This window comes from Podarcis melisellensis (assembly GCF_964234715.1).
Source record: "Podarcis melisellensis genome assembly, chromosome: 3".
NCBI lineage: Eukaryota > Metazoa > Chordata > Lepidosauria > Squamata > Lacertidae > Podarcis > Podarcis melisellensis.
Window position 1 is genome coordinate 116,659,367 of NC_138530.1, and position 72,089 is coordinate 116,731,455.

General features: G+C 43.8%; 1 protein-coding gene across 3 annotated transcripts; it reads right to left on the minus strand.

Moving 5' to 3' along the window:
* Nucleotides 1-384: 384 nt before the first annotated feature.
* On the minus strand, nucleotides 385-39,368 carry TFAP2D (transcription factor AP-2 delta). 3 transcript variants are annotated; one of them, XM_081906395.1, is made up of 8 exons: nucleotides 39,315-39,368; nucleotides 37,889-38,386; nucleotides 34,478-34,538; nucleotides 18,025-18,190; nucleotides 15,510-15,628; nucleotides 9,996-10,137; nucleotides 5,775-5,888; nucleotides 385-1,352 (listed from the first exon to the last, which is right to left on the minus strand). In XM_081906395.1, the coding sequence occupies exons 1-8, from the start codon at nucleotides 39,351-39,353 to the stop codon at nucleotides 1,133-1,135; spliced, it is 1,359 nt and encodes a 452-aa protein (XP_081762521.1). In that variant the 5' UTR covers nucleotides 39,354-39,368; the 3' UTR covers nucleotides 385-1,132. The 3 variants fall into 3 exon arrangements, with proteins under 3 accessions (XP_081762521.1, XP_081762522.1, XP_081762520.1); XM_081906396.1 differs by lacking the exon at nucleotides 39,315-39,368 and adding an exon at nucleotides 38,898-38,987; XM_081906394.1 differs by lacking the exon at nucleotides 39,315-39,368 and having other exon boundaries at nucleotides 37,889-38,449.
* Between the last annotated feature and the right edge of the window lie 32,721 nt (nucleotides 39,369-72,089).

Here is a 72,089-nt window from a genome sequence, read left to right on the forward strand (position 1 = left end):
GTGCAAACTGTTGGCTCTGTCTGTGTGATCAGGGACCTTTCTTGATTGTGTAGTCAGAGCTTACACACAGGATCTTTCAGACATTACATCAGACACACATTGGGGAAGAGCTGGCAGGAGCAATCGTACCCCCCCACCCCCACCCCGCAAGAAGAGCTGAACAGTGTGGCTGAAGCATGATCGTTCAAGCCGTTGAAGGGGGGAAAGAGAAACATTGTGACATCACAGCAACACACTAGATCTCTCCAGTCCCATATTCTGATCCAGCAGAGCATACAGCTGTTTGTGGTTTTCTGCAGGCACAGAAGTCAGCTGCTAAGTTTAAGGGCAGGTGGGAAAGATGGTCAGAAGCTCCAGCTCTTATTTGTTGAACTTCTCCTAGCTAGCGGTACGAAGGGTATGGACTCAGTGGCCACACCCTCCCAAGAGAAGGCACCCAGGCTGGAATGACAAATCGTTGATGGGCTTTGACATCATACAGGTGTGGATCTATCAGAAGCTCCCAGGCCTCAGTATTCAGTCCAAACAACGCAGTGCTTGTTATTTGAAATATCTTCAAGTTCTTCCACCTCCTATGCAAGACATGCTTCCATATTGTCTCTTGTGGGGGCAAGTGAAAAGAGGCACTCTTCTCTGTTTCATCCATTGAATGGGTGATGACAAGTTCACCAGGTTGCCATATTCTTTTACTCTCCGACTAGGCTGTCCAATCAGAAAAGTGTTTCAGTGTTAGCCTGTGATAGGTTAGAATTGTGCTGCTTCTTCCAAGTCTGGAAGTGCTAGGGGGGGGAGTGTCAGTGTATCATTTGGAATGATCAAATGTACGTGTGCGTGTGTGCACACACAAAACATCATTGAGAGAGAGAGAGAGAGAGAGAGAGAGGCTTTTAAAAAAGTGACGGTTTCATCCCACAGTTACTGTACATAGCTGTCCTTGGGGAGAGCAGGGGTGGTGGGTTTTAAAAAACCTCCCCCTCCCCAAATTCAGTTTGGTCCACTGGAGCCAAATCACTTTTGATGAGATATATAGATATAGATATATATGTAGATCTATATATATAGAGATAGATATATGTTTTAAAAAAAAATATCAGCAGCAAGGTTCTCTGGAAATAGATTCTGTTTGATGTAGCTAGTCTGTCTTTTCTGTTTTGCCCTCTTTCACAGCAGCCTCTGAAGTTTTCCGCAGGGGGGTTTTCTCCGAGTTGGCGTGTCCTTGGCCGGATTCTGCTGCTCCGCCATTTTTGTGTGCCGTGTGTTTTTCCAAGTAGTTCAGCATTTCACTGAGAACAGTTTGGAAAGTGCTGAGGGCAGCACATATCGCAGGCGTCCCAAAGCCATGAGTGATCAAGCTGTAAAGGAAGGAGAAAGAGAGAGAGAGAGAGAGAGAGAGAGAGAGAGAGAGAGAGAGAGAGAGAGAGAGAGAGAAATATTGAAGAGTTTACTGCACACAGATTTTCATTTTGCTGAAATTGAAGACTTGCCCACTAAAATATTTATTACTTTTCGAGTGAGGAAGACACAAAAATAATCTATCTATCCAGGCCAGAAACATCTTCAAAGGTTGATTTTCTTGACAGAAGCTTAGGTGTTAAGTGCAGCCCTTAGGGACCAGATTTTCAGTTGGTGTAAACCGGTGTTGCTTCATTTACTGTGGCCAGGATGCCCTGGAACCCCACAGGTAGAAGAGGATGCTATGAAGTCTCCCAAAGCAATACAATGTGACGCCCAACAAAACTGCCTGTTAGGATGATGAAGAATAAAGTCCTGCAAGAAAAAGCCTCAAAGGTAGAAATATGTGTGGAAACACACATCTTACACCCACTGGGAAACTCTGGCCCAATCAGGTACTTGTGCACAGGTGTCTATAGGTTTATAGGTAACATCCACCCTTGGCATGCTGTGGTGAGAGTCAGTGTTGCAACAAAAGTGATTCCTGCAGTAATAATATCTGGAGCTGGAACATATACTGGGGTGGCAAAACAGGGAACAGGCAATCTTCATTCTGGGAATAGGTATGAAGGTGAAGGGTTAACCGCCCTTCCCAAATACATGGCCCTGATCCAAATCATACTTGGGATACAGTCACATGTAGTTTGGTCTTTCATTTGGATTAAAGTTCAGGTTGCCAGTTCCCCCCCCTGGCATGTCTCCTATACCTTTAATGATTGCCTGGCTGGCAAAAATCAGCACTGAAGTTTTTGCTGGCGTGGCTATTCAACAGTGGGCAAAGCTTAACATGCTGGTTTCTGACTGTTATATAGCTATGAAATGCTGGAAGTACTTGGATACAGCTATGGAAAAGCTCTTGTCACCCCCTCCCCACATTGATTTTTTATTTTTTATTTGCCTGCAAAAATGGTTTTATGTTATTTCATATTTTCTTACAGAGGAATGTGGATTCTGCGCCCCTGATAACAAGTAGGTGACTGTGGACAGAAACTTAAATCTACAGGATGGGTTGTGTTTTGGCTCCACTGAATTGAAATTTCAGCCTTCATGACATATGAAAATGGCCAAGTAAACAGTTATTTCACATGGAGGAGGGTCAAGATATTAACTGATATGCATGAAATTTCAGATATAGCTATATAATCCCTAGTGTAGTAAGATAAGATCTTTGGAGCAGGCATTTTTTTTAAAAAAAAGTTTTTTATGAACCGCCCTAGTAGGGCAGTAATTGTTCCTTGATAATTTGTCACCCCCTCCATGATGGCACCCAGGGCAGCCCCCCCCCCTACGCCCCTGACTGGAGGCTAGAGAGAGGAACCTCCTAGCTTCCTAGACTGTCATTTATCCTAGGCTGACCTTCCTTCAGACGAGAATTTCTGACCTCATTTCCTACTTTCCTCTTTTCTTTGCCACCTTGGCATCTGCTTTGAGTCTCTCTCCATTTGAGAGGAAAGAGAAAGCAAAGCCCGTTGCACCTCTTCTATACTTACCATGATACAATGCACTTTTGGGGGAAACGAAAATGGATTTGTATTTGTAAAGAGTGTTCTGAGAACTTTGGTGGTGGTGGGATATTATGCCAATTTTCTTAAGTCATTATGCAGTTGAGCACATGCAGCCATGCCCAGAAGCTGGATGGGAAGGGCGTTTCCCCTTCATGTTTTAATGATATCCTTTCACTGAAGCAAAACCAGCCAAATAGGCCTCAAGACTTGGACTCTCCTTTGGCAGCAGCTACAAGGTGTCGCACACCCCACCCCACCTCTCCACCCCCAGGCTGACAGAGCTCAGTCTTATTGTGAAGGAAATAGCTTTACTCTCCATGGGAGGTGGAGGAGAAAAAGAGGAAGCCACCATCTGTCTATCCCCGTTTACAGCAATGGCCAAGTCTGGATATTTCTAGCAGCAGAAGTTGCTATCAAATATTTACAGCATACTGTGGCAGGCTGATGATACTCAAAGAGAGACATGTGCCTCTGCTGTGCCCTGCTCAGTGTGAAAACATCTAACCCCACGAGTGGCCCCTATGACTGCAGAACCCCTTCCAGCAGCCTCTACATATTACCTGCGGTTCTTCTCAGTATGTAACTTGTTCATGGTTAGAAGCTAGAATGCCACTCCTTGTGACGGAAAACACCAGGGCTTAGTGCCAAGCCTTCAGATGCTTTAAAGCAGGCACAGCCAAGGTGGGGGCCTCTGGATGTTGCTAGACATCAACTCCCATCAGCCCCAGCTGACATGGGAGTTATAGTGCTAAATGTCCGGAGGGCCACCCTTAGAATCATAGAATCATAGAGTTGGAAGAGACCACAAGGGCCATCAAGTCCAACCCCCTGCCAAGCAGGAAACACCCTTGCTTTACATAAATTTATTTTGGGAACAAAAAGGTGAGAGCAGTCTCCAGTGTTTTCTTGAAAGGATCTCCCTTAGTCCATAATCACATTTTTGTGGCTTCCACACAGCACTTGCTGTTTTCCAAACGAGGATCTGCTTGCAACGAGTGTATCAGCCATGTCTCTTGCTGCATGAAGGACTGTATCGGCCACAATGTGGACATGCTTTATGCAGGTTTTCAGCTTCTCTGGTACTGAAGCCTATGCACATAGCTCAGTCACACATGTTGGATGTGTGGATGTTGGGGGTGGGTCAGGGGAAGCTGCAGAGGCTGTGGTATTGCCCCACCACTCCTTTCTGGGCATGGCCACTCGTCCATGAATAAGAGTGTGAGGAGGGTTGTAACACTCCAGCTGCAATTTGGGTGGCTCACGCAACCTTTTAAAGGTTGTATGCTCACACAACCCTTTAAAAATACATATGTTATTATTACCATTACTATTCATTATTGCTAATAATAATAATTTAAAGCATGCAAGTATATTAAAGTGGTTTCAGGAGGAAGAACAAGTTGCTGAGAAGGACTTGTGTCCTATAGCTACACCCACAGCACCCTCTATGCCAAGCCTATTAGAACCCACACATTCCCTTAAATACTATGAAAGTGTTTTTTGGTAGTTCTACTGGTTGTGTTTTAGTTAATTTTGTTTGCAGAAAATGTTGTAGGGTTATATTCAGATACCTTGTCTGAGCAGCACAAGGCAAGGGAAGTATATATGGCTCCATACATTTTCTGGCACTTCAAGAATTTAAATCCTGGAAATGTCCCATCTCTGCACTGTGCTCCATGAAGTGCTCCACCTTCAGCCACCGTTTCGTTCAAGCACATTTTTATAATTGATACCTGGGGGAAATCTTTGCACTTAGCCCATCCTGCTCTTGCTTAGAGAGACCTGCAATATCACTTATTTGATTTAACCTGTTTGGGACTGAATGCTCATTTAGGTGCAGTTGGGAAAATGTCACCTAGTTCTATGTCCTTTCTTGCTTCCACATATTTTTCTTTTGTTTAGCTCACTAGCAGAACAGCAGAAAAGAAATGACTGATTCTCACCAGCACCACCAGAGGGCATCTGACCACTCAAGAATGACAGCACCTTGGAACGAGACAATCGTTTCCATTGCATTCTAACTGAGCAAATTTTCATGAATTTGGATTTCATGTTTAAGCCCACATATTCAACTGGATAGTTTTTCATTATGCAAAAACTGAAGTGGTTTAATTGTTTATTTACTTAAAACATTTATATCCCACCTTTCCTAGGCCAGATAACCAACAATAATTTAAAGAAAAACAAGGAAGAATAGCTAAACTATTAAATGTTGAAGAACACATACGCACACAAATAAAAGCGGCTCTTAAAATAATCTTAGAACAGTGTACAAACAATGCAATACAGATCGATGCAGGGATTTAAAAACCATTCATGGCCTCATGCTCCTCTAAACTGGAAGGTTTGACCATCCGGTGAAAAGTCATTAAAGGGAGGGATAAGGCAAGCCACTCTGGGAAAAATTCACAAGCCTAAGTCTATATTATTTATATAGCAAAAAATGAGTTTACATAAAAGTCTTGGACAGTAACTGTATTCCAGAGAGCTATACTCTCTCCTGGATCAAATTCAAGGACATTCCTGTGCCTTGGGATCTTGTAAGATGTGGTTGCTACACAAGGACTAAACTCGGCAAAGCTCCCCAACCCAAGACCAAAAGTTCAAGTAGCCTCCTTTTATGCACCCCTTGAAAGCTCTTCCCTACCACACATCGATTGAATTTAACAGATGCTAGTCTTGATATAGAACTTACTGTGACAGCATAAGCAACTTTCATCCCAGTTTCTTGAGAGGAAGCACTTTGAAATCTAAAATGTTCACCAGCTAGCATTTCAAGTTGACTTACAGAAGACAAATGGATTTCAAAGGTCATACCTGAAATGTGTTAAATGTCTCTGGATGTCAAGGTCCAATATTGGGGTGGGTCTTGAGGATCCCAAGGGTGATCTATCTTGACTTAGCAGGTCCTGAAATTCTTTACATATTTGCCTAGAACCAAAATGGATGCATAATGTTAAGGATATCTCATGCATGCTCCAATGTGTTGACATCTCTTAGCAGAAATGGATTCCCAGGTATGGAGCACAACTGATTAAATAGTAGCAGGTGGTACAGGTGGGAGGTGGGCTGAGAAATGAAGGCATTCTTCAAAGCTCTGCTGAAAAGAGTTTGGCACTGGCACTATTCCATTGCTTTCCATAATGCATGTGAAATAGCAACACTATGAAATGCATATGGGATGTGCACAGAGGCTCGTTGCTTTGCTTTACAAGTGAAACTGTGCCAGGATGTTTGAAACACGCAATATTAATTTGGAGACCAGATGATCCAGCATGTGGACTATTAGCTGGCCATTGCTCTCTTACGCTGCTTAGTGATTATATTCAAAATCAATCTACATTCAAAAAAATGTGCATATGTATGCACATGCACATGCACACACATGCATGCACACACACATAATACAGCGACAACAATCCAACACAAATTATGTGTGGTTATGCTGCTTTTGGAATCTACTTTAAAATGCTTCAAGTGGCAGTATTACTAAACCTTGACCATCCAGTTCCAGGCTTTGGTCAACAGAACTTCACATTTCAGTGAACAGGAAAGGCCATCAGTGGGAGGCATCTCCCTACAACCAGGACTTGCCAACCATGCTTATCTCACTCATGTCTAAATTCAGCTGCTATCAGCTTGCTTGTACGCAATTTTCATCCACTATGTCATTGAGACTACTGCATAGGATCAAAAACAGACGATCAAAGGAAATAGTGCTACATGGGCTTAGCCTCTTGGTTGCACACCATTGCACTGTTCTCTCGCCATCTCACAAGGAAGCCACACATACATAAAATATTGCCTTCTGGAGTCTACAGTGTAATTTTCAAAAGAGATGATGAGCCATGCCCCCCCCCTTTTGAGGCCATTATCAGAAATAAGCAACATCTCTTGGGCACATGCCACAAACACCTCCCAGGTAGGGTTTTGTGTGTGTGAAATAATTTCAGAACCTGCCTCTTAGGTTCAGATTGTGTTTAGAGGGCTGCTTCAGTCCATTTTCTGAAGCTTCACATGACTTTCCCACAGACTATAATGGGGAAATTAACAAAAGTCTCCACCTTTTAAATTTTTTAAAGGCAGAACTGGGTGTTATATGCAGAGCTGAGTTGCTCTCAATTTCTAAACAGACTGTATAAAGCGGTGTGATTTGCCTGAGATAAATGCCTCATAGAACTGTTGAACTGTAGAGTTGGAAGGCACACCAAGACAGTGGCGTAGCGTGGGTTGTCAGCACCCGGGGCAAGGCAAGTAATTTGCACCCCCTAACCCGTGGATTTGCGCCCCCTAACCCATGGATTTGCGCCCCCTAACCCTAACCCCCAGATGTTGCGCCCGGTGCGGCCGGCCCCCCCTGCACCCCCCACGCTATGCCACTGCACCAAGAGCAATCTAGTTCAAACCCCTGAGACTTTTGCACAGCCTTGCTCTCAAGTTCTACACAAATTTTCCCTATAGACATAATTTTATTTCATGAACAATAACTTCCATATGAACTTCTGTCTCTGAGATCCAGGGAAGCCTGCATTAAGATCCGCCAGTCCATATCAAGCAAATCTTTGCTCTCTAGCATTTGAGCCTTATTTTTCAAAAAAGGAAACAAATTATTTGCAAACATTGATAGTTTAAAATGAAAGCAAATAGTATTATTTTTTACCACTCCAATCTTTACAGTGTTAAATCATAGCTCCCAAAAGCTCTGGTGCAAATCATTAGTGTGAGTAAGCCCAGAGTAATTTTGGTCCAGTCTTTCTTCGAAGCTCCGCCACTCTTGGCCGGAAGGGGTCACTTTGAAATGGTATATATGCTGATGTGCCTGCAGATGAACAAATTGGTCTGTGCTAGTCCTAGGTAAATGTTTTAAGAGCCTGTTTGGTCTTTAAAATCCTGGCAGACTAATTGTTTTTTATGGCTCCTTGGGGAAGATAAAGGGCTTCAGGAGGCCTATTTGCCTCTGTTATGTTTGTGCATTTCAGAACTTCTGATTGTAATGACTGTGTGTGGCCTAATAAAAGTGGCAGCTTGTTTCTTTCCATTTTAAGCCAGTTATGTGATTTTTGGACTATTGCATGCTGGTATAGCCAAAGGGGATTCTTTGAAGAGAGGTTATACATCAAGTAGGAAAGAGGTTTCCCTTTTCAAGGAAACAGAAAGCTTGCGACTTTCATTGAAGCCTTTGATACGGTATAAGTTATTTGTGGTCACCTGTATCTTGTCGCCAGGCAGCACACCATGGCCGTTGAAAATGTGAAAGAGGCACAGGGGAAGGAACTCAGAAGCATTTACAGAGCAAAAAGCCTACTCTCTGTCCTTCAGTGTGAATGAATATGCAGGGCAGGTATAATGCACAAAGTCTGATCCCTAAACAAATTGGGCTGTTATAGTTCGATTGAGCCTCATATCTCAGGCCAACAGAACAAATTAACCTGCTTTGTCTAGCCTATCATGTGAGCTTAAATGGTTTGTGCATCGGTCTATAATGCTACAGTGCAGCATGTACTTCTTTGGGGGTCCTGTTGAAATCAGGGGAAGTTGTGTAACTGGGCTTATTCAGAATACCTGAGAGAGACTCTTACTGAAAGTGCTTTAGTGAAAATAATAGCTGGTGTGCACAGTGACTGGTCTGGAGAGACCTTGGTTCAGCTCCCCACATTCACGAAGATCACCAGCCTTCTTCATAGACTGTGATGAGGATAACATGGTATAATGTGACAGGGAAACGAAGACATGCTAGGAGTAGTGTCCCTTAGGTCTGCAACATCTGGTCCTTTGCATGTTTACTCAGAAGTAAGCTTCTGTTGAATAAGCTTCCTCACGCCAGAATAATTGCATTTGGGATTACATCCTTGCTTGCGTATTAAAAGAAAGCAAATAAGAGACTGACGTCTGTAATGTATGTTTATGGCCCTCATTATAATCAACTAACAAATATACAAGGTCTTTACTCCAAAATATGGCCCTTGATTTTTGAAAAAATAAAATTAAACCATTGACTTTTGCATAAGTAACCAAAAATATTTCAAGAAAACATTTTCCTCACCTTTTCCAGATTGCCAAAAAAGTTCAAAATTCAGATAATTTCAAAAGATTTAACATCAGGAAGTCAATAGGCTGTTTCTGGCCTGCTCCTGTCTTGATGTGTGTGTGTAATAATGTCTTCTTCATGTACTTTAGTAAATTCTGCACATTTGGGCACATTCAAAGAAGTTTGATATGGAGGATTGCATGTCAACTGCTATGCAGTGAGGTTTTCATGAGAATACTGAACTTCTTTGTCAGTTTATATGTTTCCCATGAATCCCAATGGATAATTCCCATGACAAATGAAGCAGAGATGGATTTAGCACAGTGTGAGTGGTACTCCTGCACTGTGTGTCAAGCTGAGGGCGGCACCGTAACTTATGTTGCAGTGCATATGCAAAACAGACATGGAGAGGGCACCAAATTTTGGCCTCATGCTGTGGGCTGCGGAAATTTGAAAGACCAAAGTCCACCCCTGGTACAGGAGCACTACAGGATTGGCTCATGTGCCTGGTTTGTTCAGCATGTCTATGACATGCAGGTGATCAGTTCTGATTATGCCCAGTAGAGGGCAATAATAACATAACAGAAAAGAAGCAACAGTCCATCTGTCTGTCATTCATCAGTCAGCTGATTCCAGTGATGTGTCAGCTGCAGACTTCTGTTAAAAAACATCCAAGTCATCTTTCTCCACACAAATGGAATTGGTGATTTTGCATTTCTAATATTATAGTGCTCATGCAAGGAGACCGCTCATGTGAGCACTATATTTTCAGAACTGATACGAAGTGCTATTCTATTTAATATTTACGTATTTGTGTCACTAAATTCAACACAATGTACTTCCCAGGAAGTGTGTTTCAAACTGCAGCCTCTGTGGCTAATGCATTTATGTATCATGGAACAAAAACACTCTAAACGTTTGCAGAGGGTGCATGTGCCCTTCCACTATGTTTTGGGCTGACCCATGGTCAGGTTACAAACCAGCAGGAAAATAATCTGGCTCTTCCTTACTTTGTTGCTAGGATCATCTTTTTCCTTGCTGTCTGTTCCTTCTGTTCCATGTGCTGTCTGGCAAGATGCTCCCCAACCGCCTTAGCTGGGAATTCAGTTTCACAAGTGTAGCCAAAATCCCTGGCCAAATGTAAAGCTTCTCCTGCAAGCAAACAAAAACAACTGGGTCATTTTACATTTTACTTTACTTAGAATGTACAGACACAGTCTCTCTCAACATAGATAGATAAATAGTTATGATTTAAAGCATTTGTACCTGCTCTTCAATCAAGAAAAATGCCAGAGCAGATTGCATAAGAGTAGTAAGAAACAAAACAACAACAATTTTTGTTGTTGAAATATGGCATCCAAAAAAATAAAATACTGATAACCCTGAAGAATGGCAACCACAAAAAATCAAAGACTGGGCTTCGGCAAACTTAAACTTTGGCTGGGTTTTTAATCCTTGCTCACAAGACATTATCCAAAACGCATATCTATCCTGTACTTTGTGTTTAGATACGACTGTCTGATGCCTTGTTTCTCAAACCAGCTTCCCACCAGCTTAAATTGTTCTTAAGCCATTCCGCATTTGTCTCTAGCCAAGGCATGAACACCTTTGCATGGGGCAAAGACACCCCTGCTCAGTCAACACCTCCTGGTGTGTACAGTACACAGACAGAAATTGACCTGATTCATAGAAGGGATTCCGAGGATCATCTAGTCCATCTCTAACCAACTGAGCTATTACTGCTCTAAGGCAGTAATGTGAGCACACCCTCACTTTGGATCCAAACCTAACGTATACTTTGTCTTTTGGCAAAGAAGTACTGCAGCTTTTCAAACCAGGCAATGTTCAGATATGCTGTAAGTAGCACTATGGGATGACTCTCTTCCATGGGCATAGTAGTGAGGTGACATATTAAAGCCCACAACTTGAGTAGGGACAATCACAAGATCACCACCAGAACATCATCCTCATCAACAAGGTTACCAGATTTTTTCTCAATGAATCCAGGGACACTTTTCAACTTGAATAGATTTTGTCAGGGGACTGATTTGTAAATCTGGGGACTGTCCCCGGGGAATGGGGACATCTGGTAACCTTATCAAAAGGTCCCATGCAATTGGGCCCAAAAATGTGGCTCTGGGCCTTTAAATATTACAGCAGCATCAGGGAATGAATCCACAAAGAAACTGGTCCAATGTTTATACTTTAAAGATCAATCACTTTAATATTGTTTTCTTTCTTAAGGCTATGATGCTGTATATGGTGTATTAGGGGAGAGGTAGTACCTCTGGTGGGGGATACATTCCACCTTTGTTCCCCACCCTACACTCAGCTCTCACCTGTGGCTCCCAGAAGCTGTCAGCATGCAACAGTAGCCATACCCCAGGAATGGCTTCGACTAGCCAGCTAAACCAGGTGAGGGAGCCAATGTGTCTCAAACCTTCAATGAGTTAGGGACTTCCCCAGCATGTGAAGATAGACTGTGGTGCTGTGGTCTAAACTACTGAGCCTAGGGCTTGCCGATCGGAAGGTCGGCAGTTTGAAACCCCGCGACGGGGTGAGCTCCCGTTGCTCAGTACCAGCTCGTCACAGTGCAAGTAGATAAATAGGTACCACTCTGGTGGGAAGGTAAATGGTGTTTCCGTGCACTACTCTGGTTCACCAGTCATGCTGGCCACATGACCCAGAAAAACTGTCCGCGGACAAACACCAGCTCCCTCGGTCAGTAAAGCGAGATGAACGCTGCAACCCCAGAGTCGTTCACAAGTGGACTTAACTGTCAGGGGTCCTTTACCTTTACCTTAATAGTGGGTCCAATGGTCCAATGGTTGTATTGCCAGATCAGATATGGCCAGTAGGTGGTGCTTCCTGTTTTCACATTTATTGTAGCTTTAAATCTTTATATTTTTATCTGTATAATGAGGGCTTCATCATATAGCTAACTTACAATGCGGAACTGGTGCTAGATGTTGCTATATATCTGTCAATATAATTAGGACTATATATGATAAGGGCAGGGATGCAGGTGGCGCTGTGGGTTAAGCCACAGAGCCTAGGACTTGCCGATCAGAAGGTCAGCAGTTTGAATCCCCACGATGGGGTGAGCTCTCATTGCTCGGTCCCTGCTCCTTCCAACCTAGCAGTTCAAAAGCACATCAAAGTGCAAGTAGATAAATAGGTACCGCTCCAGGAGGAAGGTAAACGGCGTTTCCATGCACTGCTCTGGTTTGCCAGAAGTGGCTTAGTCATGCTGGCCACATGACCCGGAAGCTGTACGCCGTATCCCTTGGCCAATAAAGTGAGATGAGTGCCACAACCCCAGAGTCGGCCGCGACTGGACCTAATGGTCAGGGGTCCCTTTACCTTTACCTTTATGATAAGGGCTTGGCAACTTAATGAGAATTTGGCCAGCTGCCAGACACCTGCCAGTTTGACAAGTTACCATGCCCAAGATATGAACTGTACTTGGCTCAGCCTGAAGGACAGCTGACGTCATGCACCCTAATTGACCAGACATAAGGCTGGCAGTGCATTCATGCCCATGTAGGGAGGAAGGTTCACATAATGTAGAACACCTGCATAGCCTGGCATTGCACCCTCGCTAAGGCTATAAAAGCTCCTAACTTCAGAGGCCGAGTGAGTCCTTGCGTTCTACAGGTAAACTTCGAACATTGGTCCCATCAGCTGAGGGAAGGATCTGATGCTCATGGGGACTCTGCAGCAAATGAGATGAACCATGAACTTCGCTTTTGCAGTTATCTCCCTAAATATCCTGAAGTGCCATTTTTGCTTATCTTAATTGCTATTTAGTGTTAAGTCTTTGTTTTTGTAAGTCTTTATATTGTAGAGCTTATTAGACTCTATTTTGTAGTATCATTATGTCTTATTGCTAATAATTGTCAATCAATAAACCATTTTCTTCTTCATCTAACAGTCTACTAGTCCTCCATCTGCTGGGATCCAAAAGAACTCCTTGCTTGCTATAACTACTAGGCAGCATAGCAAGACAGAGGGTTCTGCACATGCTGTAGATGGACGTAAGGGGCAGATGGGGCTTGTCCACCTGAGAAGGTAGCCCATCTAGAAGGAAAACTCTGACCCTGAACCTCCACTGCCTTGTGGGAGAAGAAAAGGCTAAGGAGTAAACCCAACACAATCTAGAAGAAGAAGAAGAAGAGTTTGGATTTGATATCCCGCCTTTCACTCCCCTTCAGGAGTCTCAAAGCGGCTAACATTCTCCTTTCCCTTCCTCCCCCACAACAAACACTCTGTGAGGTGAGTGGGGCTGAGAGACTTCAGAGAAGTGTGACTGGTCCAAGGTCACCCAGCAGCTGCATGTGGAGGAGCGGAGACGCGAACCCGGTTCCCCAGATTACGAGACTACCGCTCTTAACCACTGCACCACACTGGCTCCTAGAGTGGAGTTGGTTGGATGGTGCCTTGTATGCTTTCTCCCAGCAACTCCTGCAGCCAAGCTGGTGCTCTGCTTTCTTTTGGACCACATCAGCGAGACTGAGAGGGGGTCTTGTCTTCTGGGCGGCCCAAGACTGCCATACACACTTCCCAGGCTTGTGTCCCAGGGAGGTCACTTTGGTGCTGCTAATACAATAGTTTGACTTCACCCCCAGAGGCACACTCCATTGTCTTGAGACAGATGGATGTCAACAACAATGCTGTTGTATTATGATTATAGGAAATTTTCTATAATTATGAATGAAGAAATGTTTTTTTTTTCAAATATTAAAGAATAGCATTAAAAAAACAGCTACCAATGACTGGTTGGTAGCTTCTGTTTATTAAAATGTAAGTTAACTCTTTAGAGAATCCATTTCTTTTCGAATTTGGATAAGAGTAAATTGGTTGAAGTTTGCATTGTAATATATGGAAATTAAATCAATTAATTCATTATGTGTTCAGCTATAAAACATGCAGCCAAATAAAGGCCCTAAGATGGACAAAATATAATTCTGATTACTTTTGTGTTGCCTGTTTAGAAACAGAGAATTTTCATACAGAATTTTATAGTTTCATTGGGCTCAATTGCATAAATGTATAGTAGTTAAAACATCAGGAGGACATATCATACTGAGCTGCAGATATTAATTTTAGAGACAATTTGTTTTCTTTACCCCATCGCTTTACAAGACAAAACACATATTTTCAACAAACAGGTCAGCATGTGTCTCTTTTGGCTGTTTAAAGGGCACTACCACATTCACAGCTTCTCTCTCCTTCTCCTACTCTGTAGCTTTTATTTTCACAGTCTTCATTCTTCTGTCTTCTCATGGGGATGGAAAAGCAACCTATTTCTCTCCCCCCCCCCCCATTCCTTAAACAGCTAATGCTGCAGGAGTGGTGATCATTATGCAGGTAAAGCCAGAGAGAAGAGGAGAGGAAATCCATGGATAAGCTTCCTCCTAGGATTGTTGTTTTCAGCTTTCACTCGAGATAGGAGCATTCCTCAGTCTTGGGGAGGCCCAGGAGAGCTTCTTGCTGCTCCTTGCACCTGCCAGCTGAAGCCTGTCAAGGTACACAACCTGGTCCCTCCTGTGGGGCCTTCCAGAAATCTCTGCCTTAGCCCAGCAAACTGTCCTTTTCAATCTTGCAAAGCTCCCTGGCCAATTGTCAAGCAATACAGAAAAAGTCTTGCTTCTTCAGCATCAGCTCTAGCTGTAAATAAAGCAGCCTGTGTGCCCCAGATTGTAGTGAAAACAACGAGCAGCGCAGCATGGCTGCTCTAGCAGTCAGCACTGTGTGTGGGGTCCTCTGAGCAATGTTGCTGCGGCATTTCAAGATGGCTGTGCCGACAGATTAAAAGGCAGTCCCTTCCCCTAAAGCCCTCCTGCTCTTGTCTACTCTGATTGACAACAGCTGGTCAAAGCTTGAGCCTAAGTGTATTTGGGCTGATCATCAATTACAGTACTACCATAGTGGCAAAGGGAGCAAGTTTCCTGGACTTTGCTGCAGGAGCCCCTGGTTTGAGACCCATCTCCTTAAAACTCCATGTTAGGCTCCTGCCTTCTCAGATGGAGTCGGTTGGTGAAAGTCTGCTCTGTCTCTTGCACAGTTGCCTGCTCAAGTCCCTGCTGGGGCTTCTACTGCCTACAAGAGAGCGGAGCTGTACCACACTTGTAGAACACACACTTGGCATGCAGAAGGTCCTGAGTTCAATTCTTAACCTCTCCAAATAGAACTGGGAGAAACACTTCTCTGGAATCCTTGAGAGCTGCTGTTGAGCTGGATGGACAAATGACCTGACTCAGCATAAGACGGCTTTCTGTGTTCGTTAGTTAAATAGTCTGCCATCTTGCCACACTCTTAGGGCAGGTGCCTCATTGACATGTTGAGAACAAAGCATGGAAACTTCAGAAACAACAGTTGTCATTCATTGCTAGTAGGAATAATGTAACTGTTGATCTTTTGTTTTCATCTGCAGTTACAGTAACATGCTGGAACCAAAACCACTTCAAAAATTCAAGAAGGCAACAAGTAAGGTATTTATATCATGATATTACAAAGCATACCTTCTACTAAGGATGTTAGGAGGGTGACATTTGCTGCTTTCCTCCTCCCTGCAGGCAGATTGAGCCCCAGCCTGTCCAATTTTTCTCTTAAGCAGCGTCCTCCATTCTTGGATTTTGCTCTGTCAGGGAAAGGGGAGGAAACGGAAATACAAAGATTCAATGTTATCCTTTCCCAGTTTTTCTTACTTAAAATAATTCCTCAAATGAGTATCTAAGAGCTGCATGTTCCCGATTTGCAGTACAAGGCCCTCCTCAGCAGGAATTGATAGGTACTCTCAGCAGCCGGGGCTAGTAAATGAGAAGAATGATGTTGCTGAGGGCTAAATGGCATGTTAAGTGGGGAAGCCATGACTTGATGTTGCTTTCTTTCCCCATAGGAACCATTGTGAGTAGCAATTGAATCAGTGCCATAGTGTACATGAGTGTGCATGTGGCTAACCTTTCCCCACAAACTGATTTCATGGTGCAGATCACTTAGTGGGGCTTCCAAAAATGTCCTCAACCAAATTTCTCCCCAGATTTTTGGAGTTTTGAATGATCAGGTCTTTTTTTCCAAAATGAAACTGACACATTTGATTTTTCTCCCCATTGTTCCTTTTTGATTTTCAGATTTGTACAGCACACTTTGTACACACAGCCTGTTCCTTCAGTTTATATGCATGCCCTCTCTTCTGCATCACAGATGTGCAAATACTATGTGCATTGATAAAATATATCAACAAAACAAATGTGATATGATAGTACCTACAATTGTAATAGAAGGCTTTTTTTGTGCCGTGTTTGACCAATCTATGACAGCGTATGGGCACACTGGAAAGAAACTTGATGCAGTCATATCAAGATTGTTTTGGGGGCAGTGTGCTTTATAAATGTGTTAATGTGCACTGGTAACAAAATATAACAAATGAATTAGGAAAAATAGACTGTGGAAAACTGCACATGTCCCAAATTCCAAATTAAATTTTACAAATGCCTCTAGTTAAACTGGATTCAGGAAAAGTGAAATTTGGAGCACAGCAAATCATAGAAACAAATAAAGCAAGAGAACGAACAGAGGAAATCCTCTCATCTCTAAAACCACTCCTCTGAAAGGGACATTAGGTGGGAAACTGAAAGCATGCAGGTACAATATGAGTAAAATTTGGGGTTTCTGATGTACTGGCATTCTCTCTTGACTTACACTTAGAAAGGGTTATCAAACAAAAAGTAGTGTTACAAAAATAGTCCTGTTCCTCTCACAGATTTATGGGTTTCAGAAGTGACCCCCTGAATGATACTATTAAAAAGGAAGAAAATGAATGGCTTTGATTCTATTAACAGAGCTTTGCACCAAGAAGAGCAAGAATCTTCCAACCATTCGCCAATTTAATTACTCCATGGCTTTTGCTATTAACTACATCATTTGTTTCGTGTTTAATTTGAGAAAGTCACATTTCTTTGGTCATTTTTTCATGCAAAGTCATTTTGTTTCAGCACTCATGTTTGTTTCCCCCTTTAATGAAGCTTGTAAGTCCCCTTCCCCTGCCATCTGGGTCAACAGTGATCACAGAGCTGATTTTGGAGCCTGCTCCTTGTGACTGCCACTTCATTTTGCCAGAATACCCCAGATGTTATATTGTTCTGTAGGCTTTCTTGTGGGAGGGGCGGCGTATATTAATGGTGGTCACCATTAGGAATGACCATCGTGTGAATCAGCTGTCATTTCTCTCCCAAATATATTGAAGTGATGCATCATCTAAGCCAGGCTTCCTCAAAATTGGCCCTTCAGATGTTTTTTGGTCTACAACTCCCATGATCCCTAGCTAGCAGGACCAGTGGTCAGGGATGATGGGAATTGTAGTCTCAAAACATCTGGAGGGTTGACTTTGAGGAAGCCTGATCTAAGCACTGCGGAGAAAATAAAAGATAGAGTGCCATTGAAACAATGTGTCTGCAGGAACTGTCAGTGAAAAGTTCAAACGGGTCTAAGTGTGGTAACAAAAGCTGAGGCCATTCATGGCCATTCATTATTTAATGCATTCATTCTGAAGCAAATGAAAATTTAACCAAATGAACTCCATTTTATATACATTCCATGGAAATGATGCCTAGCTGGTGATTGGGAGAGGAGGGATATTGTTTCTATTTTATTTTTGGACACAAAAGTTGTCTAACAGATAAAACCACAGCCAACAATTAAAATGCTACAACAAAAAGCTGCTTATGTTTCCTCTATTATTTCTGGTCTTCCTTGTTGAGGCAATCATTTTTTTGATGTTGCTGTCAGTCAAAGGGACAGGTTCAGATGAAGTAATCACTTCAGGAAACAGATTCCAGAGGAGGCACCATTTCTCTGCCTCTGACCAATCTGTCTCAGTGTTCCCTTTTCCATGAAGAGCCTGAGGTACATAAAGGTCTGAAGAACTCACCTCTTATAAGCCCAGCCAAGCTGAACAAGCACTATGACATGCCATCCAAGGCCCAACTCAAGCGTCCCTATATCTACCCCATGCAGTTGCACACAGCTTTCCCTTACCTTCTCAAAATCCCTCCTAACAGAGAGGCATTGAGGCATTCTGGTGGGGACAAGCGTCTCTTCACTTCTGCGATGGTCACTTTGTATTTGGAAGTGGAGCTGAGTAAAGATAAACGGCCAGGAACCGAGCAAAAGAGGTCTGTGGGATTGACTACACACGTGCCACCTGAAAAGGTATACATGACATGCATTAGGGGGAGGCTCAGGGCAGGAGTTTTCAGGATGAAATGTTCCTGGAACACAGTTGAGGGAAAGTTTTGCTTAATTTGGGAATTATGCCTGAATGGGGGGTGGGAGCACAAGTAAGGTCCGTGGGGCCAAGCACACCAGCCCTGCTGCCAACACTCACCTGTGTGCTTGCTCTGCCTGTTCCATCCCTGACCTTCCTGTATTGAGTGGGAAGGTAGGGAAGGGAATTCTAAGCACATCTGATTGAACACACTTAGAAGTCTCCTTGGAATAATGCAAGGTTCTCAGTTACAGGGAAGTTCCTAAGCACATTCGGCTAAATGCACTTATAAATCTCCTTTAGACTTTCCATCCCCAAGACTGCTGGCGATGGAACTGACATGCTCAGTGACATGCAATCCTTTTCCATGGGTTGAACATTTTAATGCCTAAATAGGGGTTTTTTTATGTCTTTCCCAGTTTTGTCCATTTTAAAAGCACAATTTCATAGCAGAACTTATTGTTTTTTTTAAAAAAGTACCTCCAAAACTATATCAAACAAAGAATTTGCACGACATGTAAGAACTTCAAATAGCTAGTCACACCAGGCTATTTGCAACCAGTTACAATGATTTCTTCCCTTTTAATATTTTGGTTCTGGAGGATCTCTTCTTCTTCCAGGAAAATATTTTTGCATATTTATTTCGGGCTTTTTGTGATTTCTTCCCAGAACTGCCACTTGCAACTGTGACCTGACCTCTGGCATGATAGTGATACTTAGGCATCATCAATACTACAGCTGCAATTCTTGGAGTCTATGGCTTCAGACAGAGGATTGCATAAATACTGTATATCCTTCTCTGTACATAGACAATTAGATGTCAGGGAGAAGGTTTCTAGCAGTCTATTTTTCTGTGCATGTATCTCCCCCAATAAAAACATCCAGGCACACTTTCTGCAGTCTGAAGAGGGGCACTCTTACCACAGGAGCTGCTGTTTGTGTAGGCTAAGCTTTGCAGTGGTAAAAAATATTAAAACAGGTTTAAAACAGTGGCGTAGCGTGGGTTGTCAGCACCCGGGGCAAGGCAAGTAATTTGCGCCCCCTAACCCGTGGATTTGCGCCCCCTTACCCTAACCCCCAGATGTTGCGCCCGGTGCGGCCGGCCCCCCCTGCACCCCCCACGCTACGCCACTGGTTTAAAATGCTATTTGTATTCTAAATTAGCATGCGGTAGATGTTTAGATTAATACAAGTGATACATACGCAAGTGGTTTACCAAAGGGTATTTGGGAAGGAAGACGACGATCCAGGTAACTAACTTGTACCACTATTTGTATCATGTACATTCTGCTTTTTATTACATTTGTAGAAGTTAACATTATTCTTTGTAGCAGAGTTTATAGCAATTATATTCCATGGATTTATACAAGGCAACCACACACTTGAAAATATTTGCAATGTTCCCAGAGGAGGCATTCATTAATTGTTGTCGCCCATGCCTTTCTCCTTTTTACATTTTGTTTTCACAATTTCTAAGTCACGATTTCTGTATTTATGCCTAGTGCATTCAAGTGGTTAATCATGATTTCTCCCTATAAAAGCCAGTCCCTCAATATCTCCATCGCATTGTGAGGAAAAGGAACAAAATGTAGGATGTGCTGAGAGAAGCAGCCCATCCCACTCAATGGCTTGATTTGCAGTGACTGGGATAGAGAACTGGGTGAGGCCTCCATTGCAATGATGTCTCCAAGGGCACTTCTTTCCTTTCCCCCATATAAGTGAATGGGGAATGTAAGGTCTGCTCTAGAAGCCAAACTACCCTTCCACACTCACAGTGGGTGCCTCAACCCTTACAAACAGGGATCCCCTGGGAAGCAAAATGCCCCTCCAAAGTGCCCCTGTTCTATTTATGGGCATAACAATTTGCCTGCCTGACTGCCTGACTTTATCTATGCCACTTTCCATAGTTTCTGATTTCACCCTGCCTCCTCTGACAAAGACCACATGTGCAGTTTACAAGGAGACAAGCTTCTTGCTTGTTTGCTGCTCAGGGGTCCCAGCAATCTATGGCCAACCCACTCTGTCACTATAATAGGGGCTTCACTAGAAAATATATCTGTGTCTATATCTCTGTCCCTATCTAACTAGTGATTTTATAAACTGCCATTTGGAAAAGAAAAAAAAACGAGGTCTCAGATTAAACGGCCAACAATGAAAGACCAACAAAATTCTGAAACTCAGTTATCTTAATAAATGTGAGTATTTTCAAAGGAAAACACAGGCTTCATAACTAGTTGAACTCTATGTGTGTGTGGGGGGATATTTTATTTTTCCAAACTCTCCCCCTGCCAAATTGTACCTTATGCTTTTTCACCTACATATAGCTTTGAATAAATAATAGTCTTCCCATGTATCCAGATTTCAGTTCAGCAAGATAATGTGTAAATGATGTTAATTATATTGGAAGGTACTATTTATTTCAGCTCTTGATATATTTGCTCGTAGGCAGGTAGACAATTACCTGCAGCCATAGATCTTTATATTACAATGCAAGAGACAAATTAAGTCTACATTTTACAAACAACGAGGAAGTGCAGCAATGAAATATTAATATTTCTCTTTTACAATCCAACCCATATGTGCACAAACAATTTGTGCTGAATAAATAATTGCTCCTTTAATAAGAAAACATTTCGTTCCCACCTGCTTTATCCTTTTCACCACAGGCTTTATCATTCAGCAAAATGCATCAATTCCAGAAAGGCCACAGTAGTCTTCTAAAATGAAACTGACTCAAAAAGCGATGCCTTGTAAAACAACACTGAGCAGAAACAATGGTCAGATCCAAAGAATTGCTAACTTGAGGTGCCCCTTGGGGGTTTCAATGTGCCCAGTGGGATTTTGGACATTTTCTCCTGGAGTGACAGGCCCCTGCCTGCCACATCTCAAAGTACATTTGAAAGCCCTCACCGTTTTCAAAAGTGTTTTGCCTTGAGGTATGAGCTACTGCTATAGCACAGGTCCAAATCAGCACTGGGCATGCAGAGCTAGCTATATCATTGGATCATGGCCAATGAGGATAGGAAGGAGAAGGGAAAATGTCGTGGGAATGTAAAAGGTATTACTCATCCAGTCACATAAGGGCAGGATGGTAAATGGAACTTCCCAGTGAACTATAATGAAGATATGAAGCAGGGTCTGTCCAAATTATGGCTTAAGCCTGCTGGGCAGGCTTCATGGGAAACCTCAGTGCACCAGCTGCACAGCCCACCCACTGAACAAAGGGAAAGCCTGGCTCTGGAGGAAAGAGCCAGCAGCCAGTTTTTGAGCATCTCCAGGGGTGCTGCCCTCAGCTGACTCCTTGGTTTCTCCTCAGCATCCTTGAGGTTTGGATGCCTGACTTCTCTTCTGTCACTGTCCTTTGATACTACGCTCTTCCCCACCATTCTTAACATGCTTGATAGGAGAAAAATGTTCCCTGGAGGTTTCCCAAGGTTGCCCAACACTAGGACCAGCCCTGATGAAGTGGGGCAAGTTCCCTAACTGCACATAAGTAGGCAATGCACCATTTTCAAGGGTGAAGTGTTAGGCACACAATACTTTTCTCTCTTCAGGAGAATTGAAGGTGGCATGATAGGAACACATTTTATTCCACTGTCATGACTGTTCAAGCAGATGTTAGGGTGCCGAACTACAAAAGGGCAAAAACTGCTTTTCAGAATCAGCAATGGGACGGAAAATGTAAGTGACTGCATTACGAGCCATGATGGCCCTGTGGTGACACTCCCAGGAGAAGAAAAACTACCATTTGTCTCTAGTCTGAACACGGCGCACTGAAATGATGTTTTGGAGAAACTTCTGTATTCTACTAATCCCACTCTTTATAAGCAGCATAATATGGATTGAAAAGCTATATTCACATTCATGATTGAATTCCATGCCTCATTTTTCATGCTTTATGACTCGAAACATTTCCAGCTTCAAAAACTCTGGAATATGAGATGATTCTTAAACACCGTGTCCCAGTCTCTATCATAGCACCTTAGAGCCAAAGCTTTGATCCACAAACCGTGAAGTGACATGAAGCAGTCGCCTTGGGCAGCAGATTCCTGGTGCAATGCCTTTTCCACACCTCCTGTTTCTATTTATGTACACATTTTGAAACATCAAGTCATCACGAAGCATGGGGTGTGGGTTGGTGGACTTTGTGTGTAATGTGCGAAAACATCCAGAATGGTATATGCCAATTGTCACCACTAAAGGCTGGATTAACTACTATATACTAACAGCTGGAGCCAGAGAAGAATTCTGCTCATGAAATGGACCTTTTTTGGACTCCCCTTCCATTGCAGCCCCTGATAACTCCAAAAGTCGCTCCTGATGGTCAAGATGGAGGAGGCTGAAGGGGTGGGGTGTTAATGGGATTTGGGGAGGAACTACAACTTTAGATCTAAGCCTAACAACTCAGACAAAAAGGGCATCCTGCTAGATCATAATTAGCAAGAAATGTGGGGCAGAAAGCCAGGTTTTATTTAGTCACTGAATTCACCATCGGATTCTGCATTCCTGTGGCAAATATCTATGCCCTTTCCAGTATTAACTGTCTAGAATTCAAGTCAGCATTTACTGAAGAATGGTTTTTATAGTGGCTTCTGGCACTTTGAGTCTTTATGATTGATGTTTCTATCCCAAACTGTGAAAGCTAGATCTATTTAAAAGTAAATAAAAATGAAACCAATACTCTCCCATAACGGCATATGATTTCTTGGCTAATGAAGGTTTCAGTCTGTACATTTTAAACAAGAAAAAAAATCATTCCATGAAGGAGCCATCCAACTATCTGCCACATACTTCAGTTCTCGTCCAAAAAACACCTGGGAAGCAGACGTTCAACTTTTATCCTAAAATCCTAGCTGGATTCAAAAATAGATTTCATTGTTTCCGTGTAGGTAGCATAGCATAGATGGGTTTTCTTTCATGACAACTGGACTTCACAACTATCCTATGCTAGCTACACGGAAACAAGTCTCATTGTGCTCAGTGGGATTTACACCCAGGAAAGTGTGGAAAGGATTGCAATCTTTTTTTAAAAAAAAAAGGTGTTTCTAAAATATTTTAGAGCAAGCTTTGGCATAACACAAGGAAGAATTTGATGAAATGTGATGTCTAGGCTTGGAAGCAGGGCCGTCTTTACCCAGGGGTGCAAGGGGTGCAGGGCACTCAGGCACCAAATTTTGGGCGGGCGTCAAATGTATACCTACTGTATACCTACTGTCCCTCTCGATCGGCGGCAGTGAATGGGAAAGGAGCAAAAGTCCCTGCCCTGCTCCTCCATCGCTCTGTTACTCAGCAGCATCAAATATCCCCGGTGAGTCAGGAAACAAAAGCAGTTTTTTTGCTGCATCGTTGTTACAGGTGAGTGGTTGCCGCCCCCCAAAAAAACTCCAAAACTTTGAGTTCACCCCCCTAAAAAATGGTCAGCAACGTTGGCTTCCCCCCTCCCCAAAAAAGCTCAATAAAAGTTAATTTGGGGATGGCTAAACTAAATTTGGGGGTGCTGGACAGATCTTTGTACCCCGGTGGCCCACATGCTAAAGACGGCCTTGCTTGCAAGCCTATGCACATGTACTTGGGACTAGCCCTCACAGATCTGTGAGGTCCCTTCCTGAGCAGAGGTGGATTTAGGAGAGTGTGGCTGGTTCCGCAGCACTGGACACGGAGCCTTGGGTGTGATGCAGGAAGTGCCACAACTGTGATTTAGAATGGAGTGTGAGAGGAAGGGGGTGCACCACATTTTGCTGTTGTGCTGCTGATTTTGAGACCCCAAGTTCCACCACTGTTGATCCAGCCTGCATATCCTTGGATAGCAGCAGTACAGTAAAAGATGGAATAAATCAATCCCTTCTTTGGAACAAGGTGGGACACAGTGCAGTGAGTGGAGGAGCAGGCATGAATCATGTAGCTGTTTATACAGTGGTACCTCAGGTTAAGTACTTAATTCGTTCCAGAGGTCTGTTCTTAATCTGAAACTGTTCTTAACCTGAAGCACCACTTTAGCTAATGGGGCCTCCTGCTGCTGCCGCGCCACCAGAGCCCAATTTCTGTTCGTATCCTGAAGCACTATTTCTGGGTTAGCGGAGTCTGTAACCTGAAGTGTATGTAACCTGAAGCATATGTAACCTGAGGTACCACTGTAATAAGGGAATGAAGTACAGAGGGAGTGAAGGAAGAACAACCTTTTTTTCTAAACTAAAAAGATAAATCTCTTTAGCTTTTCTTTCTAAGGAAGATAATGCTATGGTCAATTCAGTTGCCTTTTGCTGCACTATAATATACTTTTTGAGATTGGGTGACCTTGAATACAAACAACATTCTAAATTATCACCATAACATGTGCCAACATTACAGCCCTGCTTTGTTGTATCATTGGGAAGTATTTATGTGCTGGTACAGCAAACTGCGTAATGACTGCTAGCCTGGCCCACAATAAAGAGGTCTTTTCTTGGTGTGCCCAAAAGTTTATATAGGCTTCAAAAACCAACACCTTTCTTGGACTGACAAACATATTGACCAACATTTTCCCCCCCGTAAGCACACTTTCCACCTACCAGGCTCTGTAAGTATCTCACAGATATAGAATCATAGAATTGCAGAGAATCTAGGGATCCTGAGGGTCATCTAGTGGGAATCTCAACTAAAGCATCCATAACAGATGGATGCTTAAAAACCTCCAAAGAAAGAGAGTCCATAACCTCCTAAGGGAGTCCATTCCACGGTCTAACAGCTCTTACTGGCAGAAAGTTCTTCCCAGTGTTTAGTCAGAATCTCCTTTCTTGCAACTTGACTCCACTGGTTCTGTTCCTACCCTCTGGAACAGCAGAAAACAAGCTTGTTCCATCCTCCATAGTGGGAAATAACACAGAAATAAGGGGAAGGTTCAGGCTAATTAAGATTGGGCTGCTATTTGAAAGTTCAGTTGAAAACAATGTGCCACAGAATACAACAGGAATACATGGACGTAGCCAGGGTTTATTTTAGGGGGGGGCAGTGATGCAATTGGTCCGTTAGGTATCCGTTAGGTAAGTATTTCTATTTATTGACTGGGGGGGCAACAGCTGCCCCCTAGCACCTCCTGGCTACATTCACACAGGAATGTGGCAAGTGCCTTGCACCAAATTAGGAGGTGTGCCCACCTAGCTAGCAGTTGTCCAGGTCCCAGGCAGAGGCCATTTCACATGTCAGCTTCTACCTTTCAGTCTGAGATGCCTGTCAGGATGGATAGCCCATCACTTCATATGGATTTTCAAGGGTAAGGGTTTTGGTTTTGGTTTTTAATCATTTGGGGGGTTAGGAATGGTAGAAAAATTGTGACTTGAAACAGTGTTGTTTTTTTTAAAAAAAACTCTGTTTCTCATTCCATTGTCACAATATCCTTGCATTCTACTCATCTATGATTAAATTTCCATGCAGATCTGGCTGAAAACATCATGCTGCCTATTCCACCATCCAAATCTGTCCCCCTGCAGAGGACTGTGCATTTTTTATTTTTATTTTTTTTTACAAAACTGTGAGTTCAGCTTAAGGATATGTGTGTGTGGGGGGGGTCTCTATCCAATTCCCTTATTTCCTGAGGGCTTGCTCTGCTTTGATGGTGCCACTCCTCCAAAATTCCAGTTTAACTAGGAGAATTTTAAAAACCTTTTGCTGGGACTGGAAAACGCACAATTTGCCTCCACTTTCAGTTCCTACAGTTCATGGTCATGGTCTTCCCCATCTACTTTATGAATACAGTATACACATGCCTGTGTAGAAAACATTGCAGAAAAGCAACCCCGAAGTTGTCGTTCCATGATTGTATCGAGATTCTTTTTGTGCAGTGTTTTGCTGGTGTGCACAAATGTGCTCCTTTCCATCAGTAAAAGATTGCACAAAGGAAAATCAATATAACTGTGTGTACAATTCTATCAATGCAATTAATTAATGCACACACACACACATGCATGCATTGGTAACGCAGGACAGAGTGAAAACATGAAGGAACTTAAGCAAATCATGGACCCACAGCACTGTATAGAAAATTTGGGAACAAAAAATTGGAGGAATGGAGGACTCTGAATACAGTACATTGATTCTCTTTCAAAACACAAGCCTGCACAATTTATAAAGAATGCCAAGAAAATTCAGAGGAGGATTATTTTGGAAGCACCTCTAATTCAAGCACATGAGTGATCAGCCATGTCTCCACACCACAAGACAACAAATAAAATGCATATTTGCTGCCATGTAACATGAAGCAGCACATAGAGTGAAGAAGCATCCTTAATTCCACCACCTTTAGGACAGGAATAAAGTTAGCATAGCCTCAGTATTTCAGTTGGATTGCAATAATTCTCTAGCACTTTATAACCTCTCATTACAGAATTGATCTGAGTTGCAAGTAACCAAGTAACAGCTCTGTCATAAACACATTCCTTAAAACACAGATTCCCAAAGGCCTTCATTCCACACAATTGGTGTAATCTTGAAAAAGTTACCTACACCTCAGTCTTATGGAAAGCACAGCCCCTTGCCTATGATGGGGTGGGGGTGGGGAAAAGACGGAATCTCGAGTAAGCAAGGTTTACTTTGGAGTAAACTTTGATGCTTGTCTGTGTATTTCATCTCCCTAGGTAAGTAGGATTTAGCACGCCCCACTTCCTCTGGACTTCCCCCATGCAGTGGGACTTGTAGAAATCTCGTTGGGGACTGCAGCCTATTCTTACTTGGCCAGAGAAAGCAACACAGCCCACCCAACCTGTTACATCTAAAGGTTTGGGATGAGGCGGGTTTACATCCCTGCTTGGGAAGGCGCTTATTGGAGCCCAACCCAAGAGAAGACCGATTCAACGCAGGCTGCCAGCATTTGGGAGCAATCCCCCAAAACACAGCGGGGCTTTCTCCAAGGAAGGCATGCAGCATGCAAAGGATCGGGCTGTGCTCCCATGGTGAGCAACGCAAGGCGATTGCTGCGACGGACTTCTGAACGCTTGAGCACAGCGATGGAAGTGAATGGGGGAAATGGTTCGAAATCCTAATACAGTGCTCCCTCGTTTGGGGCGGGATTTCCCAAGACGTTCCCGTGACCCGCGAATCCCAAGCCCAGGCAACTGTTGAGATACTCGGCTGCTAATCTTTCAGCCAAGCCAAGCAACCCTCCCCACGCCACGCAAGCTGTACTCTCTTAAAACCCAGCCGCGCTTATTCCAGCCGCTCCCTCCTCCGCCTGGGCGCGTTTCTTGCGGCCTCCTTCATGAACCAGTCAGGCTTTTCCCCCACACCCCGCCTCACGTCTCTCTTTTCCTGCCCCCCTTCCTCTCTTTTTATTGTTGTGACTCCATTTGAAACCAGCTCGGCTGGAACTATTAATTAAACAAGCGCATTAGGGCTTTTAAATGGGACTCAATTTGCTTCCTGGAAAAAAGAGAGAGAGAGAGAAAAGAGACAGCAGCGTTAATGACAATACATTAAGGGCAAATTATACGTATTATGGGATTATCAAGATTTGGCCAGATAAGAGCTAAAGAGTGAGGAGGGAATTGGAATCTAAGGGGGCCGACAGAGAACGGCTGGCGAAGCAAGCCCGCCTCGCCCGGTCTCCTCAGGTTGCTTTCTCAGAGACCGGGACACTAGCTCAGCACAGTTACGCGCGCCTAAACCCCGCGGATGCGCAACGGGTGGTGGTGGGTGTCGGAGGTGTTATAATAATTCTAAGGTGTCATAAATAAATTGAATCTTCATAAGTGCACAAGGTAGACACAAACACATGATAAAAAACCACATGTCTGAAATAGTACAGAAAAGAAATCCAAAAGCCATCTGGACTCTTAATGACCCATATATTTCCTCTGCAGAAGGAAGTATATTGGAAAAAACCTCTCCCAGTAGTTCTTTTCGCTTACAAATCTAGTGAAAAGATAATATTTTGTGAATGAATAGGGGAGGTCTTGGGACAATGGTTTCAGGAACTAAGGTATTTACCGTTTAAAAGATGGCCCAGACTGGCCGAGGTGGGGCGATCAGGAAACAATATCAGGTATCTTGACAAACAGGAGACAAGCCATACTCCCAAATTTCTGTTGTAGACCGCCTCTTTCTGAGATGCGTGTGTGATGCTTCTGGTGGTCTTTAGGCAATTTCAATTGTCCGGGGTCCTCCTCTTCTCTGACCGATCATGGACTTAGGAGACACTGAAACCCCTTCATGTTGAGCTGTAAAAGCCAAGACCATCCCACCCACCCACGTAAAACAGGGTTCTCAGTTGTGCCCTGCATTCCGCAGAGACTCCACGCCGGCTTCGGGAAAGCGTCCGTGGGGCTTCCTTACTAAGGGTTTTAGGGGTTTGAAATGGAGGGAGCGGAAATTAATATTATTTGTTTTTACTTCAATATTTAAAGATGGAAAGAAAAGCGGTTGAGGACTAGAGCTAGGCGTAACTTGGAGTCGAGAAGAGAGGAGGACTCAGGGAGAAGACTATGAGACAGGAGAGGCCTGTGGTGGATCAGGTCTAACAGAGCACATCCTTTCAAAAAGATTAACCTCTTGGACATGTTTCTGCTGGAATATGTACTGTTGTAAAATGTGTACACATTTTTTAAACCCACTCCCACATTAAAACAATAGTCAAATAGAATTCAACAGAACAGCTATAGTGAAGCAAAAATAGACAACAGAATGTGGGTGTAGGACTCTCGCGTTGGACGCCTTGCGCCCATAGGAGCCAACATCTGGGGCCAGGAACCTTCGGCCCCCTCCAATAAAATATTGGATGGGGCCATACCCCCCCAAAAATTAATGGGCAATGCCATTCAAATAGTGTCTTGTGATTGATTATTGGGGGGGCTTACCAGCCCCCCAATAGTTTATTTAAGTTGGCACCCCTGCTTTCGCCCTAGGAAGAGGGATCGGATTAGCTGGATTTATTTCCCAGTAAATATGCCTACGATCCGCTCAACCTCACCTCATCCCTAACCTTGCCGGGTGGTTTAGGCCATGGGTGTCCAAACGTTTTTCAAAGAGGGTCAGATTTGATGAAATGAACATGCATGAGGGCCGACCAAAGTTGTTGACCTTTTTTTAGAACCACAAAGGGGAAACTGCCTGTGGGGGCCGAATTAAACCGACCGGCGGCCGGATTAGCCCCCCCCCCAAAAGGACTTTGGACATGCCTGGTTTAGGCAAACTGGTGGTTCAGCCATTCCTTCCAGTTTAGGTATGGGACGTAGTAACGCTGGCCTGCCTCACAGGTTTGTTGTGAAACGATTGCTGAGCTAAATGTAGCTAATGCTTTTGAGAGTACTCGAGAAAAACGCTGTGGTGCTAAAGTCACAAACCAGCCGGAGTCAAGCATTTTAAGCCACTGATTCGAATAAAATAGTTAAGCACATGTTTTGTTGTTGAAATTAATTTAACGAAGTCCGATCTTCTGGATATCAGCTTGGAAGTGAGCCTTACTGCCAAATAAATGCAAAAGGGTCGCGTAGGATTGAATCCAATATGTAATTCTTTCACAGAATAGCCGTATGGATATGATAGACAGGTCTTATCTTTCCCCGCGCCGATATGGAGAATATTCTGCGAGATATACTAACAAAGTCCCTTTAGGTTTTACCTTCTGTTTAGGCGTTTACAGTAAAACAAACGGTGTCTCGTCTGTCCCATCTGGTTTCTCTGCCTAATTCCCTATTCTCTACACCCAGTATGAACAGGGTCTTTTCTAACACGACATATGCGTCGTGATATATTCTGCCAGAATGTACCATAAATGCAAAACTTGGAGCTATCCTTAAAAAGGAAGAAAGAAAGAGATTGTTTGGTCTTAGATATTTGCCCCCTAGAGCTTCACTCCACCCCTTAATAAAAACTCTCCCCACCCCTCTCCCCCCGCACCCAATGAATGAGTCATTAGGCTGCAGTTTCATCATTAAGTGCCTCAAATTAAAATTGCAGATCAAAGGACCACGATCAAACCCCGGATTGCAAGGGATAGGCAGCGCCTTAAGTAAACACATAAAAGGCAGAAGGCAGAGAAGGGGGGCGTCTATCCAGGCTCTCTATTGGTTAGGCTGGTTTTTTGGTGACTGATACTCAGACTTTTAAGAGCCTTTCTATTTTTTTTATTTTTTTTTAATCAAATAAGATCTGACAATGTTTCTAGCTTCGCATTAATGCCTCAGCCTTCTCATGTCAGTCACCTCTAAGCGATTTGACAAACTCAAGATCTCTTAAAACGGGAAGAGTTCAGATCATATTAATTCCCCAAAAATGTTTTGATTCAAAGTAGTTTGTATTTTACGTTGCCAAGGGCAATCGAGAAAGAGAGTGTGCCGATAGCCCGGGCCTTCTTTTTCTCTTCATGGCCCAGAGGCGATAGCAGTATTTAAGCTTCTGAAATTAGCCTGGGGCAGGGAAAGATGGATGATCACAAAGCGAAACAAGAAACGCCCCCCCTTTCTCCTTTTTTTTTTTTTTGAGTTTGCCATTTCATAAAACGACACAGGAGGGCCAAGTGTCACCGTGTTGTCTTTTTTTTAAAAAAGGACTCCAAAATATTTAGTGCAGAAGCCACCAGGCTATCCCTCTTATTTACCCGTTGCAAGGTAGGCAAGCAAAACATACGAGACTCTTAAAAAAGAAAAAGAAGCAGGTTCCAGGCTGATAATTGACGTTTAGAGAGGAATTCCTAAAACAGAAAACTGATTTCTAAGAAACTATACAAAAAGAGGGGAGGAAAACTGGGCGTGGCGGCGGGGAGTGAAAAAGATGTTTCTTTTTGCCGCCATCCTCAGCAATGATTAAAAATTGCAGACGACTCTTGTAAATAGGAGGTTTGCATCTTCAGGAGAGATTTCTTTTGAAAGGGCCGATCTGAATATTCAACTTTTAAGGCAAAGCTTCACTCGTCTGTATGTACAACATTAATATGATCTCTGCAGAATTTGGGCCCTCAGAAAGATTACCATATCAAAGCAGGCGCCTGCGGCTAGAGAAGCTATCGATACGCTCGCAGTAGGTAAAGTAAAGATTATTGGTTGTGATGGTGCGAGGAGCGGAGCTCCGGGCGAAATCCTGCACACCATTAACTGGAAGTGATAGCGGTGGGAGCTCGGCCACCGAATCGGGGGCAAATATTGGCTCTGGCTGGTAATTAGCTCGCCAACACCTCAGTCCTGCAGCCCCGACCTCCTCCCGCCCCCCTCACCGCCACCGCCCAAACCCACACAAAAGAAAAGGCCCCTTCCTGCCCGGGTCTCATTAAAAAGCAAACACTCCACATCAGGGCACCTCCAATGTCTCAGCTGGGACAGGCCTAGTCGGAGGAGGAGGAGGAGGAGGCAGGCAAGAGGCTGCATTTTGAGCAGACGGGGGTGGGCGGGCTTGGGCCGAGGACTTTGTTGGAAGCGGGGGGAAGTAGGGGCACTTGGTTAGTTTTCTAAGAACAATTGGGCAATCTTGGCTGCAGGGCCAGAAGGCCCGGTTTGAAATGTACATGGATTTCCCCACTTTCTTTCTGTTCTATACCTTCTATAGTCCTTACCAGTTTTCCTCACCTGTTTAATAAACAGTATTAGTATTTTGGAGTCGTCCTTTCAACTCGTTCATTTTCCTCTATATTGAAATTAAAGGGTTTTTTTTAATGTCTTTATGGAGTTAGATTTTCCTTCCTCTTTCCTCCTGCTTCTTCCCAAAGTGAAATCTTTTCTCTCCCCCCCCTTCGAATCCCCTCCCTTTCTTCTTAAAGCCGCTTTCCCCCCTCAGATAATGACACCAAACGCTTAAAATATGAGGGGAGCCCGGCTTCATATATTTGCATCGATGCAGCGAGAGAGAGAAAAGAAAAGGCCCCGCTGATTTATGCGGAAGCTTCCACAGCGCTCGGGATCCGCGCGCCTTGATGACTGCTAACACTTTTTCCCTAAGACTCACTTGACAAAATATTTATTATGTATTTCGAGGACTCATTTGAAACGTATAGGTTCGTCTTTGATATTTGTCCCTGATTTCACAAGAGGCGTTGCGCGGAGGGCGGGGGATGGGGGCTCAAGGTGTCGGAGCCATTCAGCTCTTAACATGAGTAGAGAAGCAGCCTCCTTGCATTTTCATGCTGGATTTCACCATCAGCCTTTAAATCCTTGAATGACTCGGTCGCCTTTTGAAAAACGGAACGGTAAGGAGGGAGAGAGCAGCCCTGCTTAACTACAATCAGTCGCTCAGGTAATTGGAAGCTCCTTGCCAGGAGAGAGCTGGAGACGGCATCAACTCGATAAGGACTCGAGAGGAAAAACCTCCTTCAGATGGGAGATTAGAGTCCAGTCAAGCAGTTACAGACACAGCACCTCAGCACCTCAGTTGATGGGGATTCAGCATTTGCCCGTTTCTCCCGTCAGGATCCAGCACTTGCTCATAATGTATATGAACCAAAATACAAGAAACCAACATGCAACTCCTCTCCCCACCTCCGGCGCTAAGGAAGGTGGAGATGATTGAATGAGAATGCATAACATATTGTCAAAACATTCCATATGGATTACTCCAGAGAAATAGAACCTTGCTCTTTTTCCAGTATGCAAGCAACAAATGTAACTTTAAAAATAAATAAATGTGTTACCCCTAGCTCCATTTATATTTCTTAGCTCTATTTATATTTCTTAAACCACACAATAATACCGCACATTAAGACGATTCTAAAAATCAGAAGGTACAGCCTTGTGTAAAGGGTGAGGGGAAACAACCGATTTACAATCCATTGAAACGGGAAAAAATAGATTTGGGGCCCTTTATGGTTGATATTACAGTTTACGTTTCTGCAGACCTTGATCAAAGTGTTAACAATAATATAAAAGGAATCCATCCGTTTGTTTAGAAGAAAATGACGTGGCTTTCACAGATCCCCAGTTCCTAGAAGAATTGTAACCCTCAACATTCAGAAGGGGACTGTTTTAAAGTAGCCGCAGGCGCTCAACGGTCAAGCTTCCTCGCTGTTAGGAAAACTCACCGCCAAGGAGCTGTCCATTTCAGCACCAGAAGTATCCCTGCCCCCGCCTCCTTACCCGCACCTTTAGAATATCTGCAGTCCGACAGGATTCAAAAGACATTTCACCACTAGCGTGTTGCTGTGCGCTCTTTCCATACTTTTATGCGTCAAATAAGTTGTAATGACCTTATTACTATTTCAGTAACTTTAACCAAGACGGAAGAAAATTTCCCCTTGCTCATTTTGGTTTACCCTTCCTCCAAATGACAACAAATAAAATAAACAAAACTATCTGAAAAACGTAAATAATAGTTGAAGCAATCCTGTTGGAATCAGCCTATAACACCTTAACACCTTAACACGTGGCCCAAATGGGCTAGGAAGCGCTCAGTGTAAGCACAGGATGGTTTCAATAGTTTCATCTTGTTTCCCTGTCATCGGTGATATATGGGGAAAACCCCATTTAACTTCATCCCTTCATTAATTTGTTCATATTTCGGGAAAAGATGCCCCCCCCCCGTTTTCAGATGTAACTTTTGCATAAATTCTGTTCTCTGACATTTTTATTATCCTTCATTGTGATCAGACCGGTAACATATTGGCCTCACTACAGAGCCTTCTGCCTAAAATACTTGCGATTCACGCAAGTTAATGCACTGACCCACCCCACCCCTTTCATTCACCCAGTGCGTTTACAGTGCACTCCTATACATGTCTACTCAGGAGTAAGCCTCATTGAATTCACCGGTTGCCGTAGGATCGAAATGTGAGCTTATGGCTGGTGTTACTCCCCGACCTGCAAAAGCCAGAAATTCGGGTTTCTGATACAGAGTAGGCTAGAAGACCACATCCTGATTTTTACAAAAGCTACGCTTCGGTTTTAAAAATTCCATCGCAAATTGTCATTGAAGCCCTACTTGTGTCTCTCCCCCCCCCTACGTAAATAGTACCAGCAGCATACCGAGTTGAAAAATTTACAAAACACACGCGCGCGCACAAAATGAAATGGGAAACGCAGGTGGCAAGAACAGCATCGCAAGATCATCCCAAGTAGAAAACATAGCGGAGTGGGGCGGGGGTCGTCTTTCATTTCCTAGAGCTGCACACTAAACATGATTGGGGTGGGGGCAATTACATGGATATAAAACGCACCCAGAACCCGGTCACAAACTCCGCTATTTGTTTGGAAGTTGGCCCTAGTGGTTATTACACAATTTTAAGGCTTTCTGTTGTTAAAATAATAAGTAAAAATGTAGGACTCGCAACTTGCTTACCTCTCCTTATCACCCCACCTTGGCCGTTCAACACTAGCCCACACTGGGTCTCCACTGAGCCCTTGAATGAAGAGAATAAAATAAAATCAGATAAAGATCCGTACAGATAAATTGCATGGCTGGATGCATCGAACGTGATGCGTTTTAGAAGTGACTATGTTCAGATTGCAACTCAAAGAATATATCTCCTACGAAATATTTCAAAAGCCATAGAATAGCACAGCTTCTTCCCAGAACAAACAAACTCTGTTCTCAGATATGATCTTTTGTCTGAATGATTGATTGGCAGGCAAAGAGGAAGAGAGTCAGTATGGAAAGTTTTTGAAGGGATGTTGTGGAGGAGGAAAAAGAACAATTTTAAAAGAAAGTGGCAGCATACCTGTGGAACATATACCCCTTTCAAGGTCCATGTCTAACGTGTTAAGTGAACGTAGCATTCACAAGTCACACAGCTAGGACCAGTTTGCAGAGACTGGTAAAAGCCAGACTTAGAAATGGGAGTTATAAAGAACGGCGACAGAAGGGGAACAATCGGGTGTTTCTCGATTTCTCGACTGGACTAAATTCGAGACTACGCTGTTCAGGGAACCATTCCAACGACTGAGAATTTTGCTATCAACTTCAGTGGGATTTCAACATGCTCTGGTCAAAACACTTTACAAACTGAGTTCCACATACTCTGGTTTCGCTTTATGTTGGGATACGAATTCTATCGAGAAGAAATCCCCCCTTTTTTCTGTCTATGTGTGTGTACATTTCTTCCACGCAACCTCTCAGTCCTTTTGTCCAGTGGCAATGTGTTAAAAGATGCATTTTCCTTTACAAACAAACGAGGTACTGGACATGAAAGAGGCCTCTTAAGGGTGTTAACCTACTCAACAGCCCGTGAAGAGTTAAGTACATGCGGAGAAAGAGTCGGTGCATAATAATATAAAGCCCACTTTACAAAAACAACCTTTACAGTCCCGTCTCTCTCTTCCCCAAGCCCCCCCCCCCCGTTTTTCGGCGTATTGACGCTGGCCTAGAAAACCCCTTTCAAGGCCTCTTTTGAGTTTTAGTGTTCTGCCTTAAAGTGATTATGAAATCAATATGGGGAAAAACTAGGCGACTGAGCATAAATTAAAGCGGTGATGGGAAAAGGTGTGACAGTTTCCTTTGTTGCCCATGGAAAATCTTTTTAGGGGTCTCAAAGATGCCCATTCCGGCTCCAAGACTCCTTGCATCTGTTAGGCTGGCTTAAACAGCCTTCCAAACTATTGGACTTTCACTTAACATTCTGAGCAGGGGAAAGTATATTTACATTTGTTGCATTAGAAATGAGGCATATGTTGATGAAGAAAGTGGAAAGCGGGCGGGGGCGGAGATGAAAAAGAAAAGGGAAAGACTGGCTACCAGTTGGAGTTCTTCCTCCAATCTTGGTCGGGCAGCAACCCATTTTGTCACCAAAAAAACCTCCCCTATGAAACATAAGAAGCTGAAATCAACAAGCTTCTTTTCAAGCGTCGAAAAGAAAAAGCTACACAAATCAATGCAGATTCACAAATAGTGGTTTCCCCCCGCCTCCCCCTCGCGCCACTTTCGAAACCCCACATTTGTAACTGTGAAGAAACTGAAGACGATGTAAGGAAATCAGGAAATATACTCATGTATAATGAGTATAACAGACATTATGCATCATGCATAACTCAAAACCAAAACAGGGTTTTGTTAAATTGGATTTTTTTTGGTGGCATTTTTTTGGTAGCGCTTCGACGCCCCCGCCCCCCACAAAGCGTTAAAAACAGAAAGAAGGAAAGACGACCTCGTCTTATTCTCTCCACTATTTAAATTTAAGATAAAAAAATGATTTTTTTTTAGAGTCGTTAAAATGATTCCTAAGCATGAACCTGCCATCTCAGTCATCTCGGCAAAAGGAGGTTGGAAGGGAAGCGCGTTGTTTGGTCGGATGACATTGCGAAAGTGAGCAGCTGAGTGGCACTAAGTCGAAAATTGGATAAACTATGGTGCTTTTTTGCACAGGATTTAGGCATTGTGCGCTGCCTTGCAAACGTCTCTAATCCCTCCTTTTGAAAAAAAAAATACAAGGCTTTGTGCTCCGCATAGAAAAAAAAATGTACAGCTAAAAAAATCAGCAGCAGACGTGGTTATATAAAAAAAGGAGAGTAAATAGGTCTTAGTGAAGCGAAATAGTGAATGGCAGATTTGGGAGAAGGAGTGATGAGGAGGAACATAAGGGAAGCCCTGTTGAAAATGGGGAGGGGGCGGGTAGAGACAGAAGCGTGGAAAATGATTGAGTGAATTTCAATGCAGAAAGTCAGGTTTTAGGGAACTGTTCTTCATGGGCCCAAATGATTTTATTCTTGTGCAAATTCCAAAATATGTGTGTGGGAGGCCTTCCTTTTATATGGTACACATTCAAACATTTTCTTTATCCTCAGAGAGGAAAATATTTTTTTTTTTTCTGATAAGAAATCTGGGGACGGGTTTGAGGGGAGAAGAAAGGACAATAAAAACAACTTAGAATTTACTCTCTGTAAGTAAATAGAACCCACTTCATTAAGTGAAACTACACTCCTTCCTAATAAGCTTGATAGAATTTCACGTTCTCTCTCTTTTACAGTAACGTTATAACTATGTATTAGTTATTATAACTATAATTAGTTATTATAATACATTATATGTATTAAAAGTAGTTAATTCCATCAAAACGCACCTTCCCTTGATGCTGATAGCTTCTTGACTAGGAAACGTTCGAATTTTGTAAAACTAGAGATTTGTGTGTGTCACAGACAGCGAAAGTGAGGTACAACAGAAATAAACAGATGAGTATGTTGGAGATGAAGAGAAAAACAGGTGTTTGCGTTGGAGGGGGAGAGAAATTTAGGGAAGAGACGTGCATGCGTATGTGAACACCGGGAGGGGAAAGCGGATGATTGGGTTAACGAATGGATGGATTTGCAGATCTATTTCAATATTTTACAGCTAGTTTTTAATGCTTCTGCTGGCTCCCTCACTGCCGTAGGTAGGACCCGCAGTCGCCTTCCATGAGCCTCTGCTCTTGTACCGTTCTCTTTAAGAGATATTTCTGCCTATCTGGTTCAGTTTTAATTTTGCAGAGCGGAGTGGGGGGTGTTTGGAGGGATGCGATTGTCTTTAGGGGAGCGACCTTTGATTTCTGCCTGTCTAATCTGGATTAGCTAATGTCCCCGCCCGCCCTCGGCCGCAGGCAGCTCGCAGGTGAGAGGCTCCTCCGCCCGTGCAGCACTTTCTCTCCTGACCAGAAGGTCGCCGAGTTCTCTCTCGACAGCCGGGGGCCGGGTGGGCGACGGGCGAGTGCGGGCCAGGGGTGGGAGCAGGAGCCGGGCAGCGGCGAGGGCGGGGGGTGCGGCGGGAAGGCGACGTGTGATTTACCTGCAGGTCGTCTGCTCCCGAGGCGGCCAGCCCAAGGCTTGGTCCTGGCAGGAGTCTTTGATCGGGGTGCATCCCATACTGGGAGCCATGGCTCATAAGAGACAGGTCGTGGCGACGGTAAGCGTCTAGGCAGCCCAGCTCCCTCCTCTGCTCGTCCAAGCAGGAGGACTTGAGCGCCCGGGCATTGTGCAGGTTGATAAAGTCGGTGGGTTCTCCATGGTGGATCTGCTGGTAGTACTGCTGCGAGTGGTGGAGCGAGTTCAAGGAGTAGGCGTCGGGGTTGACGGCCGGGTGGCTGTGTTGGAACTCGTAGTGGAAGGACTGGTGGTGCAGGGGGGTATACTGGTGGTTGGTGGAGAAGTAGGGGGAGGCGAACTCAGTGCCGGTGGTGGAGTAAGTGAGGGGCGACGTGGAGGAGTAGGCGACGGTGGAGTTGGCCACAGACTCCAGGCATCCCAGCTGCATCAAACGGTAGCTGTTTGATCCATCATGACGTATCTGAAAGGAAGAAGGGAAAAGGTAACCCAAATACTGCAGGCTGGTCATCGGAGAAGAGCGGGGCTCCAAACAGCACCCTGTCCCGCCTAGCTCCCCCCCCCCCGCAACCCTAGCCAAAGCTCCTCTAGAGTTAGCGCCGGCAACCCCATACACCTTGGGCTGGTGCCCTGTAAGTCTGCACTAGAGGTTTAAAGAGGGAGCGAGAGAGAGACCCCTACGTAGGAAAGCGAGGCGTCCACACAGCTTGGAAAAGAAAGCGGCTACTTCACTGTGATGGCTGTTTGCGGAGGAAACCCAAAGTTACCCAACACAAACGCTGCAAAACTCCATATCCGTTTCAAGCGCAGAAGGGCTGATCTCCTCCTCTTACGGTCCTAACTCTCTCAGCAGACATAGGTCTCTCTCGATAGACACCAGGCACCGCGTCTCTCTCGGTGTGGCTCGACTCCCTACATGCCTTTAACCCTTCTTGGTAAAAGATCTAAGTCCAAAACATTCCCCTTCCGACAACCTGAGTAGGAGTCGATTGTTTGCTGGCCCCCGGATTCCCATTGCGCGCCCTCGCTCTCGCTCTTTTTCTCTCTCTCCGGCTATTATTAATAGTATTTGCCACCTTCCGTTTCACGGCATTATCGGGGCCATTAGCCTGCTTTCTTTCCGGCAACCGTTTGAATGCGGCAATGGGTTTGCCCCTTTCCTGGCGACAGATGTCATAACGAATTTTCGCCCTTTACTTCTCGAAGTTCTCTCTGAAGCCGGATTATAATTAAATGTAACGGTCCAATGTGGATTAACAAAAAAATGGAAACAACCACACACAGGCACACTCGACCGTACACACACACACACGCATGCATAGGCACACACATCCGCACACACGCGCACACACACACATCCGCACACACGCACACAGACACACACAAAATACCTCCGCATCGTGGACGAGTCCTGGAAAGGTAGTTGACATTTTGGGTTCTCCGAAAGAGGCTCTGATTAAATCCCTTCTCCAAATGTAAAAGGAAAGAAAAGACACCAAAGCAACCACCAAACCACGAACAGTTTTTAAAAATCAAAAAATTGCAGTCCTCTCCTGTTTCCCACAGACGTGAAAAATATATATACATAAAGAGAGTATTTCTATCTAAACACAAAGAGGCTTTGCAACGTGTCTGCATAGGTCTCCCGCTTTTTTCCACCGTGCACCCTTTTAAAAACCTGTAGGAACAATTTTTCCCTCTGCACAAAAGCAGCTCCCCGGATCAGATTTTGTACTTGCAGGGTATTTCTTTGGCTGATGTCGTAGGTCCCTTGGTAATATAGAAGTTTTGAAAATTAAGCATCAGCACTGAGAACTGGGAGGACAATAGATAGAGCAGCTTCATCCCAGGAGACAAGGAATAAATATTGTATCTTCGCCTAATAAGGAACTGTAGGTTCTTTCAACGTTTTTATACATTTTTCCTTCACTCTTTTAGAAGGCTTCCCCCCACTTTACTCAGGCTAATGTGGGACCTAATCTTTTCGAAAGGGGCCTTTTTAGGAACATATGATTGAGGTGAATTAGAGCTAATACATAAAACAAACTAGATTAATTAAAACCATCCTTTTTCAGTTGGTGAGTGTTTCTTCTTGCGGGCTGTGGCTATCCACCCCCCCACTCATATTGACCAAAACACAAGATTAGCATGTATGTAACTGGATTTCCCCCGTCCTCCGAATTACACCAGCGCATTTATATTTCTTAGAGAAAATAATAAATCGAATTGAAGTCCACCTCCACGCCCCCCCCCCACCTTAGTCAGACTGTTCGATATGGGGCAACTTAGATGAAATCACACTGGGTTTTGAAACAGAATTTCAAAGAAACAACTTATCTGAAATGTGTCACTGCGGTTAAGTGTCGCTGCCGTGCATTAGAGAGAAAGATATATATATAATATAAATACATACATATATATACATATAGGGCGATACCGGGAGCAGGAAGACGCCCCCGCACCCACACAATGACACGGGGTAAGAGAGCTAAAAACCTGGAGATTTCTGAGCGAAAAGGTGAGAAAGATTTGGAGCCTGCCGCCCCAACTTGGAAGTGTCTATTTGAAGTGCGATTTGTTTTATTTTTCAGACAGTTAATTATGGCCGAGTTAGCATTATGGCCGAGTTTAAAACTACGTGCATCTATTTATTTGCAACCATCCCGGGACTTAATTTCTGGGGGCGCGTCCGCTTTCTGCAGGAGAATCATCTAAGCCCCGTTTTCTGCTCGGAGGAACCGCAACTGAAGATTCTCGCTCGTCAGGGCGCGCCTGGCGAATGCTCCAAGGAAGGATCTGAGGCAAATGGCATTTCCTGCCGCTGCTGTGCCTCTCTGCTGATGGCGAGCTTAAATTACAAGCCTTGGAGACAGAAGCGGGTGTAACTCGCTTTTAATTGCCATTTAATTTGGTTCGCTTTTAAGTGTTTAAACCGCGAAGGTGTCTTAATAATAAGCCGCAGGCAAACAGACATGTGGCTCTTTTTTAAGGTCCAGGTTTGGGGAGTGTTTATTGGTATCTGTTCATGCAGGCTAACAGGAGCTGTCATTCAAGCCTCTATTCTTTATCCAAATGGACAAAGGCACACGACTAGAATTGAAATGCATTGTCTGAAATGGAAAAGTGCGATTATCCAGACCGGCACAGGGGTCAGCAGCAAACACTTTTTGTTGCCTCCCCAACCTTCTCTTTAACGGGATGGGGTGGGGTGGGGGTTCAAAAACTCCTTCGCAGAAAGAAAAAAGAAAAAAAGAAATTACACCCTGACATTTTAAACAGGAAATTCCATTAATTACTGACATCTCTAATGTTTCTTTTCCCAGGCTTTGGGCAACTTTGGTGGTAAAGATTAGGAAATGGGAGACAGTACATAAATCAGTGAAATCTTTCCCCTGCAAAGACTGAGTTTGTCCAGTGATCAGCCTACCCCAGTTAAGACACTCCCGTCTACCCCCTTCCTAAGCGGAGGCGCCTTCAGGAAAGAGCAGGGACTCCTCTCAAGTCACCTCCTTTTAAAGGATCCTGTTTGCCCATCAGACGAGAAGAGCCACCAGTCTCTTGGGATAACCACGATTATTCACCCCACCCTGGTTTATGACCATCTATAATGCCGAAGGGTATTGTTTTGGTTTATGAGAGCCTGGATCGTCCTTCTGGCTCGCAAGAGTAGATGAGCACGTCGGAAGCGTGGAAGAAAGAAAGAAAGAAAGAAAGAAAGAAAGAAAGAAAGAAAGAAAGAAAGAAAGAAAGAAAGAAAGAAAGAAAGACTAAACCCAAAGAAAGGAGAAATCTTGTTCATGGCTAGGTTCCACTCAAATGCGTCTATTCAAGTGTAACATCGGACAACTAAATACTTGATTTGTTTGTGTGGAAACCTTACCCACGTCAAACTGGATTTCCAGGAGAATGTGCGGATGATAGCATTCTCTATACTTCCCTCTCACCTGGAAGGTAACCCTACGGATTTCAAGTGAGGTTCTGCTGCTTTAAAAGCAGTTTAGTTTTGCACACCTCAGGTGTGATTCCTCTTGTCATCAACTGGACGTACTTCTAAGTGAGCGCCTTGAGAGTAAGATGGAAATAGACAGGAAGCGAACCTAGATACGCGTACTTGGAGATGAGATCCGTAGGAAATAAGATCCAAGTTGGTGATGGCCACCAACTTGGATGACTTTAAAAGAGAATTAGGGAAATTCAGGGAGGAGGAGAGGGCAACCAACGGCTACGAGCCGTGATGGCTTTGTTCTGCCTCCATTGCCAGGGGCAGGGCGATGCATCTGAATACCGGAATGGCAGGTGGGCAGAGGGCGCTTGCGCTCAGGTCCTGTCTGCGCGCTTCTCATCAGCATCGAACTGGCCAGTGTGAGACAGAATGCTGGACTAGATGAACCAGCGACCTGATCCAGCAGACTCTTCGTATGTTCTTGAAATCAAGCGTAAGTTAGTAATTGGTCGGTTGCTGCAAGGTCTTAAGAGTTGAGGATCTGGTTCACATTCAGTCACGAAACTCTGTAGGTAAGGGTTCTGACAACCTGGTGTGATATGACACTTAATCATTGTTTCGCCCCAACGTCATAGAAAATGTCAGTTCGACGCCGGAAAAGCGAGTGGAGAAAACGCGCGACGTCCTTTCCCATGCTGGCAAAGAAAACAGCCAAATGGAAACAAAGTTTGCATGTTTTATCTTACTTGTCCATGTTTAGGCTGGAGAGCTGTTTTCACTTTCCTACAGCCTAAACAAGGCAAGACAGGCGTGCAGAAATGAGACTGACAGTTTCCTAGGCATGGAAACAACTTCCTCGACAAAGCAGTGACTCCTCAGGAAGAGGATTTAACTCCTCCCTTTCCACAACAACAACAAAAAAGGCACTCCTCCACCGTCGCGTAAACACTAGCGGGGTTACCAAATACAGGATCGGACCGGCAACAAGGACCAAGGTTTCTGTCCGGACTAGCGAAAACGTTTAAAGAACAGCCAGACAGAACAGATGAATTTGTCCCGCTAGTTCTTTTAATATGGAACGTAAGAAGCTGCCTTCTGCCCAGTTCGGACGTGGCTCCATCTACAATGAGAGGCAGCGGCCCTCCGGGGCCTCGGAAGGGTCTTTTCCATACACACACACACACCCCGGAAATGTCGGGGGTTGAACCTGGCTGGGATCATCTGCACGCAAAGATGCGTTACCGCTGAGCTACAGTCCTTCCTACGCCCTCGATTTGTGTTGCCCTCGAAACAAACCATTAAACACAGCCTCTCCTCCACAATCTTGGCCAAATCCATATTGATGAACGGAGTCAAAGCTGTGAAGCAACCGACTGATTGCTTCTCAAAAGCAAGGAAACGCCTTGTTTCCTGCTATGTCAATCCCGTCCTAAGCAAAGCAATAATTGAATGCGTTACAGTTAACAGGTGCAGGTCTACTCCGAAGTAAGTCCCACTGGGATCAATGAGAATTCCTCGCAAGTAAGTGTGTACTGAAGGGCACTCCCAAGGTGTAGTTTAGTTTTCTAGGTAGCCTATTCTCTCGAAGACTTATTTCAGTTTTAGCCTGTGAGGGAGGATTTCAGTGGTACTTTTGATTTCTTTGACAGTTTGCGGGATTATGGAAAGAAATGGGTCTTGAACGCCTGGCTTTTCTCTCAAAACAAGGCATTCAGAACACAGAAGGCCAAAGCAGTGGTTTTACTGTGTGGTGCTGCGGAAACCACCCTAAGCTATTCCTCACCTCCCTTCTCTCCCTTCTCTCTATTTTAATTAGAAAGTCTGTGGGATAAATTGGGGGCTCCTCTGTTTGAGTAGCCAGTGACCAAGAGGAGCTGATTCAGTTCTCAGAGACAGCTCCAGAAGCTTGTTCCACACTATCAGTTTTGCCTTCTTTCTCCCAACCACTCTCTGCCAAGATTCTTTGGTTCATCTTATGATCCACAGGCCCTACCATAATTTCCCCTAAGTCAGGGGTGCCCAAACTTTTTTCAAAGAGGGCCAGATTTGATGAAGTTGGTGAAGTGAACATGCATGAGGGCTGAATAAAGTAGTTGAGCTTTTTTAAGGATTTGACCCCAATAAGTAAACTGCCACGGACTTTGGACATGTCTGCCCTACTACATCAAGGACTGTTTGTGGGAGGAAGGCTGTGAGGGAGCCACCATCCATTCAGACTTATTTGTTGAAAGGTTCCTGTTTAGATGAGAGATGGGCAATCTGTGGCTCTCCTGATGGTGCTAGACACCAACTCCATTCAGCCCAGGCCAAACGTGATGGTGGAAGCATAGGCCACATCTGCCACAATTATTCAGTAGCAGCCAGCTTCCAAGCTGTGTGCTCAGTCTGCCAAGTAATTCCAACAGGAAGTTGTAATTCAACATCCTTGGGCCCACAAGTTGGTTCCCTCTCTCTTCTTTGGGGGATCGGCCCCTTTATAGCACTTCTGACCACCAAACACGGACAGGCTTAAGCCAACAGTGAGACGCGGCAGCTAAAAAAGCCAATGCAATTCTGGGCTGCATCAATAGGAGTATAGCATCTAGATCAAGGGAAGTAATAGTGCCACTGTATTCTGCTCTGGTCAGACCTCACCTGGAGTACTGTGTCCAGTTCTGGGCACCACAGTTCAAGAAGGACACTGACAAACTGGAACGTGTCCAGAGGAGGGCAACCAAAATGGTCAAAGGCCTGGAAACGATGCCTTATGAGGAACGGCTAAGGGAGCTGGGCATGTTTAGCCTGGAGAAGAGGAGGTTAAGGGGTGATATGATAAAGGTAAAGGTAAAGGTACCCCTGCCCGTACGGGCCAGTCTTGACAGACTCTGGGGTTGTGCGCCCATCTCACTTAAGAGGCCAGGGGCCAGCGCTGTCCGAAGACACTTCCGGGTCACATGGCCAGCGTGACATCGCTGCTCTGGCGAGCCAGAGCCGCACACGGAAACGCCGTTTACCTTCCCGCTGGTAAGCGGTCCCTATTTATCTACTTGCACCCGGAGGTGCTTTCGAACTGCTAGGTTGGCAGGCGCTGGGACCGAGCAGCGGGAGCGCACCCCGCCGCAGGGATTCGAACCGCCGACCTTTCGATCAGCAAGTCCTAGGCGCTGAGGCTTTAACCCACAGCGCCACCTGTGTCCCTGTAAGGGGTGATATGATAGCCATGTTCAAATATATAAAAGGATGCCACATAGAGGAGGGAGAAAGGTTGTTTTCTGCTGCTCCAGAGAAGCGGACACGGAGCAATGGTTCCAAACTACAAGAAAGAAGATTCCACCTAAACATTAGGAAGAACTTCCTGACAGTTAGAGCTGTTCGATAGTGGAATTTGCTGCCAAGGAGTGTGGTGGAGTCTCCTTCTTTGGAGGTCTTTAAGCAGAGGCTTGACAAGCATATGTCAGGAGTGCTCTGATGGTGTTTCCTGCTTGGCAGGAGGTTGGACTCGATGGCCCTTGTGGTCTCTTCCAACTCTATGATTCTAAGCAAAACTGGAGTCTAACAGAGAAATGCTGTTCAACCAAATGCTGTTGTTTTACACAGGAGCCACACATCTGCACAGTCCTGCCTTCCATGGACCACTCCTGAGCCATCCATTGTCTCTGCCTTTAGAGACAGAAGAAATCTATTAGTCTTTCGTCTATCCTTAGCTGAAGAGCAAACTGTACTGGGGATATGAAACCTACCCTCTCTCCCACTCCCTTCATAAATACAAGAGCAGCAAGCAAAGTCTCTAATTCAACTATATGCCAGGTCCCTTGGCAAGTGCCAACTTGAATAAAATATTGGGGGAGGCAGGTAAGCCCCATACTGCATAACTGATCACATGATGTGGTGCGCAGACACCATTTGAATGGGAATTCACCTCAACTTGGGAGGGGTGGCCCCCTCAAATATTTTCTTGGGGGGCTGAAGGGACCTCAGCCTCTAGGAGTTGGCTCCTATGCAAGGTGCTGTAGTAATGGTAAAGACTTCAACACACCTCCTTCCCTGCTCTATATTTGTCCCAGATTTCCTCATTTTCCATCATTATATGCTGAAGTCACTTCACTTACTCCAATGTTATTTAAGCTCTTTTTAACTAATTTGCATAAGCATTGGGCTTGGACCATGCATAACCTTTAATGATCTTGAACTCATTTATTCTGCAGCCCACAATAATGGTTTCTCAAGGTGTACCCTATCTATGATTTTGTCTTTTATGTGGCTTACAACATCTTTTATCTATACTGTCAAGGGAAACTGTTCTTTCAGCAGAATCCTTTCCTGCCTTTGGGAACTTTCCCAAGATCTTTATTGGGAGACTAACCTAAATGCGAGAAAGAGCTCTACTCATTGCTGTGAATTGTTGTCTCAGTCACAGGAAACAAGCGTCTACAAGTTGAGAAATGTAGAACTAGTTTTCCCTGCTATTGTTTTTTTATTTCATCAACAAATGTGTGGTTGTCTTTCTCAAGCTACCAATGGGTTTTAATGCAACCACTCATTCAGACAATATTTAGTTTACTTTGAAATATGAATATTCACTTTAAATATGTACTGCTCTTCCCACAATCCTTTCAGAAAGATCCTACTTGCTTCGCTATGTCCACTCCACCAAAGAGACATGGCAACATTGATCTTCCTTCCACTCATACCTGTGAATAGTGATGCAGGTCAAGTCTTGCAATCCTCTCAGCTCAGGATCATGCTGATAATTTTGGATTCGTCTGAGATGCCCTTCTTGATGTGCCATCTCTTATTAGAGATAATTTTTTGTTCCCCCTCCATCCGGGAATATACAGTTAACTGTGGGAGACTTGAGGTTAGAATATTATTGGATGTTACCAATAACATTCACCACTTTCTGGTGGAGATTCACACAAAGAGAGACTGCTGCAGCCTCCAGCAGCAAGGGAAAATCTCTTCAGCAGCATCAAGTAGAATCCCAGCTTCTACTGATTGTTCTTATGCACTAATGTTATGTGGATTTTCTTCCTAATTAGTGTTTAACCACTACGGATCGGGGGGGCAGGGAGGGAGGGGTTTTCATTGATATATACTTTCCCATTCTCTTAGACTGATACACATATTCACAGGATATATACACTAAAGGGATGGCTTTGAAATTGAACAGAATAGGCAGCCTGAAAAACAGGTACCCCTTTGAAGACTCATAATGGAATCTCTCCTAGGAAGATGCCAAGCCCATAGTCCCAATATCAGCAGTTATGGCTTGGAGTGGTAGAGAGTGCTAAGAGAGTAGTCCAAGGTAGAACTGTATATAAGCATGTGGAATATATATAATCTACGAAAGCAAATATATATATATATATATATATATATATATATATATATGGAAAATGCAGATGGTTGCCCTCAAAGCCACCATGACGATGTGTCTCAAGATGTGTATTGCCACATCGTTTTGCCAGCGATGCTAAACCAGGAACCTTTGGAGAGGAGAGGACCTCACACAGGATGTACCAGCTAGCACAGATTTGGGATTTTTTAAATAGCACAGTTGTTGTGCCACCAATGGTGATCTACACAATCTGCCCTTTAAGCTGGGTCATCTTGTGAGTGATGTGCTATTTCATTGTCTTCAAATTCACAATGCCTTCAGCATAGAAGTGCCTCCAGTTTTTCTGAGAGTGACTGATCCAAACACTACTTGTTTTGTAGTCTCTTAGAAAAAAAAGGGAGGGGGTAACTATACAAAGGATTATCAAGGATTTCCTGACCAGGCTCTCCATAAAAGTACTCCTGGCTGAGAAAACATCACACCAGATGCAGAGCAGCTTTTTCATCAAGAAGACTATTCTGACATTGTTTTCAAGATGCATTTTAATATTTGAGTCAGTATCCAGTCATTAAACTTCTCTCTGGTAGCTGAGAATGAAAACATCTGTAGACTGTGATGTATTAAAGATGTACCGTATATTAGGAGTCTCTATAATTGATGGAGACATTCCAATAAATAATACAGTGTCAGAATCTTTAGATTATTGAGTCTCATCTACAGTGCTCATATATTTATGCACCACCAGTAATAGCAAGCATGTCTCCTTCTCTAATTAAACACACAGCACCACCATGGTATGTTTAAATAACATAAGACTATAGCACAAATGTGAAAATAATTCATGTCAAAGATTTGGGTCCTTAGCTTATGAGTCCTCTTAGTGTCAACTCTTTTTTGTAGTGAAATAAGTTGGTGATCATTGATGTGAATGTCAACATCTGCTAGATTTTGGATAATCATTCTAATGTATCATACAAATAAGTATTTTGACTTGCTTTTGTTCTTCCAGTTGTAGGCCTATGCTTTACTAGTAACACTTCATGTGTCAGTCTAATGCTATTAATGTTTTTAAGCCACTATTTTCTCAAGAGTATGAGCAGCTTGAATAAATTTTATGATTAAGGTGGGTTTTTTTTTTGTAAAAATAAAATAAAATTGAACACATATTTATTCATGGGCTTGAAACATAAGGCTTTTATTGACCCAAGAATCCAGGATGGTTGCAAAGGAACCACTGAATATATATTTTTCCTTGACTGATTGAGAATTCATGCCTTTCTGCTATTAAAATGCATATGCTGCATTCCCCAGACTGAAGCCAGCTACTTCAGAGACACTGGAGTCCATCAGGGAATATGTATTTATGTTTTAAAAACATAATTTAATTTCCCCATTGATTGTAACAGCTCATGGATAAAATCAAGGTTTTCCCCTCCCATAATTATCACTTTAAATTAACAAGTAAAATTTATATGGAAAACAAAATAATGTCCTCAGCAACCCAGCAATGAGAGGGTAGTGGTAAGTTTGTTTTATTTTTTAAATCCACAAGGTTTGATTCTGAAATGAGTTTTTTCTTCTTACGTTTTCCTTTCTTAAAACAACTTTTGGCAACAGCCAATAGAGATTCATAACGGTCCTGCTGATAGTACAAACTATGAATTCAATTCTGCAAACCTAGTAATCCCTGCTTAAGCTAGTTGTCTTCCTGACCCTATTGGAGTCCTTGACCTGGGTGAAGGTTGAAGGGTCAAAGCCCTAGAACTCTGAAACTCTCGAGGCTTGAAGGGTTTGGCCCAAAGCTCATTGCAAGTCAGAGCCTCTTCAATTGAATGCACTAGGCTTGAGCTGAGGCCCTGAGCAAATGTTTGAATTTTCATTGTGTTTTAAATGAAAGAATGAAAGAGTAAATGGCGAAGCAATGACTGCTCACATTAAAGGAATGGATTTTTAAGCATTTGGGGCCATTTCACACAGTACAGCACAGAGCAAAATTTGGGTTTGCCGTCAAGTAAGGACCAAACTACATGTTACATGCACTTGCATCTTTAATTGCCTCATTCCCTTCAGGAGAAGTATATAAACTCTCTTTGGGTGGCCACTGGACGTGCAGAAGTGGTGGAGGGAAACTGTTTCAGGGTTCCTCCACATGGGGGTTTTATGCTGCAAGTGTCATTCAGGTTTGATTTTTTTCTGTGTGCCCAATGGGCATGCAGCTACCCCCCACTCCTGTATTAGTCGTAGGTTTTTGTTTTAAAAAAGCTATTCTACTGCTTCCCAACCACAACAGTGGGCGGTCCTTGATGGAATGTTTCTGTGATATGTTCCTCTCAGTCACTACTTCCACACCTTTAGTCAACTTCCCTTATTCTGGACATGCATACAGGAATTTCTTCTTTAAAAATTGCGCAGGAAGTACACAACAGCAAGTGTTATGAACCCTTCGTTATCATGTCTCACATTGAGCAAAACTGGCTTATGCTATTTTAATTTGGAGGTGGGAGGTGACATCAATGTCCATTTATTTTCTTTTTAAAAGAAGTTAATTAATAATTATGACTTTGGGTGTGTAATGGTTTTGGTTTTATTTAATGGATTTTCTCCAGTAAGAGGAAATCTGGATTAAATGTAAAAAAAGAAGGAGAGAAAATGGGCTGGAATTTTTATGACAATGACATCATGTCAATGGTGTGAAAAATAAGCATGCGTGAGTAGCACCAATATCAAAACAAACCTCTATCCAAAAGTGCCCTAACACTTTCCCAGCCCACTGTTTTTCTGCTCCAAATTACTCCTAAATGTCTTCTCCTGTAGAGAAGAAAAGTTTTTTTCTCATTATATGAGATTGCATATAATGTCTAGTTTGGTTCTTGATCTTAAAACTTGCTTTAAAAGATATAGTATGAAGTCACCCGAAAGATCCTTTCAGGATCTTCAGCAGTACCATTTCCCAGGTTCTGAATAACAGGAAAATAAAGCATATTATTGTTTGCAAACAGCAACCCCTATGAAGACTTTCTGAGTGAACCTATCAGCACTGCTTGAAATGGCAGCTGAAGAAAAGGATGACTTTGGAACCCTAATCTGAAAGCATTAGTTATTTACAGGATATTGAGATCTGCAATCTTGTCTGAAAGGCTGTAAATATGAACTCACTCTGCAGTCTTTGGCATCAACAAGTAATTAATTTAAGCATAAAATTGCATTTCCTAAATCAAGCCAGTAACAATAGGAAACCACCCACACAATGCATCTTTACTTTCAACAGGGCATCATTCAAATCAAATGTGTTCAGGAATGTGACCATAAATCTCAGAATTAGAATCAGGGCTATTTTCAAAACCTGAGATTTATGTTGGCTGATAAAAATCAAAGTAACTCCATGAATATTCTCAATGCTGTTATATTTCAGGGCATCACAACATCAGAATATTTATCAGCACTTTGTTTCCAAGCCTCAATCCCTATTTCAATCAACAACAATTGATTTCCACTGAGTGGTTCTGTCCATAGTCTATCCATGTGGGAAGCTGTGGTCATTTATGTACATGCTAATTCTACTGAAGTTAGTGGTACTGATTTAAGCTTAACTGAGAAAATCTGTGCCTTAATTTATGCCTTACTATATCAGAAATATGCTAGCAGTGACCCTATCAACTTGAGACCAAACACACTTACAGGGAAGTAACCCCATCACTTCCAGTGGAATTTACTTCCAAGAATATGTGCTTAGGGCTGGGATGTACATTTGAATCCCCAAGGTTATTAGGGATGAGTCATTGTGAGTAATGTACAGCAAATCTAAAGGCTGATTTTTATTTATATAATTAATTGGGGTGGGAGATGGTGAATTATATCTCTCCGCTCTCTTCCTTCAAATCCCTCCTCAATACCCACCTGTTCTATAAAGGTTTTTGTGCATAATATCTTTCTCTTCACTCCCCACTGAACTTGAATTTGTGAATACCCCCCCCCCCTCCGCTATCCTTGCTCCCACCACCTTCCGCCTACACTGGTGTTTCCTCCTCTGCTGAAATGTAAATTGTAAGCTGCTTGGGGTTGAGAAACAGTTACCAACAATCTCTTTGTCCTTGCTTTAAATTTTAATTATTCTGGAGCAGAATGACTCTAAATCATTGAAGTATTACTTGTTTTCCTGCAGGATGTTTCCCCAAATCTAAAAGGTACCCTCCTTTATTGTCTTCAAACAACCCCTGAGCTAGGTTGAATGTTTGCAATAAGAGCATGAAAAAAGGATGCAAGCCTGCCTGGCATCCCTTTCTTTTATTTTCTGTAACAGGAGCAGCCTGTTAGTTGGAGTAATCCCACACCCTCTCCCTCCCTGCTCTGCAATCCCCCCATCTCCTTCCTCCAAAGAGTTATTGGTTTATCAAACATCATGGCCCCTTCCAACAAGGTCCCTTGTCTTTCAGCAATGCTTCAGCAGGGAGCTGTCCATTCAGGACCAAACAACCACGTGGTGCCTGCCCGCGAAAAAACAAAAGAAGTGAAATATTAATTAAGAGAGAGAGAGAGAGATGCAATCTGTTCAATCCTACGCCTGCAGGCAAGCTCTAACGGAAACCACATATGCTTTCTCTCTCCCCCCAAGAAATCTTCATTTGGGCATTAAAATACTTAAAAGGATTAGTCATTAAATACTTGTACATTTGGTTTAATTTGCTAGAAACTCTATGTCACAGGGTTAGATCAGAAAGCTAAGAGTTTTAATCTCATTTGCAGTATTTACCTAGATGTTTTATTTCTTCTGCTGCTTGTTACAGGGATCATATTAATATCCCATGCATCCAGAGGGAGGAGGTTGAAAAAAAGGAGCTGGTTGCTGACTGATGGCATAGAAATATCAAAGGGCCTTTTCAAGTAAAACAAAAAGCATTAATGGGAATTGGGTGTTTCCTATAGCAGTCTGGCTCCTTTTAATGATAGGGATGCTGTAATAGTTGCTCAGGGAGACAGTGAGGCTAAATGGGTAAAGTAGTGGCTGAACCCGTATGGGGATTTGGGCGATGTCCCACCATTTCAGTTGTTCAGGTTAGGTCGTCTTCCTACTCTCTGATTTTATCTCTTCCTTTTCCAGTGTCATATAAGAACACTGAGTTGTTTCAAGCAATGGGTTATTGCAACAAATTCTTCTATGTTAGTTTCTCAAGCTGATGTTGCCATGTAATTAATGGAAGAGTTGGCACATTTCATTTTGCAGTGCACTTGCTTAATTAGGATCAGCAACTTTGGTAATATGGTGCCCTGTGCAAGGCCAAAATTGGACAGCCAAAATTTCACTGCCTGGCCCCAGCCTAAAACTGCCTTCTCAAAGCCGGATATATGAGGTGTCAGGTTTGGGAAGGAGGTGCAAGGCTCTTGCAGGGTCCTAGAGCCCTCCCTTCTCCTTCCCAAAGTTGGGGAAGTGCTAAATAGGCTTTAGGAAGGAGGTGGGAAGGTGTCCCTTTGGCCCCTGTGCCCTGTGTGTGTGAAAACTGGTCATGGTGCCCTAAATCTGCCTCTGGGGACAACATGTATGGAACTTGAGTAGCCATGATCTAAAAAAAAATAACCTGTTATGATTCCAGGGATCTTTGATACTGGGAAGGGCCATAGCTCATGCTTTGCATTCAGAATGTCTTGGATTCAGTTCCTGGCATTCCCAGGTAGAGCTGGAAAAGTCCCATGTCTAAAACTCCAGAGAGCTATAAATAATACTGCCACTACATGGCCTTGTACTGTATTACAAGGGACGCGGGTGGCGCTGTGGGTTAAACCACTGAGCCTAGGACTTGCCGATCAGAAAGTCGGCGGTTTGAATCCCCACAACAGGGTGAGCTCCTGTTGCTTGGTCCCTGCTCCTGCCAACCTAGCAGTTCGAAATCACATCAAAGTGCAAGTAGATAAATAGGTACCACTCCGGCGGGAAGATAAACAGCGTTTCTGTGCGCTGCTCTGGTTCACCAGAAGTGGCTTAGTCATGCTGGCCACATGACCTGGAAGCTGTACGCCGGCTCCCTCAGTCAGTAAAGCGAGATGAGTGCCACAACCCCAGAGTCATTCACGACTGGACCTAATGGTCAGGGGTCCCTTTACCTTTACATGGCCTTGATAAGATGTGCACAAATCCATTCAAATCTAATCAACTGAAACGTGTACAATGATACCTCGGTTTAAGAACAGCCCTGTTTACGAACTATTCCGTATATGAACTCTGCAAAACTGAAATTAGTGTTCCAGTTAGCGAACTTTACCTTGGTCTATGAATGGAAGCCAAACGGTGGAAGGGCACCGGTGTCAGGAGGCCTCATTAGGGAAAGAACACCTTGGTTTAAGAATGGCTTTGGTTTAAGAACGGACTTCTGGAATGGATTAAGTTAATAAACAGAGACACCACTGTGATGAGATATTTAGCTCCAAGCCACAGTATACCATGGGGAGATGAAATATGGAATATGGGGCATATTGACACTCAGCAGGCCCATTGGCAGACCAACTATCCTTACAAAGATGTCTGCAAACATGATATGAAGGGCAGCAACATCACTCCTGCCATGTGGGAATCCCTTACAGACAACCACAGTGTCTGGAGACAGAAAGCAGGTCATGTATCCATAGCAGTGACCAGAGGAGGAAGCAGCACAGAGAGAATAAATGCCATGGTGCATTTGCATCAGCACAACTAGACACCTTTATTTGCCCCAGCTGCAACAAAACATGTCTCTCCCATATCAGTTTCTACAGCCACAGCAGGTGCTGCAACCTTCCAACAGTTTGACTTTACCTGCAAAGGCACACACTTCTGTTGGATGCCAGCCAGCCAGCCAGCCAGCCAGCCAACCAACCAACCAACCAAGCCTCAGACAACAGAACAGTCCTTAGAATCAAAGATGGTACCAGTAACTGGTACACGTTTAAGAGTCAGAACATCCCACCAATAACTAGATTGAGGCATTTTGCATCACTGCATGTTTCTGAATGGTCTTCAATGACAATCTCACAAAGAGTGTACTAGAGTAGTCCAACTTGAATGTCACTACTACATTCTATGTCATTAGTAAATGAGGTAAAGGGACCCCTGACCATTAGGTCTAGTCGTGACCAACCCTGGGGTTGCAGCTCTCATCTAGCTTTATTGGCCAAGAGAGCCAGCGTACAGCTTCTGGGTCATGTGGCCAGCATGACTAAGCCACTTATGGCAAACCAGAGCAGTGCACGGAAACGCCGTTTACCTTCCCGCCATAGTGGTACCTATTTATCTACTTGCACTTTGACATGCTTTCGAACTGCTAGGTTGGCAGGAGCAGGGGCTGAGCAACGGGAGCTCACTCCGTCACGGGGATTCGAACTGCTGACCTTCTGATCAGCAAGTCCTAGGCTCTGTGGTTTAACCCACAGCGCCACCCGCGTCCTTGTAAATGAGGCTAGGTCTGCTCTATTCAGATAGCGTCATGGTTGGTGTCATTCTGTGAACTGCCCTGAGACCTCCAGGTATAGAGTGCTATATAAATTAAATAACAACAACAACAACAAAAACAACAACAACACCATTCTAAATGGAAAAATGCACTCCTGACCACTATGCTGAATCCAGGAGAACTCTGAAACTGTTTACTTCAGTGGGACTGCAACCTTATCCAAGAAGGATCATGAGCCTCCATCCAGAGTTGACAATTCACCTTCCTCACAACACCCCCCTCTTGTCTGGATGAAGTTTTAGCTTGCTTGCCTTCATTCACACCAAAGCTGCCTCCAGGCACTGGTTCAAGAATTTCACAGCCTCCTTAACAGAGAAATGGGAGTTTGCTTAAAGGCAAAATTAATCGGTAAGGATATCTTCCATGTTGGAGCTTCAGCAGTGGACAGCTGGAGTCACGAAAAGTCTCCTTCCTCCGATGTGTGTGGGGGCATTCCCTCTGGGGCAGCAAGGACTGGCATACATTAGAGAGTGGGCAGGATAGAGTTACACTCTAACATTTTCTTTTGGAAGACTGGGTAATGCTAGTTTGTATATTTTGGGAATTGAGGAGGAATGTCTCCCTAGGTCAGTTTGGTCAGTGGCTTATGTGGGGAGAGAGGTGAGAGAGAAATGGGGCAAGAATACAGACAACCAATATTTGGGGGTTTCACCATTCCGCAACATTATTCTAGTCTATTCTGGCTTATTATGGTTGCTATGTAGTGTAGGCTGAATGATGGAGCACTTGGGAGCAGGCAGGTCATAGAAGAGGGTTTTGGAGTGCATGGTCTTTTCTTCCTTTTTAATTTCATGAATCTATAAAACTATGCCCACATCAATTCAAATCTGCAGATAAGTTTAATATCAGCCATGAATTGAAAGGCAACCAAGCCATAAGATCCTTTTTATTTTCTTAAAACAACATTTTCACAGGAGATGAGACATTATGTAGCAGCTCTCCTGATGGCTGCCATCTTGCTTTCCTCAGAATGCTTCATTTTTTGTGGTGAATGTTCAGAGGCATTCTGGAGTGGTGAATGTCGCGCCACTGAAGTCTCCTTCTGCCAGAGCTGACTTGGCTCCTGCTGCAGACAGGTCATCTACTTCTCCGTCCTTGAATGCCACCAATTGAACAAATGCACATGAACAGGAGTCCCAGACTAGATGTTCATTCATGACAGTTTATTCCTCTAAACATTAATTGTACCACAAACTGAACTGAACTGGATAGACTCCATTTGGTTCAGTTGTCCATTTGTCCCTAAACAAATGCACACTCCTAGCAAGCAGCCACCCATCCAGGCATTGATCAAACTTGTAGGAAAGTTTCATACGTGCACTGCCTGGGACACATTTTCTGTTCATGTGGGTAAAGGCAGCCCAAAAGTCATGAATCTGAAAACTGGCGGATGACCTGTGATGTCTGTTCATGTTGAGTCATAGAAGGAAAGGAGGGAGTATAAGAGAGACATAGGAAACCTATCCATTCCCTTCATTGCCTTTCAGCTTTCCCAGGCAATCAGTTTACAGCATGCAAAGTTAAGTGACTGACAATTTTGCAGCCTTTAAAGGGACCTCAAAATTTGCTGCCTAAGGCAGGTCACCACACCCTGCATGATGTTAGGGCCAGCCTTGAGGCTCTGCCCCTACAGCAAGGCTAGTTCCTCTGTTGCAAGGCTACGCTGCTTTAGGTGCCGGTTTGGGGCCAGCAAGAGGAAAGATAAAATTTGAGGGTTTTGATGAGGTGAAAAGCCCTTGCTTTTCAAGAATGCAGACCTTTCTTTTCATGTCATAGCTGCTGCGTTTAATCTACTGGATTTATTTCCAAATATCTTATAGATGGGGAGGGGAGAAGTTTTATTCTCAGATGTTGCTCCCATGTTCAGTTTTATTTGAGAATGCAGGAATAAACCCTGCACCACACATAAAGCTTTTTCAATCACACTGTTGTGCTTTTCTTCCCTTCTCAAAAGCCAGAAACTCTTTTCTCATATTCAAAGCGTTAAGCCCTGCTACCCATGGGAATGCTTGGATGAGGACTAGATAAGAGAGTTACATTAGGGCAGAAATTCGGGTCACATCATATCAAACCGAAAGCATCAGGCCAAATACGGGTTTGGCTAATAAGATTTGTACACAGTCATTTTAAATTTTTAAGACTTGCCTTGAAATTTAAGGGGAAAGAAAAAGAAAAAAGAAACAACGAATGCATTTTCAATAAGCACTGATTTTATTTGCTTGCAACATTTTAGGCTTCTTTTCTGCATGTTATTCTCTTCTCCTGGAAACTTCAATCCTCCTGGAAGACTTAGGCCTCATCCTCACTCATGTGGTAAAACAGATTATGCCACTTTTTTAAAAAGCTCCTTCACACACAGTTGTTCCCTGCTCATCAAAATTTGGCATTTTTTGGATAAATCTCTTTAACATGTTAGTTTTATATGTGAAGAGATTTTTGGTTTTGGGACATCCTATCATGTGAGCCTTCCACCTGCAGTTTGAAGGGGCAGGGCCCAGCCATTGATTTTCAACACCTCAGCGACAACTTGCCTCAAAACACAGCTATGTGTCATCAGCTATTCCATTTACAAGAGGAACAAATTGAAGAAAAGTTAAGCCTAGTGTATGTTAAATTATATAACTGGGACATATGATGGCTCATGAAATGCTTACCTAAATTTCTCAAGTAAATTAATCTTAGAATTTGTATACAGTTCTAGCTTTAGTTGGCTGAGCAGATAATCTAAAACTTATTTTATGAATTAGTTGAAACCTAAACCGAAGAAGAAAACAGAACAAGGCAGAGAACTAGATTAATAATTGTTTAGTGTATTGCACACAAGGCAATACAATAGAATCACTGTGTGGCTACGCATAGAGAATGTGTCTGCTCTGTTTAATGCTTCGTGTTTCTTCTCAGCGGCAGCTTTTCCTTAACATAAGGAAGCAAAATGAAAGTCACTGCAATGAAATTGTGGCAAACAAATGCAAGGGGAGAGAGGCTCCATGTTGTCCAGCAGGTAATGGCTTTTTCCACCTTCCTGTCGTAGGAGCCTCCATAAGGATGCTGTTTCCAGAGGAAGAACTGTGAGATTAGAGAGACTTGTTTACCACCAGGGGGTGGTTGATTTCACCTGTGCTGCTCCATCCCCAGCCTGAGGACCCTTCAGAAGGGAGTTATTGCCATGGGCATTAGCTGTATGTGTATTTTGATGAACTGAATGGAGAGAAAGATTATGAGTCATGGGGTGTGGAGAGTGCATGTATGAACTTACCAATGCTTAGTTTATATTGGCTGCTATTTTGTTAATGTTATTATTTTGTTTTATAGATTATAACTTCGGAATTGATTTGTTAATCATATAATATGACTTTGCCTTAATTGCGATGTTTAGCGTATTTTAATTTGTGGTTTAGTTAATAGTGTTTTATAGATTGTAATTATTTCACTGATGATTTGTTATTTATTCTGTACAATTTATGTTGTATTTGTGATGTTCCATGTTATTATTATGATTACTTATTGTTTGTAAACTGCTTTGGGATTCATTTTAATGAAAAGGGGCATAAAAATATAATAAATCCATTAAATCAAATCAAACCCAACACAACTGTTGTGGATACATCAGTGTTACACCAGTATTTTACACAACAAACATGTGGAGTGTGGATGAAAGTTATGCATCCTTAAATATCTGTGCACAAGGACTTGGCTCAACCAGGGCTCCCAAACATGTGTACGATAATGTACACTTTTTGCATTAGCTGGAGAGGACACTAGTAGGCAATAATGCTGTAACAATCATGTTTGATGTGTAAGGCGTGGAGCTGCCTTCACAGGGTTCTTCATACTCCTATATATTTTAGGTGTATGATCAACAAGACAAAACAAACTCCCCCTGTGCTTGTCTGTATGCCAACCGCAGTATTCCTATGCAACTGCAGATGTAAGTGAGAGTATGATATATGGGACAGAGAGACTAGGGATGACAAAACCTAGAAATCATAAAACCTATGATAGCATTCCTTCCAAAACCAGATATAGGCAACCTAAGGCCTTCTCAGTCTGGCCCGCGGACAGTCTGGGAATCAGCATGTTTTTACATGAGTAGAATGTGTGCTTTTATTTAAAATGCATCTCTGGGTTATTTGTGGGGCCTGCCTGGTGTTTTTACATGGGTAGAATGTGTGCTTTTATATAAAATGCATCTCTGGGTTATTTGTGGGGCATAGGAATTCATTCATTTCCCCCCCCCCCAAATATAGTCTGAGGGACAGTGGACCAGCTCATGGCTGAAAAAGGTTGCTGACCCCTGAGGTATACAGCTAGCTCCTTATCCCTCTTCCTGGCTTCCAGTCCTCCTGCTTCTACCATACATTAGTAACCACCCAAACTGTTTGTGGTCCCTTCTCTTTCCCAAGTCTATATAGGAGAAAAACATAAACAACAACGCACATTCCAAATTAAATATGACAGCAGGCATAAATCACAAAGAATAAATATGGAATGGAAATGAAACTTGAGACTGGGTTGGTAACAGTGATAAGACACTTGTGCAAAGTAAGGGGCTGCTTTATACAAATTTTACACACCCTCATCCCAGAGTGTGATGTGCAACAAGTTACATGTTTGCAAACAGAATGGTCAGTAAAGCCAGGATGTGGGTAGGTGCCAGGGACTTCAGTAGGCAGGCAGAGCTGGAGGTGGATCCTTGAGCAAAAACAATGGGGTGGTAAGACCAGTCCACTGCTTTTAAGCAACGGGGCGGGGGTGGAGATGTTTTTGTAAAATTTATTGCATGTGATCACAGAACTGGAGATTCTGGAGAGTTTCATCCAGGCTTCCTCAATCAGATGTCCTCCAGATGTTTGGGCTACAGCATTCATCAGTCTCAGCTAGAATGGCCAAGGGTCAGGGATTCTGGGATTTGTTGTATATAAGACTATCAGGGCACCAGGCTGCATAAATTTGGTTCAATCTAGGCCTCCCATGGGACGCAGGTGGCGCTGTGGGTTAAAGCCTCAGCGCCTAGGACTTGCCGATTGAAAGGTCGGCGGTTCGAATCCCTGCGGCGGGGTGCGCTCCCGCTGCTCGGTCCCAGCGCCTGCCAACCTAGCAGTTCGAAAGCACCTCCGGGTGCAAGTAGATAAATAGGGACCGCTTACCAGCGGGAAGGTAAACGGCGTTTCCGTGTGCGGCTCTGGCTCGCCAGAGCAGCGATGTCACGCTGGCCACGTGACCCGGAAGTGTCTTCGGACAGCGCTGGCCCCTGGCCTCTTGAGTGAGATGGGCGCACAACCCCAGAGTCTGTCAAGACTGGCCCGTACGGGCAGGGGTACCTTTACCTTTACCTTAGGCCTCCCATAGAAAGTAGTCATGCACACATCTACTCAGCAATGTGTTCAATGGGGCTTATTCCCAAGTAGTTACAGGACCAAAGCCTTCAAGAAGCAGTCGTACCTGAGCTCAACCAAAGTGTCTAAAATACTAATAGAGATCTTTCCTAGTATTTCTTTTAAGTTGTCTAATCCAGAATAGCTATCATTTTGATACTCCAGATCTAAATTATTTCTAAGAATGTCCTGTGGAAGAAAAACGAAAGAGAAAAGATATTGTAAAGGAAAATTCATTTGCATCTTTTGAGCAGTAAGAACCTGTTGAATGACATTTAAAAGAGGATTAAAGCTGATTTCTTACAAGCAGCAGAATAATCAGATCTCTAAGCTAAAGTGGAATTAAGGTCCTTCAATTCATCTGCAAAACCTGACTGAAGTTAAATCATCGTTCGGTAATTTACATGTCATTTACAGGGACATTCATTGTGCCTTTAGTACTGTAAATATGATCTGAACAGCTTTTGATCTTTTGCAGTATTTGCAGGAACACATTATTGTTTCAGAGAAGGAGGGGAGGCAGAGCTTATGAAGGAAGAGGGGGGGAAATAAGGATGCTCTTTTATAACGTCAAAACAAATGTGTCAGCCAAATGGTAATATCATCACTGGTTTCATTTATTTGAGCTTGGCAGATGTGAGGGTGGTTCAATGATTGTTTGTCAGGAAAATATTTTTTTAAGAGAAGCAAGCAGATTGCTGAGCAATGAACATGTCTCATGGAACATGCAGCAGTGTAAACATATTTTTGTGCTCCAATGGCATTGTAAGACTAAGTGCATTAAGAGGGAAACAAGTTGTTGAATGCAAAGCTTCTATTTAAAAGCCCTATGTTTTGGGACCCAGGTATCTCAAGAACTGCCTTCTTTCCTAGTAGCCTGCAATACACTTTGAGATCAACATATGAGATTCTTTCCTTGGTTCTGCCCCCTTCTGAAGTCATGTGTCTGCCTACTAGAGCTAGCACCTTTGTTCCTGTGATGATGCAACCGTTAAGGAACTCCCTCCCTATACATATTTGACTGGCACTTTCTGTTTTAGCTACTGTTATGCACTAAGCTTAACGCAGGTGGCGCTGTGGGTTAAAGCCTCAGCGCCTAGGACTTGCCGATCGAAAGGTCGGCGGTTCGAATCCCTGCGGTGGGGTGCGCTCCCGCTGCTCGGTCCCAGCGCCTGCCAACCTAGCAGTTCGAAAGCACCTCCGGGTGCAAGTAGATAAATAGGGACCGCTTACCAGCGGGAAGGTAAACGGCGTTTCCGTGTGCAGCTCTGGCTCGCCAGAGCAGCGATATCACGCTGGCCACGTGACCCGGAAGTGTCTCCGGACAGCGCTGGCCCCTGGCCTCTTAAGTGAGATGGGCGCACAACCCCAGAGTCTGTCAAGACTGGCCCGTACGGGCAGGGGTACCTTTACCTTTACTTTATGCACTAAGCTTGGATCCTAGAACAATAGGCAAGTAGGATCCTAGAATGCAACAACTGCTTGGCTTGCAGGAAAAGAGCAATCAGGCTCCAGGAGGAAGGTAATCAGCCTATTAGGCTGGTAAGATCGTAGAATGCAACAACTGATTGGCCTGCAGGAAACGACGAATCAGGCTCCAGGAGGGAAGCAGAATCAGACGGCACTCATTGTGTAATAATGTATATAAAAGCCTGAGGTTTGGGGGGCAAATCAATCACTGTTTTACAAGCTGCAATAAAAAGCATGAAATCACTACAGGACTCCGAGTATATTTCAGCTACTATCTTTTCCTTGGGGTGGAGCAGTAGAAAAAATGCTGTTACTCAATCATACCTAGGATGAACATCTGAAGTTCTCTATTGTTCTCTATGGGAGGAGGGTTGTGTAAGTCTATGATAAGTCTATGGATGAGAGCAAGTGAGATTGGGAGATGCATCCTGTGTACCAGGAGGAAGAACAGAGAAATATGTTCCTGTACCTTCCCCACTAGAACTTCAGTCTTCTCCTGCTGTATAGCTGTAAAATTCTCAGGACTGTGTTTGACTGGCAAATGTTAGAAGCTTTTACATGAGGGTCAAAAAAGGTGGCTTTTTGGCCTCCTCCTCTCCAAACCAAGGGCAGAACAGTACTGCATGAAACCCACTCCCAGCAGCTTAAATGCACTTAAAGCAGCACAGATGATTCCCTAACATGGTTGATAAGTAACCTTAAATGCTGCTGGTCAGTGTTAGACTGAGGGCTGCCCAGAACAAATTTACCAGGAAGCTTCCCACATCTCATAAAAGTCATAAAACACAAGCACTGGATGCTTTCATGTGGACATACACACAGAATCTGAGAGGAGAGAGCAGAGCTCCAGAAGGGATCTTCCTCTCTACTCCAAACTTCCTGCTCCTGTTTTCTTCTGAATGAGCTGCAAGATCATCTCTGAAATGGCACCTTCTTAGTTCTAACTCCAACTCTCTGTAAGGCAAACCAAAGCTTTATCATTCACCCTGGGTTTGGGCATGTAGTCTCAGTTTTTCTTTCTGACTGCTTAATGTTTTATTCATTTTATCTGTCCTTACAAATGGATTTTAATGTTTTGATATTTTCATTGTTTTAAGCTGCCTTGAGGACCCTTTGGTTTGGTTGCTGTGCCTTTAAATCTCTGGTTGAAGCAGGAGAAAAGGCAGCTCTGGCTCCTCCTCCCATCCATTCTGTCCCTGGTCTTGCTGATTTGTGTGTGGCACACTTGGGGTTTTATTCAGGCCAGCAAATGATGGAGGTTGTGGAGTGGACAATAGAACTTTGAGATACTGGATGGATGCACTACCTGTGGGAGGGATGACTGGAATCCCCACATTCTGTTTTGAATTATTTCAGAATATTTTATTATAATTACAATTATTTAAGAATATTCTTGTGTGCTGAACTCCCTTCCTCCATCATTCTACTTTAACGGGGAAGATTTCTAAATTAACACCAAGAAGGAGACCATTTGAAGTTTGATGCAGCTTTCTATTCTTTCTGATCCATTGTATCAGCACAGAAGTTGATAATGTACATGCACACATTGATTCAGCATTACAAAAAGCAGTTATAAGTGTTGCATGATTGCATCAAATGAAAAGGATCTTAATGCAATTTTACATATGATCATTGGAAAATTACTTTTCTGAGGTAATGTAACAGTGCACTTCTGTGCATTATCAGTATAGAGAAGGGGAGGACAGGGATGAATGGAAGGCACATTAAGCTTTGCAAACTATTCTGTATAAACTCCATAAATTGAAACAACAGCAGTGGAGGATCTCTAATTCATCAGTTCTAGGTAACAAGAAACAAGACCGGGTAATTCAGAACTCCAAAGACATGTGATAAAAATTCCAGAATCATTCCTTTACAGAGGAGACTCACCTGCACTGATAATTTATAAGGCAACATTTGTGGCTGGAATAAGAGGTGAAAAGGTGAAGTAAGAATGGAAATAATAACCAAAAACTGGGGTGAGTGGCAGAAAGAAGAAAGGGACATGGATCTGCATAGGCCTAGAGTACAGAATATAACTTTAAGTAGACTTTGTGCCACTGCCAAAATGTCTGTATTTCAGCCAACTACACAGGGCTGTCCCATTCATGAGGCCAGGTGAGGTGACTGCTTCAGGCAGCATGATCTACAGGGGCCGCAGATTCAGATGTCTATCTCTGCCCCCACACCTTGTTCCCAATGTCGATCTTCGCTCACTTCTTCCTTGGCAAGGAGGTGAGCACCATTTCGCAATTTGCCTCAGGTGCAAAAATGCATTCTGCCAGCCTTGTTACACCACAACTAATTTTCTCCTTTTCTGTCCTCAGGTGGAATGCACAATAGTCCTTCTCGCACAATAGCCGTTCTCACACAATAGCCATAGCATAGCAATCTGCAGGAAAGAAGCAAATGCATAACCATGTATCCATAAGCTTCCACTTATTTGAGACACCCAGTTCATCCCAGTGTCCCAGGCTTGTGGCAGCCAATGTGTGTGTAGCTGCTTATAAGTGTAGGCTTATTCCTCATAGACAACACCACCATGGACCTAGGCAGCGCCCCCAGTGTAGGGGTGTTGCCAGGAGCGTGGTCCTATTCCCCATTAATCATGTGATGTCCCTTGCATGCAAGTATTGAGTGAACGTTAACTCAAGGGGTTAAAGAAGCCAAATCCAGAAAAGGGAACTTCTGAAACCCCCCTTTTACCCTAATTTGAGGGGAATAATTAGCTGAGTAGAAAACTTTCCCCCATCTACAGCACAAGCATCAGTCAAGGACATATGCTAAACCGTTCATGGCACCAGGACTAAGTACCGCACTAAACTGCATCAAGGAAAATGAGGATCAAAATATGCAGTAGCAATGAAACCTACACAAACAGGCAAGTGTTCATTTTGTACAAAATTATCTTCTGTCAAATCCAACCAAAGCGACCTACCGCTAGGTGAGTTGCATTTGGAGAGCCCTGCATTTGCCAAGGTGTCACAAGATGTTTTTAATTAGCAATTGTTAAGAGCTCTAAGACCTTCACTTGGAGGAGAGAGAGAGAGAGAGAGAGAGAGAGAGAGAGAGAGAGAGAGAGAGAGAGAGAGAGAGATGCTACAGGAGCATTTTTCTAAATTACAAAAAGGGAAAACAGCATAATAATAAATCTCAACATGAATATCTCTGACTTAAGATGCCATGATTTCAGCTGTGATTAAAGGCTACAAGCAGTAAGAAACTGGAGCAATAAACTTCCTCTGCAGCCGAGCACTACAGATTTCTGACACACTGTGAGGCCGCCGAGTTCATTAGCAATGGAAGCCCTACAGAAAGAAAGAAAAAGGAAAGAATGAAGGGAAATGACTTTCTATTCACACACTTTTTAAATAATTAAAGTGGTATTTACAAATGCTCCTAGGATCTTTTGTTATCTCTCATTTGGCATGAGTTACTTTTCTTTTTATATATAGAACTAATAAGTAAATTGCAAACATATATTATTCCTCACCACTCTCCACTCGCCTTCCCCCCACTGGCATCCAGTCCACCAGAATTTTCTTCCATTCCCATTAATTGGTCCTTAGAGAGTCTCACTCTCCTACCTTTGCAGTGACAGTCAGTGAACATTCCTTAGTAATACTGAGTCAGAGGCCCTGTGATAGCTCACAAGTCACATATTGAACTGGAGCTGTACTACTCCCTTCCATGATGTTTAATGCATGAGGCTTTTAAAAATGGTACCATTAAGGTGATGGCTTATACTTTATTTTGAAAGAATCATGAATTTTGGGGGGTTATTGTGTGTCTGTGTTTATTAAAAATATAAAATATCTTTTATATGTCTTACATAAAAGAACAGAATGGAAGATCACGGCAGACCACGGTATCTGAAACTGCAAGGTGAGCAAGCTCTGAAGGGAGGGCTTTTTCCTTCCCATAGGAAAATGCAGGTTTCTTAATGTGTTGCTTTTATAAGAAGCTTGCAATTTTGATGCTCAAAACATTTCCGAAGATTACATTGAAATTATTTATTTCAATTATTTATTTTATGGCTAAAAATATTCCAGATTTATTAGCACAAATGAACATTCATATTACAGTTATTGTGTTTCTGCGTCCAGTAAATAAATTATTGCTAGTTATATAAGTCTAATATGAGAATTATGGTTTGGGGAAATTTCATGGGAACAATGACAGCCATGGGCTAAGATTAACTGCAGTGCAGTAGCATATTATTGTCTAGGGATTTGGATTTTGGTTGTTGGCCATGATTCATTGATGATGGCCAACTATATTTCTCTTTTTCATCTGAATTGCAGTGTCTTTGCTTGCTCAGGACTCACTTGCATTTTGGGACTGGATGAAGGTGAGTCAATTAAACTTGAACCAAATTCTATCCACTTATGAACCCTATAAGTGCTATAGTCATTGTCCTCTGAAAGTAGTGAGTGGCTTAGGTTCTGTGATACCTTTTCATTTATTAAGCAAACTGGAAGGGGCAGCCCAAGTCAGGGCCAGTCTGAGACCTTTTGGAACTTGAAGCAAGATGGGCTACCGATGCTTCTCCTCACCGCAGATCTAGGCCCACACCCTGGTGAGGTGAAAGGACCATGCCACCCAAGATGGGTTGCCTCAGGTTGCCTTACTGGTGTGCCAGCCATGCTAAGGCAGCAAGCTAGCTTAGGGGCTGCAGGGCAAACCACGTGGCACACCTTTCTGGCCACTTTCCACCCTTCAGAATTTGCTACCTGAGGCAGCTTCCTCACTCTCCCTGGTCCTGGCCTGACTATGGGCTGAGTATACACTGAGTATGCCTGAGTATCAAACCTCTCCATTCTGAAGGAAATCAGCCCTGAGTGCTCACTGGAAGGACAGATTGTGAAGCAGAGGCTCCAATACTTTGGCCACCGCATGAGAAGAGAAGACTCCCTGGAAAAGACCCTGATGTTGGGAAAGGGGGATGACAGAGGACGAGATGGTTGGACAGTGTTCTTGAAGCTACCAACATGAGTTTGACCAAAATGTGGGAGGCAGTGGAAGACAGGAGTGCCTGGCGTGCTCTGGTCCATGGGGTCACGAAGAGTTGGACACGACTAAACAACAACAACAACATGCCTGAGTATGCATTGCTACTGGAGAAGAAGGAAGAAGGTTCGGAATAGATTATTATAACCAAGGAAGAAGATGCCTTAGATGTTCTTGAGGTGACACAGTGTCAAAGGCATTTACCTTCTTCTCACACCAGCATGGAGTCTACTGGTGTGAGGCACCCTAGTTTTTACATCTCTGCAAATATTTCAGAACTGAAGATCATTTGGAAATTTTCTTGTGCAAGTCCCAGCCACACATGGACTCAAAGGTTCTAGTAGGTTCTGGCCCTGGTGACTCAAAATAACTCAGAAGGACACAAAAATAGCCCTGCTGAATCAGGCTAAAGGCCTATCTAGTCCAGCATCCTGTTCTCACAGGGGGAAAGCTGCTGGGAAGCCCACAAATAGGACATGAGTGTAACAGCACTCTGCCCGCTTCTGTTCCCCAGAAACTGGAATTCAGAGACACGCCATCTCCAGTGCTGGAGGCAATAATAAGCCATCTTGACTAGTAGTCACTAATAGCTTTATCCTTCATGAACCAGCATCATCCCCCTTTAAAAGCACCCACATCGCTGGCCATGACAACATCTTACAGTGAATAAGTTCCTAGTTTAACTGTGCACTGTCTTTCGTTTTGCCTCCCCCATATCTTCCAACATTCAGCTTCATTGGGGTTGCTATATTTTGAAGAGCAAAAAAAGGGGACACATTTGCTGACTTCTGCTTTTAACTATATGGGACGTGGGTGGCACTGTGGGTTAAACCACAGAGCCTAGGACTTGCCGATCAGAAGGTCAGCGGTTTGAATCCCCACGATGGGGTGAGCTCCCATTGCTCGGTCCCTGCTCCTGCCAACCTAGCAGTTTGAAAGCGTGTCAAAGTGCAAGTAGATAAATAGGTAAACGGGAAGGTAAACGGCGTTTCCGTGCGCTGCTCTGGTTTGCCAGAAGTGGCTTAGTCATGCTGGCCACATGACCTGGAAGCTGTACGCCGGCTCCCTCTGCCAATAAAGCGAGATGAGCGCCGCAACCCCAGAGTCGTCTACCTAATGGTCAGGGGTCCCTTTACCTTTACCTTACTTTTAACTATGGATTGCTATGATGACTCTACCAATGATAAAGAGCATGTGTCCTGGAAAAAGAGGACATGTGGCAACCCCTGGCTTGATAGGTCAAAACCAGCACTTTGAATTGGACCCAGAAATTAATTGGTAGCCAGTACTCAAACCGTCTTGCCTGAGTGAGCAACCTGGTAGCTGAATTCTGTACCAGCTGAAGTTTCCAAACCACCTTCAGAAGCAGCCCCATGTATATTACAGTAATCTAACATAGTGCTAACTGGTGTTTTTCCAGAGGTATCACCCTGCTGGTAGTTTCCTCCTCTCAGTATAATTATTTTGGGTGGGTAGGTGGGTGCCCAGAGTACTGTGCCTCATTGGTGCAGAGAGTGGCAGAGCTAGCTGCGTGGGCGCCCGGAGCCATGCCGTGCTCAAGCCGCCGTGCTCGGGGTCGGTGAGGCAAGTCCCTCGCAGTGTGCCTTTTTGTCACCCCCCTCAAGGATGACACCCGGGATGGACCGCACCCCCTTCCTCCGCCCCTGTGCAGGGAACTTAGTGAATGTGGCTTTAGCATAGGATCACTATGTACACTTTGTCAACTTCTCAGGACTCACCAAACTACAATTGCTTGGAATCATTCAGGAGAAATCTTGATAATGAAACTGAGATAAGTTTATACCATAGATATAAGGCTGAGATAAGTTTATAACAGAGCTGTCATAATTAAATAATAGCAAAAGTTTGTGGTGAAATGAGCTTGAATTTTACATAGACAAAAGCATGCTGCATAATAAGCCAAGTGTCAGGAACAAACCTCTGACTATGCAATTTCACGAAAGATGAGGATGAATGGGATAAACTAACAAGGCATTACCACATTTAACCTGATATAATTTGGTACGTAAGACGTCGGGGAACAATCCGCTGGCATTCATGCTGAAGCCCCCCATTCCTACCCCCCCCCATTCCAAGTGCTGTAAGAAACTGTCAGACTGTTGATGGCATTTGTCACTGTGCAGAGTTCTTTTACAGATGGTGTTCAACAGTGGCTCAGTAATTCACAGATCACTGTCCCCATTTGGCTCCTCCAGGAGGTGTGAATATTTCAATGTGGTGATGTGCATTCATTTTCATCTTTGTTTCTGGGTGCCTTCATGCTGGGAGAGGTGTCTTTGAAATATCAGAGCATGAAGATGAGCAGTGGCTTTTATTTCCAGCTTATCAAAATCACACACACACACATACACACAAACTTTCCCTCACACACAACACACACACACACAATCTGCAGTTTTCACATGTACAGCTCTATTTCATAGAACTTTGGAATCACTCAATTGTCTGATCTAATACTGTGGGGAACCATTTACTGAGAGCCAAATGTGGCCCTCTCAGACTCTCTGTCTGGCCCTTGGGACTCTCACCTGACTGCACACCTTTACCAGCCTTCCTTTACAACCTCCTTGAGTGATTTTGCCTGGTTGGAATGTGTCCTTGAGCTCTAATCATGCCTCTTGTTTGCCTGGATAGAGATGCATGAGTGTGCACAGAAACTAACCTCCTGTACACAGGTAAAATCTACATTTATTGCCCCACCCACTTTCCCTTCTGCTCCTGCCCACCACTGTCATGTGGCTCCCAGAAGGTTACCAAGAAGAGGTTGTGGTCTTCAGTCTGGAAAGGATTCCTCACTCCTGCTTTAGTACTTGAGTTGACCTCTCAGACTGAGGAGCACGGAGACAGAGAAATGCTACTTTTCATGGTGGGAAAGTGAGTGACGGAGCCGGGACCAGCGTTGTTGCACACCAGCAGGTGGTCCACTGCCAACTCCCAAGGACCCAGCTTGCTGCTTCTCTTCTTTGCTGGCCCTTCCTCTTCACCTTCCCCCTCCAAGCAAGTGAGCAGCAAGGAGAAGAAGGAGAAGGAACAGCAGCTCCATTTCACTTTGGCCCTCTCCATCTGGCAATTGTGTGGCTTTTGTCCAAAGGGAGGGGACAAGCAAATGGGAAGAGAGAATAGCAGGGAGAACCCAAACTAAACCTGGAGCCGGCACTTGACTGAGCATTGGTGATGGCAGAGTGATTGGGCAGGGGCAGCAGGGGGGCACTGAGAGGAGGGGAAAGGCAGCTGGTTCTGGGGTGTGGGACTGCACCACAAGGGGGTGCTGGGGCAAGTCTCAGTGTGATGGTTTTAGCCCACAGGTTGGCAGCAGAAGACAGTTGTTCTTACCATGGCCATGCCATTAAATAGGTGGAACTGGATTTAGCTATACTTCAGCCCAGCAGCTACCATGACAAATGGTTCAACAACTTTCAGTAACGTATCAGCAGAGATGGCCCACCCATGAAGCGGGCTGAAGCAGCCGCCTCAGGCGGTGAAAGCCAAAGAGGTGGCACCCCACCCCCACTCCACTGCCTCTTGCTGGAAACCTCCACCACGGGTAAGGGAGGCAAGAAAGACTTCAGCAGTGGCAAGGCAGGGTGGCAGCGCTGTGGCACGTTCCCACCTCAGGCAGTGAGACAGGGTGCACCACCCCTGCATATGAGGATGCCTGGTGACCCCCAACTCTGTTTTCTTGTTATATCTGGCTCAGGAATAGAAATGAGTTCTTTGGGTTAGTGCCTAGATAGGCAGATGAATGCATGCAAATCATAAGTGTTTACCATTGGGAGATGCAATGATTTGACATAAGTGCTCTAGCTGGGATTTCATGCCCCCATTGAAAATGAAAGTTCTTAACTCGGTATGCTGCTGGGCCTTGCTCTTCTGATAGATTCCCAGGTTATATTACCAACAAGGAGTGTTCTTGGCTTTCCCAAGTTCAGCTGGTCACTGCTCAGAACCATGCGCTCTCTCTCTCCCTCTCTCTCTCCCTCTCTCTCTCTCTCTCTCATTCCGGATCAGTCTACCGCTATATTTGGATTACAGGAAAAGCAGCTACCTTGGAAGATGGTTTGGAAACCATGATAAGCATGTAATGGTCAATAGTCATTGCTTCTCCCAAAGAAGAAATTGGGAAGATGCTCTGAATTCTGTCTTGGACGGTCTTCACATTAAAAGCTTCACTCAAGTGAAGCAATGGCAGTCATGTTCATTTAAATTTATACAGTGCATATGCTCTGAAATGATGATCACCATTCTGCTATTGGAGCCTGTTACCAGGTAGAAAGTTTTACATTCACAACTAGCTGGGACCATACTTTGTTTTTTTGTTTGCCTCTTTTCTAACTTCAAGACCGTGCCTGGCCTTATAAATTCTTTAGGATGTGACATTGCACACTTCATTCATTCTTAATACACAAAATGTGCTCCCCCCCCCCACATTCCACTTTTAAAACTTTACAAGCTGTTAAATTTCCCATCCCTTCTGCTCCATTTCCCCACTAAAATTCTAGTGCATATCGTATAAATTGTTAAGCCAAACACCTGCCGCACAACTAGTCCATATAAAGGCAGCTAGAAAACGCAAAGCCAAAGGAGGAACTAAGCCACCACCTGAGAAATTGAGCAAGGAGATCCTCAAGCATGACAAGTGCCCCTTGCTAGAGTTATGGATGAGCTTTCTAATGAACATGAGAGGCAAAAGGCAAGGAATGGAAGAAGCTGTCTTATACTGACTTAGACCACCAGTCCATCTAGTTCAGTGACTCCCCAGGGTTTCAGAAAGGGGTCCCTAGCTGGAGATGCCAAGGGGCTGGACCTGCATGTAGGGCAGTGCCTCTACCACTGAGCTGCAGCACTCCCCCTCCAATAATACTTAGCAATCATATACCTCATTGGAGTATTAAAAGTGCCACAGATGTATGTTTGTCAAATGTTCCAGGCAGCTATCTTCTGCAGTCCCTGAACTTCACCCACAAAACCGCTGACTTTTACTTCTGGATTGTATTTTTTTTTCTTTTTCTGCACACTGAGAGCCAGTGTGGTGTAGTGGTTAAGAGTGGTAGACTCGTAATCTGGGGAACCGGGTTCGCGTCTCTCCTCCTCCACATGCAGCTGCTGGGTGACCCTGGGCTAGTCACACTTCTTTGAAGTCTCTCAGCCCCACTCACCTCACAGAGTGTTTGTTGTGGGGGAGGAAGGGAAAGGAGAATGTTAGCCGCTTTGAGACTCCTTAAAGGGAGTGAAAGGCGGAATATCAAATCCAAACTCACACAGTGGCCAGAGGCCAGTAGCCAGCAGCACCTTGCCCTGAATCGCTACAGCCACACACATTAACAGTCTGATCAAAACTGTCTGACTGTGACTTAGCAGGCTTTATCCATTTTTGGCGGTGGGAGATACCATGCTGGAAAATTTCATTCATTTCTGCGAGAAAGAAAAATAAAGATTTTTAGATTTTTGACTCGTGTATGGGTATGCGTGAAATGAAGAACCTTCAAATGGAACTGCAAATGAATTGGACAGCCTACAAAGTCCAAGTCAGGCCATTTTCCACTGTGATAAAT

Bases quoted from the DNA above. Each gene is read 5' to 3' on its own strand.
- TFAP2D (XM_081906394.1), bottom strand. From the start codon at position 38,434: ATGACCAGCCTGCAGTATTTGGGTTACCTTTTCCCTTCTTCCTTTCAG. The intron at 34,539-37,888 runs GTAAATCACACG...TCTTCATTCAAG, and splicing joins CGGGAGCAGACGACCTGCAG to GGCTCAGTGGAGACCCAGTG. The intron at 10,138-15,509 runs GTATGCTTTGTA...GTTTGCTTGCAG, and splicing joins CCTAACATCCTTAGTAGAAG to GAGAAGCTTTACATTTGGCC.